The sequence below is a fragment of the Oryzias melastigma genome, linkage group LG17, assembly GCF_002922805.2.
Source record: "Oryzias melastigma strain HK-1 linkage group LG17, ASM292280v2, whole genome shotgun sequence".
NCBI lineage: Eukaryota > Metazoa > Chordata > Actinopteri > Beloniformes > Adrianichthyidae > Oryzias > Oryzias melastigma.
Genome location: NC_050528.1, coordinates 16,410,350 through 16,471,529, shown reverse-complemented (window position 1 = coordinate 16,471,529; position 61,180 = coordinate 16,410,350). Strand labels below are relative to the sequence as shown.

Sequence of the window (61,180 nt, the reverse complement as noted above, 5' to 3'; positions counted from 1 at the left end):
AGAAAATAATTCATTCATTCATAATTTATTTATGAAAATAAAAAAAATATTTAATCTGGGGACTTTAAAGTAGTATGAATAACGACTGTTTTTATATGCTTTTTGACAGAAAAAGATTAATGGAATACACAGTTTCTTACTCTCAGAAATAAAAATAATAATAATTAGAATGCATTTTATTTGAAAGTGCCTTTCAAAACACTCAAGGACACTGTACAAAGTAAAAAAAACACAATAGAATTATTTTAAGAAAATATACAAATTGACATCAGATTATAGATGAAGGAAAGTTATGAATTTAGGAATGCAGATTTAAACAGATCGGTTTTGAGTCTGGATTTAAAAACTCAGAAGGAGATATCTTTTAAACCATTGTATTTTTATTTAAAATGGGGATCATTTAAATATATATTTATATCTGTATCACCAAAAATCAGTGGTCTGTGTGAGTGACTCACAAGTTTCTGGGAACGCAGCTAGTCAGGGTCCCCAGGCTCCTGGAGGGTTTGATGCTGGGGCCTGCCGGTCCAGATGAGGCTCCATCCTCGGCTCTTGTCTGCGCAGACTGTCTGCAAGACAGCCTGGGCAGCTGCAGCGTGCCTGTGAAAAGTCGCTTCACAGCACATCGGATCTGAAGCTCCTGGATCAGTTCAATGTATGAAGGTTGCTCACAGGAGTCCCACTGCCTCTGATTGTAGAAAAAGTGGATGAAAAAAAGTATTGGTATTTTTTGGTTGCTTTAATTTCACTAATAAACATATCAATAACAAATATAAGACAGACAGACCTAAGAAATGGTCACAAATGTAAGTCACAGGTGAGTTAGATATGAATCTAACCCCCTGTGGCACATTTTGAACTTTTTTTTTTTAAGGCCAAAGCTGAAGTCAAGTCATTCAGGAAACAGTTACTGGATATAACAACTAATGAAAATCACAAATATGACGTGAGAAAAACTTGACTCTATCGTTGACAATCCTCCATATCATCATCCTCTGTCTGTATGAGAGCATTGGTGCACCGAGCATCTCCTTTACTCAGACTTTAACACCTCTCTGCAGGAAGGAGCACCTTTGCAGATCTTTTCCCCCCATCAGCAACAATCTCTCAAAGACACGATGTTGTATTTTATATTGCATTTTTGTCTTATTATGATTGTTGCTATTTATTGTATTTTAGTTATATTTATTATCTTTTGTTTTTTAAACTATGGTAACAAAAGTAAATTCCTTGTGTGACCAATTAAAGTTCTATCCTTTTCCTCTTTAAGATTCATCTATAAGCTGCTTTAATGCACAGAATGTTGTCCTGGTTTTAGCTTTTTTCCTGTTCTGATGTTCTGATTTAATATGTAAAGGCTCAGTGAAAAGTTTGTTCATGTAAAAGTGTCAAAAAATCTAAAATTAGTTGATATGAATCAGGAGTGTCAAACTCAATCACACAAGGGGCCAAAATCCAAAACACACCCTTGGTCGCGGGCTGAACAGGATAAACATTTATTCAACACTCTAAAACTACATTTTTAAAACTTTAAAACCATAACTTTTTATCATAATGATGAACTAGATATATAGCATTACCTGAGATAATGGTAGGGGTTTAAATAAGGGGTTTTAATTAAACACTCCGCGGTTTCCTCAGCCATGACTTGGCGGGCCAAAACATAGCCTTTGGGGGGCCTAATTTGGCCTTCAGGGCCCGCTTTGGGCACCCATGGTTAAAACAGTTCAAACAGGATTTGGGTTTTCAAAAAACAAAAAAATCCATCTATAACACATGTCAAAGTCCCAAAGTTACCCTCCGGGTAATTCTATCCGGCCCTCCAGATCATTTTATATTGTTGTTATTAATGGCCCGATGTTATCTTGTGCTCATTTCTAACTTGTTTAATTTTGCCAAATATTTTTCTATGGAGATTAAAATGTTGAAAGTTATTTAAGGTTTAAGTTGATTTATTCTTGTTTTAACGTTTTAAAAATTGGCATTCTGATAGCTTTTTGAACTTTTCTGACATTTACTAAGATGTTTAAGGCTATTTTGGAGTTTAGCTAATATTTCTGATACATGCTAGCTGTTTTAGCTAGTCTAGGCTTTTTTCAGTTTTTTAGGCTATTTTGAAGTTCAGCCATTTTTTAAAACTACATTCTAGCTGTTTTGGCTAACCTAAGTTTTTTTAAGGCTAATTTGGCATTTAGCTAATATTTTAGCTGACTATCAGTTTCAGCTTTTTCAACTGTTAACTTCAGCGTTTTCAGCCATTAACTTGAGTGATTTCAGCTGTCAGCTTTAGCATTTTCAGCTATTAACTTAAGTGTTTTCAGCTATCAGCTTTAACATTTTCAGCCATTAACTTCAGCGTTTTCAGCTTTAGCTTTTTCAGCTATCAATTTCAGCATCTTCAGCTATTAGCACTAGCATATTCAGCTTCAGCGTTTTAGCTTCAGTGTTTTCAGCCATCAGCCTCAGCATCTTCAGCTGTCAGCTTCAGCATCTTCAGCTATTAGCACTAGCATTTTCAGTGGCAAATTTCAGCTTACAGCATTCACATTATCCTCGGCATAAAGCTCTACGGCTGTAATATACTTTCACCATCCAGGTGGTGCTTTTAGCACTTTCTTTGTCAGAGGTTATGGCTGAAACACCCCCCAAGTGAGTCCGCTCTGGGCTTTTTTTATGTTGGAAATTCCCAAGAGCCTTTTTACGATGACTTCTGGTGTTTTCAGCGGCCTTTTTTAGCCTTTCTAAGATGGAGCGACAACGGCAAACGGATAAAATCAAAAGACCAGTTCCACGTCTCTCATTAGGATCCCAGTCTGCCGTTTTCATTGGAAGAAAGCATTGACTGTATTTGGAAGAAAGTTTGTTTTAGCTTGCTCTTGTATTTCTATTAAAAATGGCTAGTGAGGCCTTTCTGTTAGAAGTTTCAAAGACAAATGTTACTTTTTATCCTTACTAATCCGAGTTGGTTTAATAATTACAGAATCAAAATGAATAAATTCTTTATTTTCTCCTTTTATTTCATGACATGCAAATAAATGTTGTATTTGGCCCCTCGAAGATTTAGATTTTGGCCCTTAGAGCAAAAAAGTTTGGGCACCCTGATTAAGACCTTAACAAAACACTCATAACTCTAAGTAGTTTGTTGAAATTTGATCTTTTTGCTAATATTATGTTTTTTAGAGTTACAGTCTTGGATGACATTTTAGAAAGATACATCATTCTGTTGGCTTTGGTGACAGCAGGAGTCTGTGATTTAAAAATGCTCCAAGCCCAGCTCCATATCAAAAACAGACCACCTGGAGCACACTGTGGTATAGAGGTGAGCATAGCCAGAGCCATTTTTGTGTTTTTGACAGAAGTGTAAAATGGATATGATGTCTGGATTATTGGTTTATCTTAAGTCTTGAACACAGTCTTCACTGAGACAGTGAGACAGTATTTAATTGGGAGCTCTGGACATTCTCTGTGAACGTCAGAGATAGGGATCAGTTTTTTGCTCTTACTGTGACGGTCTCTTTTGTCCCGTATGTTTCACCTTTCCATAAACACTGCACGACACACTCAGGACTTTAGAGCTAAACATCCACAACAGCACAGCCAGTTATTATGAATGTAGATTAGATTAGATTCAACTTTATTGTCATTACATGAACAGAGCATCGAAATGCAGCATCTAACCAGAAGTGCAGCTTCTTCTAGAGTTTGGTATCATTCAAAAAAATATTTACATTTTTATAGCTTTTTACTAAATATTAATTTCAATGAACAATTCTATCCTTTTTCCTCTGTCAAAAGAGAAAAGTAAAGACAAGTTTCATCAACTTTTGTGCAAACGTAGCGCTCTGCCGATGGTTTGATAGCCAGCTTGATAACAGTCAACTTTTTTTAAATTCAGAAGGTTAATGCAAATAGAGAAAATACTTGGTAACACAAGGCAGAATGCAGAAGAGGCTGACTTTGGTTTATTAAATCTGTGAGACTTAAAAGAATCTTACCTCTGTAGAGGTGAAAAACTTGGAGTTATTTCTCCTCATCCTTTCGGCTGCTGTGTCAAGGAAACAAGACAACTGGAAGGAAATACCAAAGAGGACGATGCAGGAACCTCATTTAAGATCAGATACAAGGCAGTGTGTGGCATGATTGCTGCGCAGCGCTGTCACTTCATGAGAAACTACCTCCCGCCTCTCTACAACCCTAACCTGTCAGTCTGTTCACTGACACCTGTAGGATGTTTATGGTAGGTTTCTGTCTTGTCCTGACTACTTCTTGTCAGATAAAGCTTTAACTAATAAATCTGCTAAGTAGAAAAAACAAAAGTCATGTATATGTTACTGTAGTGAGAAACAGGACAGTGTGTGAACAACCAGGGGGTGGGACATCATTCACGTGTCTATCTGACTGCACGATCTGCTGATTGTCCAGCATCCAAACATTCTGGTTGGACAGGCAAATTCAGGTTCTAACAGAGCAAGCTGGGCATTGTTTGTTTTCCAAACTAGATTTTTGTCATATCTGTGTCCATGTTAAACATGATCTGAGGGAAAGTAGAAGCTGTGACCTGGAGTAACATTTCTCTGATACACATTCACGCAAAGACTGAAGCTGATCAGTGGTTCCTATTCACATTAGGTTCAACAAAAACTTTTCAACTTTTTAAATTAACATGTCACAAGTTTCGTAGAAGACAATGACTTTTTCGGCATTTTACAGGCAAGTAAAAAGTTTTTAAATTTAATGTTAAAAAAATAAATAAACAGAACACTGGTCCCATTACAGTGCGGATCTAGCAAAAGTTGTTAGAATAGAATAGAAAAGAAAATCTCACAAGAACAAACTTGTCCAATATTAAAATTGGTTTTGTACAACCTAATTTAAAAATAGTTGAACACATAAGAAATGCCATTTCACAGTGTGTGTGTTTCTGTTGTTTGATCTTACACACAGTTTTACTAAAGCCCATTCTACTATTGAGCAAACGTCATTGATTGCTTTTGTAAGTCCAAATAAAAAGTTAAATTGTTGTCTTGCTCTAATAGCCCATAAAAATGACCAAAACCTTTCAAATGTAACTGTGACCTACACTCTCTGGCTGGCCTCTTTGTTAGGCACACCTGTCCAACTACTCGTTTACACAAATTTCTAATCAGCCAATCACATGGCAGCAACTCAATGCATTTAGGCCTGTAGACATGGGCTAGACGATCTGTCGCAGTTCAAACCGAGCATCAGAATGGAGAATAAAGGGATTGAAGAGACTTTGAACGTGTTTGTTGGTGTCAGATGGGCTGGTCTGAGGATTTCAGAAACTGAAGCTGATCTACCGGGATTTTCACCCACAACCATCTCTGGGGTTCACAGAGAATGGTCAGAAAAAGAGTTCTGTGTGCAGAAATGCCTTGTTAATGTCAGAGGAGAATGACCAGACTGGTTCCAGCTGATAGACAACAATAACCACTGGTTACAACTGAGGTCTGCAGAAGAACATCTCTGAACACGGCCAACCTCGAGGCAGATGGACTACAACAGCAGAAGTACACACCAGGTACCACTCCTGTCTGCTAAGAACTGAAACTGAGGCTACAATTCACACAGACTCACCAAAACTGGACAATAGAAGATGGAACAATGTTGTCTGGTCTGTTGAGTCTCTATTTCTGCTGCATCCAGATGATCGGGTCAGAATTTGGCCTCAACTACATGAAAGTTTGTATCAACGATTCAAGCTGGTCTTGGTTGTGTAATGGTGTTGGGGATATTTTCTTGGTGCACTATGAGTACCAGTTGATCATGGTTCCAATATCACAGTCTACCAGAGTATCGTTGCTGACCATGTCCATCCCTTTATGACCACATCTACCGTCTTCTGATGCTACTTCCAGCAGGATAAGGCTCCATGTCATAAAGCTGGAATCATCTGACTGGTTTTTAGAATATGACAATGAGTTCAAGGGGTTCTAATGACCTCCACAGTCACCAGAACCCAATAGAACCTTTGGGATGAAGTGGAACCAATGCTATTAGATCTAGTCTTTTAACTAAAAAGATGCTGATTTGAATGAAACTATAGCACTGTATTTATCAGGGGAAACACCTGAAAGTTTTATCCTGGTTGATGATGCAGCATTAGGTCAAGTTTTCTCTCAGTTAAAGCCAACCACCTGTGTTTTAGACTCAATCCTCACATCGCTGTTAAAAATATGTTTTAACTTCTTTGAGTTGAGCTTTTGAACATAGACTCTCCAGACTGGTGTCTGTAATACAGCAGTGGTGAGACCTCTTCTGAAGAATTTAGATCCCAACACTTTTACCATACATGGCCTCATTCATTCTGTTACACGGATCAGTCGTCCTGGTAGCTTAGCCGAAAAACAGACCCAAACCATGATGATTCCACTGCCATGCTTTACAGTAGGGATGGTGTTCTTTACATTCTTTCTCCTCCAAACAGTAGAGTTCTTACTAAAAAGTTCTATTTTGGTTTCATCTGACCATAGGACATTCTCCCAATTATCTTCTGGATCACCCAGATGCTCTCTAGCAAACTTTGCACTGGCTTTAGCAGAGACACATCTGGCACTGCAGGGTTTGAGTCTCTGGCCAACACATTCTCACTCCCGAGTTGTGACATATTGACATTTGGTTAAGGACCCCTCCACATCACTATCGTTTTTGGTGTCCCAAAGTCGTCGTTGTTCCAAATGCTGGCTGTTCCCATTAAATATCAGGTTCCCAACTTCCGGGCTGTGAACCAGAACCAGTCCAGTACTGCGACGCATAGTGCACCAGTACCCAAACCCTGTATCGGACCTGAACTGGTACCAGGCATGGTACCAAGCGCGAACCGGACATGAAGCAGTGCCGCTTCAAGCTTAGGGTACTGGTTCTAGACGTGTCCCGGGAAGCAATGTGCATTTGGTACTGCTTCTGGTACTGCATCCAGAGGGTTGCAAACCCTTGAGTTTATGAACAGATTGAGATTGTGTTGCTCTGGCTGTGTAGGGTGTTACCGATGGTAACCTTTGTTACTTTGGTCTCAGTTCTAAGAAGGTCAGTCACTAGTTCCCTCCATTGGGTTCTGGGATATTTGCTTGCAGTTCTTCACTTTATAAAATCTTATTAGAAGGTTGTTGTTTTTATATTTTTTGGAGGGGGGTGCGGGGGTTGGGGGGTCTTTTCTATGGTGAATTTCTAAGCCAGGGGTAAATCCTGTCTTATCTGCTGCTGATTACCTGGATCAGTTGTGTTTGGCCAATAAGGAGCTTCAACGGCAGGTTGGTTGGAAAACATGTAGGACACCGGCCCTCGAGGCCTGAATTTGGGCACCCCTTTTCTAAACTGTAGTTTTCTGCAATTCTGCACCGTTTAAAAGGTTTTCTAGCCAAAGGATAGTGAAAATGAAGCAAACATCAAAATCCAGCACACAATTTTTGGTAAAAGTAGTATGTATTTTCCGTTATTAAAACATTACATAAAAATGTAGTTTTGGTGTTCTAATATGTTCCAGAGTGACAAACAGATATAACAAGTGGACGGTGTTCTCCAGGCACTTTGGTGGAGCATAGATCCAACTCGCTCAATCACTCATTGTGACAGTAACTTTTGAAGTGTTGTGTTTGGCTCCCCCCACAGGCAGGTGGCTTTGAGCCCTTAAACAAACAAACAGACAAACTTGTTGAGATGTTTGCAATCCAGTTGAAAAGAAAGAAAGAAAAGGAAATGGTTAGCAAAAGAGATTTGGGGGAATACATGTACCTTGTACATGCTGCAAACCAGACTGAAAAGTGAAGTTGAGGCCTTTTGTTGGAGGTCCTCTGTGTGCTCCTGCAAAATAATACAGTAAAAATAACAATTAAAAAAGATTTAAGCTTGAACTTTTACTTTTGTTGTCTGTACTGTTTATTCTATATGTGTAGTGCGGCTAGTAAATACTTAAAATGACCAAAACTATTCTTGATATTCTTATTTGTGGGAAGTTTATGAATATACATATGCAGATTACAATTGATATCTGGATGGCTAGATTAGAAAAAGCAAATTAAAATTGCTTATGACCGTCATTATTGCTTCAATGCTTAAGTCAGATGTCTGTCAGGATTCAATGTTTCAAAAAAAGAAGAAGTTATTTTGGCAACCATGGCAAACTTTTGTTCTTTAACAAAATGTTTGCACATTTATCAATGTTCATTCTCAAATAAAGTTTGTAAAAAGGCATCAAAATTTTGAATGGGTGTTTTTTTTAATATCCTATTAAAAGGTGCATTTTTCTAAAAATAGTTCCATTATTGTCACTTGTCAATAATTCTGTTTTTTTTATTTTATTGTTACCAATATTCCATCATCCAATTTTCTCTAAAGTCTAACATTTCAGCTACATGTTAGCCGTTTTGGCTAATTTAGGCTTTTTTCAATTTTTTTGGGTATTTTGGAGTTTAGCTAATATTTTTGCTACATGCTAGCTGTTTTTTTTATGTTTTTTAGGCTATTTTGGAGTTTAGTTCATATTTCAGCTACACGCTAGCTGTTTTGGCTAATTTAGGCCTTTTTCTGATTTTTTGACTTTTTTGAAGTTTAGCAAATTTTTCAGCTACAAGATAACTGTTTTGGCAAACCTAAGTTTTTTTTTTTTTGTTTTTAGCTAACATTTAGCTGGCTATCAGCTTCAGCATTTCCAGATATTAACTTCATTGATTTCATTTATGAAATGAATGCTTTAAAACATTTCCATCACAATCGGTAAGGTTACCTTTAATTATTTACGTAAAATTGTGTTCAACTGCGTTCACCTGTCAGCTTTGACATTCTAAACCTGAACACCGGAAGTAACTATTCACGTTTACGGCCCCATCGCCATTTTGTCCGACATCACCTGAAAAGAGTCTATTGGCTGGCTTTAGAAGACGGGAGATTTTAGTAACTATGAGTGTCATGATTTACTTCAAATATTTTTCAAATTCTATGTTTGATTAATGTACATCTGTTTTCTAAAAGGGTCAGCAGGACAGGAGATGTACTCTGACCTACTAAACTGACTTACCCCATTGATGGTCACCCAGGGCACATACTGGTGTGGAGGCTTCAAGCTTGCGGTTTGTTGAGCATTCTGATGCATCAGCTGGTTTCCCAGATCTCCTTTCAAGCAAGTGTTCAATTTGTCCATGCTTAGCTGAGGGTCGTACACCTTCAGACACTGCAGGCAACAGGTGGCATTGAATAAAAGCACAACATACCTAAAATTTCACACACAAGGGCGCAATGACACAAATGTTCCTTACGCTCTCAACTGAAGCCAGAACATCAGAGGACGACTCCATACAAAAGATGATTGGGAAAGCCATTTCAGTCATGTTCAGTAAGCAAGTCTGGAGGGAAGAATAAAGCAGATCAACCAGTGTATCAGTGGTGTGGCTGACGTACAGAAGTTTGTTGAATACAAGCGGAGATGCACACAAATAAAAAAATAAAAAAGTTTTCAGTGCATCTACAGGTATTTCTTGCATTTTGTTCACAGTAAATTAAGTTTAATAAGCTTTCACAGTCTTGAACAATAGTTCTCTGGAAATGTGAAAATTCTTAACCTTTGACTTTAGCCATCGACTCTTTTATTCACCATTTCAATCCAGTTTTTGAACCTGACCTTAAAAGGATTTAAACTGAATTACTTCCTTGTGTTTCTGTAAAAATGCATTCATTTCCATGTTGAATACATCCATGTTAACTGGCTGAACTTACCAAAAATTAGAATCTAAAAAAAAAGTTTAAAACTAGAAATATGGCATTACCTGCGATAATGCTCGTGTGAATGCGGTAAGCTGAATGTGGCTGCTGAAAAGTTCAATTCAGTTCAAGCTGATAGCTGAAAATGCTGAGTCAAAAAGTGGATATTATATTGACTAAATCCCAAAATTCTCAAAAAAAAAGAAAATCAATAGATAAATAAATAAATAAAGGAAAAATGTCTAATTTTGCCAAAACAGCTAGCATGTTGCTAAAAAATTAGCTAAACTACAAATTAGCAAAAAAAAAAGAAAAAAATTGGAAATGGAAGCATGTATTAATGTGCCCAGACAGTTAGCATAATGCTAATACATTAGCTAAACTTAAATTTGGCCCAAAAAAACAAAACAAAAACGGAAACATATCTAAACAGCAAGCATATTATTAAAATATTAGCTCAACTTCAAATTATCCAAAAGAAATGGAAATGGCAGCATGTCTTAATGTGCCAAGACAGCTAGCATAATGCTAATATATTAGCTAAACACCATATTAGCAACTAAAATAATTTGGAAATATGTCTAAATTAGCCAAAAAAGCTAGCACAATGCTAAAATTTTTAGCTAAACTTTAAATTGGTCCCCCCCAAAAAATAAAAAATTTCTAAATTAGCCAAAACCCGCTAGCATGTTGCCAAACTCTAAACTACACTAAAAAGTTTAAAAGCATCAGTTGCTGAACATTTTAAAGTTTGAATGATTTGCGCTTCAGAGGTGGCGTGTTTCGATGTAAGTCAACAGCACAAACACAAATTGAAGAGACCTGATGTCCCATCGCACGATGTAGTGGTCTGGCAGCAGCAAGACTTGAGCGGCGCGGTCAGACTCCAAATATTTACATTTTGACAGTTCACTGCATCACATCTGTCAATTCAGTGAATTCACTGCACGGCAAAAAGGGGCGGGGCCTCGTGAATTTGTCGTGCAAATCCCGTTCAGTGCGAGTATAGCATAACTGCACATCGCAAATTTAAATGAAAATACCACCAAATGAAGCTTTTCACGACAATTATCTGGTTAGATTAAAATGGTTTAATCAATTAGAAGTCATGATTAAGCTATCCCACAAAGAAATAATTGCTTGACAGCACTCATTTTGAAAATTCAGGTTACATTACTTTAAACAGCAATAGATATTTTGTGCATTTGTGGTGAAATTTTACCTCGATCATGTTGCCCAGGCACTCGTCTTCCCCATGCTGGCACTCAAAAACATATTTCTGTCCTTGAGTCTTTTCCTGGAATTGTACAGACAACAGACACAGACTTTAGACAGATGATTGGAAACATAGCGGTTCCTTTCATTTCCGCTGTCTGGAAGCAAAAAGTGTGATTCACCAGTTTCTTCCTGTTTTTTTCAAAATCTACGTTTGGAAAAATATGTATTTTAGCCAAATTGGTTCACGACAAAATGGTTGAAACACTTAAAGCAGGAGTGTCAAACTGAATCGCACAATGGGCCAAAATCCAAAACATACCTTAGGTTGCAGGCTGAACAGGATAAATGTTTATTGAACACTCTAAAACTACATTTTTAAAACTGTAACTTTTTAACATAATTATTAAATAGATATATAGCATTACTTGTGATAATGCTAGTGTGAATGCTGTAAGCTGAATTTGGCCGCTGAAGATGCTAGTGCTGATACTGAAGATGCTGAAATTGATAGCTAAAAACTCTGAAGCTGATAGCTGAAAACACTAAGGCTGATTGCCAGCTAAAATATTCGCTAAATGCCAAATTTGCCTAAAAAACAAAAAAACTTAAGTTAGCCAAAACAGCTAGCATGTAGCTAAAACAATTTCCAAAATTCAAAAATAGCCTAAAAATAAGAAAAAAATCATAAATTAGCCAAAACAGTTAGGATGTAGCTGAAGTATTAGCTAAACTCCAAAATAGCCTAAGAATAGTAAATGCTTTGATTAAAAATATAATAAAATGATTTTGAGGGCCGGATAGTTACCCAGAGGGCCGGATCGACACGTGATTTACACATACATACCTGTGCATTGCCGTAGGGCACCAGATCGACAGACATGATGTCATTCAGCAGGATCCAGGTGGGGAAGAGCATGTTCACAAGAAAAGCCCTGCAGCCTGGACACAGGCTCTCATAGTAAAGCCCCACCTGGACAGGCTCGGCTGTTAGATGAGACTTGCTTATGTTGCTCTCCAGGCAGTGCTTCAGGACCTGTGAATTGAATAAATGCACTCCTGTGAGAATTATGCACAACAGTTTGTCAAGTTTAGCCACACAGTTTTGGCAGAATCACTCTTTGACAGGCTTTTCAAAAACTCTACATCCCATCGCAATGACTCAAACAGTTTTTAAACAGACTGGAGTGCCCAGAGAAAACCCATGCAGGAACACATGCAAATTCGACACAGAAAGGAGCCAGCTGGGATTGGAGGTTTCCTCGCTGTGAGGGCTGAGGTGCTCACCGCTACAACCATGTGTAGCCCTAGAAGAAATACATTGGTATCAGTTTAAAAAAAAAAAAAAAAACAGGTTAATGTTGTGGTTGATGGTGGTAGTAGTACCAGCAAATATGCAGAAGTTATACTGGTTTTTTGGTGCACAGTAGTGATTCGAGGGCGAAAACACTTTTACTTCCCATTTCTAGTTGATCCCTTTAACACCGCAGCTCCAGTGTTTATGTTCTTTGATTTACTGTAGGTTTTCAAATGTTAATACGAATAACGTAATTCCATCAGATTCTGAAGAAGAAAAGCTGTAATATTGAAATATTGAGCAAAATATGCCCATAGATGATGAATGAGAAATTACTGAAAAACTTTGTGCACTTTGCAACTTGTGTACCTCCTCATACTAGAGCCCCTGTCCAAACTTTAAAATGGTCACTAACTACTGTTATTTAGTGTAATTCTGAGTTTAGCAACATTCTAGCTGTTTTTGGCTAATTTAGACTTTTTTCAATTTTTTAGGTTAATTTGAGGTTTTGCTAATATTTTAGCATTATGCTAGCTGGTTTGGCTGATTTAGACATGTCTCCATTTTTTCCTTTTTTCTTTTTGGTGCTTAGCTAATGTTTTAGCAATATTCTAGCTGTTTTGGCAAGATTACAATTTTTTCCATTTTGTTTTAGGATAAGTTGGACCAAAGCTAATATTTTAGCATAATTATTTTAGCCAATTTAGACATATTTCCAGTTTTTTAGGCTTATTTTGAGTTTAGCTCATATTCTACCATCATGCTAGCTGTTTTTGGCTAATTTAGACACATTTATTTTTTTTGGCTGTTTTGGTAAAATTAGACCTTCTTCTTTTTTTTTAATTTGTTTTTAGTTTTGATAATTTAGCATTTAGTTAATATTTTATCAAATTTCCGACTTCAGCATTTTCAGCTATCAGCTTGAACCTTTTAGCTATCAGCTCTAGTATTTTCAGCAGCCACATTCAGCTTACAATATTCATAGATTATTGCAGGTAATGCCATATTTCTACTTTAAAACTTATTTTTAAATTCTACTTTTTTGTAGGTTCAGTCAGTAAACATGGATGTGTTCAACGTGGAAATGAATTCAGGTCAAAGAACTGATTGAAATGGTGAATAAAAGAGTCAATGGCTAAAGTTAAAGCTTTAAAAACTTTTAAATCTCAAGAGAACTATTGTTTAAGACTACTGTAACATTTCATAAAAGAATAATTTAATAAAAGAAATACCCTTTAAATGCACAGAAAACTTAAGAAGTTAAGGTTTTTTAGTACTTAATGTCTATTTGGTCCTGAAAGCATTATTTTTTGGTTCTGGTTTAATTTTAACCAAAGACTCTTGTTTTGCCAAATTAGATGGAGTTGGAAAAACAAATCAGTCAGTGAAACAAATGTTGTAATGTATTAAACTGTTGTTTAATTTGTGCAAATGTAAAACAGGGCTAAATGTGTTTGTTCAAATATACATTTAACTTCCAAATGTACAAAGTGTGTTGTACTCTGTGATCAGTGACTGTGTCCTCTGTCAGGTGACACTGAGTCACTGAACACCTGATTTAAATCATTTCCTAAAAGAACATCATGTGAGCCGTGAAGTCAGCTGATCTACATTCAGTGTAAGTAAGGTAGAGTTCTGAAAACAATACCAGTGTTGACTGTTAGTATGAAAAAACTACTTTTTGAGCTTTTATGTGTTATACTGTTCATCCCTCACTATAAAGAACCCCAAAACGGTATTTCGATTTGTTCAGGTGTTTCTGAGTAATCCTCTAAAAACCTGTGCTCTCCCCAGCAGCCCCTCCCATACTCACGAAAACAAGCGGGTCCTCACATGCTGATGTCACAGAGTGAGACCGCCCCTTTCAGGAAGAGTCTGCTCTGACAGCCAGACTAACACCAACATTGGTGATCAGCAAAATACTTCAATTTTAGACAGTGGTGGTTTTTGATATGAGCGACATGCACAGTTGCACAGGGCAGCATTTTTCCAGGAGGCAGAACGGACAGGGGGTAGGGGGTTGTTATATCTTTTAAGTATCATGAATAGCGGAGCGCGCTTGTTCTTGTTGTCTAAAGGCAAATTTAAATGTCAAATTTAAATGGTGAGTAAAATCTTGAAAGTTATTTAAGGTTTAAGATGATTTATTCTGGAATAATATTCCTACCTTTTTAATATTTATAATTACCAGTATGTTAAAAAGTACGGTTTTAAACTTTTAAAAATTGGCATTCTGCTAGCTTTTTAGGCTATTTTGGAGTTTAGCTAATAATTCAGCTACATGCTAGCTCTTTTGACTAAGCTAAGTTTTTTAAGTTTGTTTTTTAGGATAATTTGGCATTTAGCTAATGTTTCAGCTTCAGCGTTTTCAGCTATTAACTTCAGCGTTTTCAACTATCAGCTTAAGCATTTTTAGCTATCAATGTCAGCATCTTCAGCAGCCAAATTCAGCTTACAGCATTCACGCTAGCATTACTGCAGGTAATGGTATATATCTAGTTTATAATTATGTTAAAAAGTTACGGTTTTAACGTTTTAAAAGTTTGGTTTTAGAGTGTTGAAAAAATGTTTATCCTGAACGGCCCGCGACCTAAGGTGTGTTTTGGCCCCTTGTGCGACTAAATTAACACCCCTACCGTACATCATTAAGACACTCGCACCCCCAAACCAATTTTGCAGACGCGGATTATATTTGTGTTGTGAACTAGTGTATCGATAGCCGGGCCTACCAAAGGCACATACATGGTATGTGCATCCATCTTGGAAAAAGTTTGGGTAACTTTTGTTGGAGAACCGCATGGCTGTAGGCTCTAGGGTGACGTCATGAAATGTACAGCACCCACACGCAACTGTGGGTGGAGCTTCAGGAATCAGTCGTTTTACTTCTGGGTAAGGGGGGGGGGGTCATGAAAATACCTAATATTTCATAAATAAATTTATTTTTTTAGTGTTCAAAAGGTAATATATATGGATATAGCTTTAAATCATTCATTCTCACAGGTTCTCTGTCAGGGAAAGTCATATTCAAACCTGACAGAAGCATCATGATCGCCTCATGTTCCCCTTAAAATAAATACATAAATAAAAAGGTATAAATAGTCATTACAAATAAAGTATAGCATAAAACACAGGGGTTTAAACTCAATAAACCCCTTTTGTGACAGTAAAATTTGTCTAAGGCAAAAGGCTCTTAGTTCGTGTCTGTTTGCTCAGCTGTTGGACAGGACAAGTTAAAAAAGAAAAGAACAATACAGACAAAACCTGCATTAACACTTATCTAATATCAGCCTAAATAAAAAAAAAGTATACGTGCTATGTCTTTCAAGTAAAAAGTAAAGCAAATGCACAAAAGAAAGAGTTTATGCTTTATAGGTATTTTTTGTTTGTTTGTTTTGTTTTTCCAAAATCCGAAATTAGTCCATAACCGAGAATTAGAAAAGACAAACACTCACTCCGCACTGAACGGCCGAGCTCACGGAGGAACACCACTTTGCCGGTGGATACGGGCAGGAGCAGCGACCGAGAGGAGAGTTCAGGCCGACCGTGAAAATGACCAGCAGAATGACAGTCTTCATCTTCAACAGCTATCAGAGTCTGTACAGACAAACACAGAGTGTCCAGAAACACAGAGAAGTAGCAGTGCACTAAGTTGGTCAACTTTAAATACTAGAACAGCAAGCTTCCCTATCCGACTTCAGGCCGCTGATTGGCTCTCCACTGATCCACGTGACCGCGTCACTTGTAACGAGGAGACAGAACTGTCTGCTTTGGATGTTTCGGTGACTCTGGCGGGCGGAGGTTGAAGCCAACCAGGAAGTAACAAAACGGATTTTTGTTTTTCTTGAAGAACTAGAACACTAAAACTAAACATGGCTTGACAATATTAAACCGAGGTTTTAGTTATTACAGTCAAACAGAGGAGGTCATTGCAGCATTAAACAACAAAAATCAAACTAATTGCATAAAAAAACAGATCGGAGCAAAGTGAGGCAAACAACAAAAATGTTTTCACATAGACACAATAAGGAAGTTTTGAGTCGACTGTTTTTCATTTTTGGTTCCTTAACACTTTAACACCGGAGCTCCAGTATTTGTGTTTTTTGATTTACTGTAACTTTTCAATTGTTAACGAAATAATTCCAGTAGATTCAAGGAGAAAAACGGAATCTACTGGACTTATCAAGTTACCAGTTGAAAAGTTACAGTATGTTAACGATTATGTGTTTACGCATCACTAATGACGCCTCAGGTGTTAAATGGTTAAGGAGCTTCAGTAATTCCAAATTTAGCTTGAATTCGTTAATAAATATTCTAATTTTGGGGGGGATCTTCAAATGTACTTGTGTTTGTGAAATTTAACCAGACAAAGGATTATATTTAATCAGATGTCTTCTAATTTGTTTTCTAATAAGATGCCAAATATGAGTGTTTAAAGTCCTCTTATAACATTTTTTTTTATAAACAAAAAAACTTTCCCAGTAGTTTTTAACCAAATTCCAACAACCTGAATGTCCTAAAAAGCCATTTTTCGTGTTGATCTGAAGCCTCTTTCCAAAATCTCCTCTGAGGGGGCGTGGCTTTTGGAGCTGAGCAGCTCCGCCCCATACCCCCTCTAACTTGTCCGTTCAAACAGATACGAGCTGAGAGCCTTTTGGGTTAGAAAGATTTTACTGTCACAAGAGGGATTTATTGAGTATAAACCCCTGATGTATTTTGTGCCAAACTTTATGTATATTGATTTTGTTTATATATATATTTTTCTTTTTCTTTTTTACTAGACCGGACGGAAAAGAAGAGGGGGGATGGGGGAGGGTTGGCACAGAAGAAAGGTATACCAGAGGGGGATTTAGAGGGTAAAGAAGATGGTAACAGAGGGTAGTAACATCGGAAAACGACCATGTATAAAAATGAAATCTGGAATGGGCGGGGCCTGTTTACACACACACTCAATAATTACAAACATACCTGTTGGCTAAAATAGTCTTCACATTTTACTAGTTAAAATGTACACAATACAACTGCAGTTAATACACACTTATGCATATAAATCCACTCAAATAAAGACTTTCATTCTGACACAAATACTATTAGTTCAAAGGTGAGCTGACACCTGTGCTCAGGTGAGTGTTTATGTTTCACTGATGTGGATGATGATGGGATGTACAAAGGGGCAGAGCGCCCCGCCATCCCCACACCAAGACCCCCTGCCAAAGCAGCGGCAGCAGCCAGGACCCCCCTACAGCTATGAAGGGGCCGCTGAAGGAATCTGGCCATCGGGCAATCCCGCCAAGCATCCAGACCAGGGCAAGACCCAGCCGCAGCGCCCCCCCCCCCATGCCAGGGAGGGGGAAGGGATAGGAGCACAGAGAGTGCAGGCCCAAGCCTAGCCAGAAGAGCAGCCCCCTCACCCCGCCAGGAGGACCAGCGCAAGGTCCCACCCCCGGAGAGCACCCAACTCCGGACGAGCAGCCCACCACCACCACCCAGCAGTACCGGGCATCCCCCCACCTCACCCCGGGTACGAGCCAGGGTGTCCCAAGGGAGACCCACCCAATGCCCCAGACATCCACCCGCCCCCACCGTGGGAGGCACAGTGGGGAGCAAGACTGGGGCCGCCCACCCCCGCCCAGGAGAGGGACACCGAGGTGAAGCTGGGGTCCCGGAGGAGTGATGTGAACAATGTCCGACCAGGCTCTACCACTGATGGAATTTTTTGGAGAGGACCAGTTCTCAAGAACAAGTACCAGAACCCGCACCACCGAGACCTGCAGGACACCCAAGCAAACGAATGTAAATAAAACAGACAAAGCTCTGCTTTGAGTCTGTTTTTTTCCTCCTCTTCCGTTGTTTTTTGAGCTGAACGCTGTCCCCGAGGGCTTGTTTTGTTTTGTTGCTTTTTTCCTCCGTACTTATTAAAGGCTGCATCTCATTATCATTTGATGGTATAATCCATGTTCTTAAGTTTAAAAAATTTTTCTTTTATCAACTAAAGATGCTAGCTGGAGTCTTATATGAAAGTTCTATGAAATCGTCTATTTGAAGTTAAATTTTGAATGCAATTGAGATGTATTTACCGTGTATGTAATCCAAAAAATAATAAACGTAGTTTCATTTGAAAATGTGGTAAAGGGTGTTTTTTTTTTTTTTTTGCACTTCAAGGTTTTTTCTTTATAGGGAAAGGACTTTGTTACTAGACTTTGTTACACTCATTCATGCCATTAAACTTCATCAACCTCCCTCCTGTATGGGCTTGGGTGACAAGCATTTACAAGCTCAGCTAGATAGATTTTAACACAGAGGCAAAATCAGAAACCCTGGATATTTAGAGGCTGTTAATATGACAGCAATGCATTACCTGCAGTAGTAGAAGGCGCAATTCTTACACTATTTACAGATTCATCTTTATAGATAACACATATTTGAATATACCACAAGATCAACAAATTTCTAAGCTTTAATTCGAGCCTTATTTATAAAAATAAATTAGGCAAAACACCTAGCATGAAGCTGAAATATTGGTGAAACTCCAAAACAGCCTAAAAAAATCTTAGTAAATGCCAAAAGAGTCCAAAAAGCTAGCAGAATGCTAATGCTATTTTTTTCTTTAAAACCGTAACTTTAACATAACTAATGAATAATAAAAAGGCAGGAATATTATTCTAGAATAAACCAACTTAAACTCCATAAAAAAATATTTTGTCAAAATTATACATGTTGGAAATGAACGCAAGATAACATCGGGTCATTAATAACAATAAAATAAAATTATCTGGAGGGCCGGATATAATTACCCGGGGGGCCGGACCTGGCTCTGACACATGTGGATTAAGGGGAAAAACATTTTTTTTACTGCCCTTTTCCAACTGTGAGCCCCATTCCACTGAAATCCTGTGCACGCCCCTGCTCATCGTGACGAGTTGGGAGTGAGAATTCCGACAGCATTTGAACACAACTCGTGCTCCTCCTTTCCACACTGACGCGGCTGCGCAGTGCAGTGACCAGTGCATTGCTGCAAAGTTTGTGTTCCCCTTCATCGGGATAAAGTGTCGTGGATGCGCCTCGTTGAGAGCAGCGCGGTACAGAGGTTTCCCTGAGCTCGGGGAGCGTTAGAGCGGCTATGGGCGTCCCGGGCTCCGGGCCCGTCGGAGGCGCTCCAGCTGAGGTCCGGGGTCTTTCTTCGCCCAAACTAAAATGAGTTTCCGCTGTAAGACAGAAGGCCTAGCCTCCACCCATAGAAAAATTAACGCCGAAGATGCCCCCCCACCCTAAAAGATTCCTGTCTTAGCCTTTGATTTAGCTTAAGCCTCACAATGTCGGATCAAAACTACTACTGGACCGTGCTGCCGAGCTACAAAACCAGCTTTGTGACTGGAGCCATGATGAAAAGATCCAAAAGGTAAAAGCTAAAGCTCGTTTTTCTGTATTCTTTAGACATTGGGGCAATACTGATTGAAGTAAACGCCCGCACTGGTGTTCTTTTAGCGCCACCACTGCATCTGCTGCTGGAATGTTCGTCGTTTACGTGGAGCTCTTTGCTGCACCTAAACGCAGCATCTACAATGATCCTTCAGTTCTGTCTGCATCGTGGTTGAAGGCCCACACTGTTTTCTCTTCCATCCATCCACCATAGCTGTTCTCAGGCTGAGGCTGTTCGCACGTATAAGTGTGACCGGCTAAAAAGCTGATGGATATTCACGTAGGATGCACATTAAAGCCCTCCCCGCGTGTTTGAAGTGAGCCCAAGACTGAACGTTGTTATTAGTGGCACTGTACAGGGGCGGAGCCAGAATATTCTCTATGGGGTGGTGGGAGGGGGGCAGAATATGGAGTCAAATCAGGATCAGCTTAAAGTGAAGAAATAAAAGAAAAATAGACATTGTAACTGGGAGGAAAAAAAGAAAATTAGATTTATTTTATATTTGGAAAAAAAGAAAAAAAAACTAAGAGCGTGAAATAAATCTTAAAAAAAAATACAGAAAACTAGAATTAAAAACTCTAGATTTAAAATTACCAATTGAAAAATAATGTATCCATTAATAACAGCTGTTTTGAATTCTCAACTTTTTTTTTTTTGCTGTTCTGAATCTTCCCTTTCAGTCCTCAGTTTACATTTTCAATTCAGAGTAGTGCCGAAAACTAATATTTTAAAAGTCGACTTATCGGCGGTTATTTTTTCTAGTAAAAAAAAACTAGCATAATGCCATTATAACTTTCAGCTTTACTCCATATAATATAAAGTAATGACTATTAAATTAGTTGTCGACTATTTTAATAGTCGATTAGTCAACTAATCGACTAATCATGGCAGCCCTATTTAAGAGTAATTCTACATGGGGGCGGGGCTTTGAATCATTGGCTACCGGAACATGTTTCTCATGATTCCCATGGTGATGTGAAGTCTTTCTGCAGCAGAACGTTGTCTGTTTATGTCGCCCCACTCAGATCAAACTTGGGGAGAGCAGTATCACTACTGTGCAGTTTTACGTCACTAATATCGCGGTGCATTCGTGGTCTCGCTGTTTGGATTTTTTTCAGTGCAACTTTGCTGCTGATCTTGTCAATTGATCTCCTCTTTGCCGTTTTTTCACACAGATGGGGCACATGCAACTTGGCAGTGTTACATGCTTGTTTTCATCCAAATGATAGACTCATTTTCTATGAAAGTTTGAACAGTAAGAGTTAAAAAATGAGAGAAAAGTGTAAAAATATTCATGTGTGTCTGAGAAAAGTGTAGAAACTGTGTAGTGAGGAGTCCTCTGTCACTTCAAAGGAAACAAATCCCTGTAGCCAATGAGCTCAAAGCTCCGCCCCCATGTAAAATTAGACTGACCTCTGCAGCAAAAACTTGAAAATCTGAACTGAAAGTGAAGATTCAAAAAAGCAACAAAAAAGTTTTAAATTCAAAGAGCAGCTGTTACTAATGAATACATTATTTGTCAATGGATAATTTTACATTTAGTTTTTAATTCAAATTTTCTGTATTTTTTTTCAAATTTTTTTTTTCTAATTTTCATTTTTTTTATTTGCAGTGTACAGTTTTCAAATTTTCGTAAGATTTTTGCAGTTTCAATATCTATTTTTCAAGTTTTCAATCTGTTTTTCCGTTCACTTTAAGCTGATCCTGATTTGACTCCATAGCAGGAGACTTTGGGAGGGTAGTCAATGAGAGTGAGAGCAGAGTGAAAGGCCATCACAAATAAAAGGTTCAGTTTTATTATTGTTAATAATATGACAACAGATGCTCTTTTAGCCGAGCTGCTCAAACTCCTCCTGGAATAAATATCCATGTTTTTGAGTTTTAAACATGTATCCCAGCCAGCAAGGCCAGGCGGGCCCCATATGGTTTAAAAGTGGGCAGAAAATGTGGGTCTCGATTGGATTTGTCCGCAGTTTCTGTAGTGGCCCCACCTTTGTTTGCCCACATTGATTTAAGCAGGGATTCAGTGGGTTAGCTCGCTATGCTAGCCAGAAGCTATGTCGACAGCGTAGCATGCCAGTGAGCTCCACTGTTGCCAGCTGGTGAGCTTCACTGTAGGAAGCTAGCGAGCTCTGCTGTAGCATGCTAGCAAACTCCACTGTAGCATGCTATCGAGCCCTGCTGTAGCGACCAAGCGAGCTCTTCTGTAGCATGCTAGCGAGCTCCGCTATTGCCAGCTGGCGAGCTCTGCTGTAGCATGCTAGCAAACTCTTCTGTATCATGCTAGCAAACTCCACTGTAGCATGCTATCGAGCCCTGCTGTTGCGAGCAAGCGAGCCCTTCTGTAGCATGCTAGCGAGCTCCGCTATTGCCAGCTGGTGAGCTCTGCTGTAGCATGCTTGCTAGCTCCTCTGTAGCATGCTAGCGAGCTCCATTGCAGCATGCTAGCAAGCCTCACTGTAGCATGCTATCAAGCTCTGCTGTAACAAGCTCCTCTGTTTCAAGGTATTAAATTAGTCGTTGACTATTTTCATAGTCGATTAGTTGTTGATTAGTCGACAAATCGTTGCAGCCTTAATTTTAGGAATTGAAGCCATTAGTCCTGCCAAAAAAAAAACGATTATTTTAATAGTCGACTAATTCTTTACGATAAGTCGACTAATCAGGTCATGTAAGTGGATGTAAAACACACATCTTAACCATCATTAACTTTAAACTAACTAAAAACTAGACGTATCGCATCCCGCTGAGGATGCTAATGCTGAGAGCTGAAGATGCTGAAATTGATAGCTAAAAAACACTGAAGCTGATGGCCAGCTGAAATATTAGTTAAATACCAAAATAGCCTAAGAACAAAAAAGCCCAAATTAAACAAAACAGCTAATATGAAGCTGAAATATTAGCTAAATTCCAAATTAGCCAAAAAAAATGAACAATTCCTACATTTGCCAAAATAAGTAGCATGCAGCTGAAATATTAGCTAACCTCCAAAACAGCCTAAAGACCCATAATAGACCATAAATAGTCCAAAAAGCTAGCACAGTGCCATTATAACTTTCAACTTTACTACACTCCAACTCCATATAATAAAAAATAACAGCTAATCAATTGAGGATCATTGTGTCAAGTGTGTTTCGTCCTTATGAATGTAAAGTTGTTGTTTTTTTTTCCCCACTTCTCACAGCAAGAACAAGAAGAAAAGAGGCCTGGTGGGAACGCCATCACCAACGCTCTCACGGCCGCTTTCACCTCTCCCAACCACCAAAGGTACTCGGGAAATTTAGAGTTGAATCCCTTCAGCTCACAACGTTCATCAGGAATGAGGAAGAACTAACTTTGTTTAAATTTAGAATTTGGCTAATTACCTGTATAAGACTCGATTGTTTTAATTTGTCTCACAAAAGCAGTGCTGGTTTTTATCTGAGGTGGAAAATAAAGATGGCAAACATTTCTGAAGCCCACTGACAGTGATAGTGGTTTAATCTGAGGGACTGGTTTTAAAAAGCCTGATATATTTCCATCTGAGCTATGATGTGGTTATTAGCCAAGCCTTTGGCTGCTAACAGCCTATCTTTGATACAGCACAGATGGAAAAAAAACATCTTTTGAAATTCCAACAAAAAGAAATGCTTGAATTTAGGACAAACGTCACTCAATTAATTCAAATGGTTTTTAGGTTCCATGAAATATGAGTGACATGAGGAAGTACAAAGATCACTTCTCTCAAGAGTTTTCTACTGATGTCTAGGGCTGCCATGATTAGTCGACTAATCGACGACTAATCGACTATTAAAATAGTCGACAACTACTTTAATAGTTGATTCATCGTTACTTTACTATATATGGAGTCAGATTGTAGTAAAGCTGAAAGTTATAATGGAAGTCTGCTAGATTTTTGGACTATTTTGGCATTTATTATGGGTTTTAGGCTAATTTGAGTTGATTAAGTTTTTGAGTTTAGCTAATATTTCATCCACATGTTAGCTATTTTGGCTAATTTAGGATTTTAGTTTTTTGGCTAATTTGGAGTTTAGCTAATATTTTAGCTGCATGCTAGTTGTTTTGGCTAATTTGTTATTTTTTCATTTTTTTTAGCTAATTTGGAGTTTGCAAAATATTTTGGCTAATTCAGGCTTTTTTCAGTTTTTTAGGCTAACTTGGAGTTTAGCTAATATTTCAGATGCATGCTAGCTATTTTGGCTAATTCAGGCTTTTTTCTGTTTTTTTAGGCTAATTTTGGTGATTAGCTAATATTCCACCTGCATGCTAGCTGTTCTGGCTAATTTGGGCTTCTTTTGTGGCTATTTTGGCATTTAACTAATATTTTAGCCAGCCATCAGCTTCAGTGTTTTCAGCTATCAGCTTTAGTGTTTTTAGCTATCAATCTCAGCATCTTCAGCTTTCAGCACAATTATCCTCAGCGGCCAAATTCAGTTTACAGCATTCGCTCTAGCTAATACTATAAATCTAGTTTTTAGTTAGTTTAAAGCTAGTGATGGTTAAGATGTGTGTTTACATCCACTTTACACATGACCCGATTAGTCGACTAATCGTAAAAAATAATCTGAGATCAGTCGACTATTAAAATAATTGTTTGTGGCAGCACCACTGAAGTCTTTTGCTTTTCCAGCAGGGTGCAGTCCTTCGGAAAGCCCCAGAAATGCATCTACCAACACATCTACCAACTCACAGTTTTCCCGCAGGTAAAGTGATGTTGAAATTTGAAAACAATCATTTGTTTATTAACAGATGCATATAAAGACGTGGATATCAGGTATAAAAAATATTTTTACATGTGTGCTAAAAAGGATACATTCAAACCTAAAACTTGACGCAAGTAATGGACTTGTTTGTGTTATGGAGTGATGTCCGCTTGAACAATGGCTGACGGTCCATCTAATAAAGCTGATTTAAACTGCATTGCACAAGAGCAGCAAATCTAAGATTTCTGCTTGAGTTGTCTGAGTGTTTCTGACCAACCGGAGGAGTCACAAAGAGTGAAACAAAATCTGTGAAACCACAAATAAACGGGGAAACAGTGTCCTCTCATATTTTTCAGTCTTTTTTGTTTTATTTTGTTTTGATTGCTTAAAATAAATGAAATGATGAATTGGATTCATGTCAATATAATTCTGCTGTAAATCTGAAGTCGTTAGCTAATATTTTAGCAACGTTCTAACTTTTTTGGCTAATTTGGCATCTACTGAGGTTTTTGGGGCTCATTTTAACTTAAGCTAGTATTTTAGTAACGTACTAGCTTTTGGACTATTTTGGCATTTATTGAGGTTTTTTGGGGGGCTAATTTTGAGTTAAGCTTATATTTTAGCAATGTGCTAATTTTTTTTTTTGCTAATTTGGCACCTACTAAGGATTTTGGGGCTTTTCTGGAGATAATCTAACATTTGAACAAAATGTTCACTTTTTTTATTTTGCTAATTTGGCATCCACTGAAGTTTTGGGCCAATTCATTTTTAATTTTTACAGAATTTTTTAAAAAACATTTTCAAGAAATTCTTCAAATTATTTGTGCATTTCATGCAATATCTACAACTTTAAGTCCTTTGGCAGTTTTAGCAGTATGCAAATAGCTTTACCATGTTTACCAAAAAGCTTTTACACTAGCATTATCGCAGGTAACACAACTTTTCTAGTTCAAATTAATATAATTATTTTTTACTGAAACTTTTTGTGAAATGAAGAAAAATTAGGTAGTAAAATATTTGATGAATGTTGTGATTCTGACTGCTTTTTTCTGCTTTGTTTCAGCAGAACAGATGGCAGACGGTGGTCTATTCCCTCATCTGGATACTGCACAAATGCACACAGCTCATCAGTGTCGGTGAGCCAGTCTTCAGTCACAACGTTCTCTACACTTTATTAGTAATTAAGGTTATCACCTAACCACTACTGCATAGGGGCTTAATCTTATTTGCACATAAATTTAGGTGAAAAATGTCTTCCTGTAATCTTTATATTTAGTTGAAATTTCTGCTTCTTTTTTCATTCTTGACATTTCTTTAGTTGCTCCCTTGGTGGGGGTGTCCTCTCTCCCCTCCTCCTAACATGTTTCTTGTGTTTGCTTTGCTATTTCTTTCATTTTGCTCTTCCTCCATGAAGAATAAACTGAGGGAAACTAGTTTTATGCAAAGGTTCTTTTTCTGGTTGACAAAACTCCTGATCCATGTAAGCAAGAAGGACATTCCCTGAGAAAAGCTGCAGGGCATCTAAACGCCTTCTCAATCCTGATATTCCACCCTGATGGGAGATCTTAAAAATTCAATACAGCACAAATTGTTTTAAAATGAGCAAACAAAACGTACATCTTTTATGTGATCTTTATTCTGTCAAAATAAGGCTGAGAAAATGAGAAAATGTTACTGACTGTTGCTGTAAAATTGCAGAGCTCTGGGTTTCACTAAGTCTGGCTGTGCTCCAGCTTTGCTCAGCATTCATTTTTTAAACTTGTATAAACATGTCAGATGCTAAGTGACGTGTATAATGATCTTTGAGGGAATGGGTCAACTGTAGTTTGAATTTCACCCATTTGTGTGTGTGACAACTAGGGGTGTGTCAAAATATCGATATTGCGATTATATCGTGACATTTAGTCCTGTGATTGATTCTCGATGGGTTCTCACCAAGTATTGATCTTTTATTTTATCAGTGAAATAATCAGATTGTTCATATCATACAGTGTTACATGGATTCTCTAAAGGAGAAGTTCTAACAAAAATGTTCAGATCATTAACATTGTAAACATTGTTCTGCTTCTCCTGGAGGACGTTTCAGTTTTGCCACTAGGTGGCGATCGTGCTATAGTATTGCACCTTATTCCAGAAGAAGAAGACAGTATGAGGGGAAAAAATGTTACTTTAAAAATATTTCCTTTAAAGAGTTTTAAAAATTCATACCCGTGAGTTTATAAAAGATGTTTATTTAGTCAGCAATGTATGTTTAGGTCGACTGAGCGTTAGCATTAGCTGTCCTATGGGAAGTTCTATTAAACATTAGCATCAAGCTAGCGGACTTGTAGCGCAGTGGTTAGTCAGGCTCCAGGTTGCCGGTTCGATTCCCCAGCTGGGAACAGTGACCTTCCTGCATGGGTTAACTAGGCAGTAGGCCTCTGGTTTCTCTCACAGTCCAAAGATGCTGGCTGGTTGATTGGATACTCCACCTCCACTGCCCGTGCCCAGGGCAATATGTCCCCCACCTGCATGTTTCTCCCCTATTTTGCGCCAATGTCAAGCAGCTCTTGGGCTACCAGACTAGACTTTACATCACCCGGCAATTTCTGTTTGACAAATGAAAATTCTCAAAATTTGCCTTGTAATTGTATCTCTCTAGAACGTTTGTTCCGGAATCACTGCTGTATTTCACAAAAACAAATGTCTTTAGAATCGGATTTGCCGTTGGTAACAATTCTACCTGCCACCGGCATCGCTGCGCATTCATACGGGAAAAGCATTACTATGAACACTGATGCCTTCTGGGTAATGTTGTTTTTATTCGACTGAGTTACATTTTAGGCATGGTGTCAAAAACTACAAAATGGCTCAATCTTTACTTTTTTTTTTTTTCTGTGGGCTCCCGCACCTGTCCCACTGCCTCCAGAATTGAATCCCATCCCGACACGGTCCCGGGATTCCAACTCCCATCCTGCGGGAATCCCGTGTTAATCCCGGAAAAATTTCAGCCTCTATTGCTTATGTAAAGACCAAGGCTAAGTTGTCTAGTCCAGAGGTCTGCAACCTTTAACAGTAAAAGAGCCATTTGGACTCGTTTTTTACTGATCAAACCTAGAAGGAGCTGCATAGATTTACTTTAGCCTTTAAGAAATTTAGATTTATATTTATGACCTTCTTATTTTAATTATAAATATGAAAAAAGGCTATTATTTGGCACGAACAAAAGCAAAAAATATAAAAAGAACCCTAACATCTCTCTTGATTTTTTTATTTTATTTTATTTACATTGACAGAAGCTCAAATAACTTATCAAAATAAAAGATGCTCTGTTCCAAACAGGATCATCTCAGTGCAGCTAGTAACCGATGTTGTGCAGCACAAGATAAAATGTGCTTTCAACTAATAAAAGATCAAACTTTTTACCAAAGTTTAGTTTTGCATATAAACTCTGTTCATTCTGGAGGTAGAGTTGATCAAACAAGACGTCTTCAGGTCAACAGGATGTAAAAACCTACATAGTTTATCATCTATGTGAACCTCAGACATCAATTTATAAACTTAACTTAAATACACAATTAAATAAATGCTAATTAAGTAATATTTACTTTGAAAAAATGCTATTTTATTTTCCTTTTATTTATTTAATTTTTTGTTCTTTTTTCCCTCTTTGTCCTCAGCAGTCTTACACTGCTGGGTTTTGTTATTTTAGTTTGGGGTTGGTAGTCTTAGTTTGCTGCTTTGTTTATTTGTTTTCTTTAGGTAGTTTTGGTTAGATAACCATTAGCAGGGAGCTGCTGACTCAGACAGTCGACATGGCTGGATCAGCAGTCTCTCTGAGTTATTTTATGTTTCTCAAGGATCCACCATGGAGAGATAAGAGAACATGTGGACCTGGAGCTGCAGGTTGCAGATCTTTGGTCTAAGGCAACTCTTTCTGTTTGAATTTCTTTCAGATTTCTTCTTCCCAGGAGCTTTTGCACCAGTTGCCTTTTCAACCCACTCAAGATGATCTCCACTTCCTCTTCAAGCGGTTTCGCAGCACAGAAAGCTTGCACGATGAAGAAGCCGGCAGCGCCATCCATCCTCATCGATATCGTTCTCGCAGTCTAAGGTATTTTTGCGATCAGAAACAATTTTTGGACAGTTTCATAGCGAGGAAGGAAGGAGACCATGACTAAAAGCATTGAGTTGGTGCCATGTGATTGGCTGACCTAAGGAGCGGTTGGACAGGTGTAACAGAGGCCAGTGAATCTGCATTTAGCATTCATGCTTTCAAGTCACATAAATAAAAGCCATCTCAGGTCAGTTACTTAGCATTTTCTCTTGTCTGTCCAAAATCATTAGTTCCTATTTCATTCAGCAATTTTAAAATACATTTTTTTTGGATGGGCTCATACCCTGGCTGATTTATTTTATGGATTTTGGAGGTCCTGCCCGTCATGCATGGCTTTTCCCCAGACACCCCGTTTTGCTCTGATAGGTTGATTGGTGACTTTAAAATGTTCCCTCAGGTGTACATGTGATCCCCATGATCCTGAACATGAAGAAGTGGGTGTATGGATAATATTTGGGAATGACGTTTAACTGTTTCTTTTTTTTTCTTTATTTTCTTCCAGTCCTGGAAGGAGCTGTGGAACTCTTGACAATGAGGTGATCATGATGAATCATGTCTACAAAGAACGCTTTCCAAAGGTAGGTTTGTATGCATCAATCTCAAATCCAGTTTTTTATGTTTTTTATGTTTACAATCTAGAAAATGGGTAACATTTTATAATAAGGTACCCCCTAATAACTTTATTTAATGCAATACTAAGCATTATTTGACTCTAAAATAACGTGTTAACAGAGATTTTTGTGCCTTACTTTGAAGAACTAATTGCATTAGTTAGCAGCTAACTAATGTTTACGATAAGGTTCAAATAATCATTTCATAATTGTAAAGTGTGAACATCTTTTTACTTTGAAAACAGTTAACAAATGGCCTCTGTTAATCACTAATGATGTTCTTTAAACATTTTTATACCTTCAGAATGCGTAACATTGGTAAATTTGCCTTATTTATTCACTATCACTATAATCCAGGGGTGCTGAACACATTTTGGTTCAGGGGCTACATTCTACATGTCCACATGTGTGGACATCATAATTTGGGTGATATTACCACAGTGGTTAATTCTGCTAATCAAAGAGAAATAAAAAGGCGTGTCGAACAAGAGCTCGGGTCTTACGGGAATAAACGACCTTCTCCAGAGCGTAACCAGCTCTCTGTCAGCAGTAGGAGAGCACTGTTCTCATTCAGAATAAGCAAAAACTTCTTGTTCTGTTGACGACAACAAATTGTGGTGATTCCTTCATGATATGCAGACCTCTGGTAGGATTTATTCGGAATAATAAGTTATAATTATGAACCGGTGATCATAACAGTAATAAAATCTCCGATCCTGATCGGGGTGCAACATTTGATTCAGATCGAGCCGGAAACGACATGATTTCTGTTCATGTGATCAGAAATTGAGACATCCACAATTCTAAGTCTTCATTTGTCATTCCCAACTATTCTAAATGTCTAAATAAAGTCTTGAGTACTCCACTACAATCTCGCTGCAGGGGGTTTTAAAGTGTCTTTGTTGGGATTCCGTAGGCCACGGCTCAGATGGAGGGTCGTCTACTGGACGTCATTTCAGAGTATTGTCCTGACACCGCTCTACCCCTGGCTGATGGGGTCTTAGGCTTCATTCAGCACCAGCTGGTGGAGCTTGCTAGAGACTGTCTGGACAAGTCCAAGAGTGGTCTGGTCACCTCCAGCTACTTTGTGGAGCTACAGGAAAAACTGGAGAAGTTGCTGCATGAGGTGGGTGTTGTGTTGCTTTAATTATTTAGCTGAAATAGCCCATTTAGTATTTTTTTATTCCAGGTCCTTCATAATGATGTAATCAAGGATCATCACATATATATGTGTTTATTTTTTTGCCAATATTTGCTCTGATTTTCCTTGTTTTAATCATATTACACTTTCTCCTTTAATTAAAATCCTGCATTTGATCCTACAGTTATAACAAACCTGTAGGGCCGTTTCTAAAGGTCTACATCAGAGGTCTGCAACCCTCCAGATCCACATGTTCTCTTTTATCTCTCGTGGTGGCTCTTTGGTCAAACATAAAATAAGACAGACGGCATACATTCACGTTCTTGTACGTACTGTATTCCTCCCATGCGTGCCGTACAGGAGCAAGTGGGCCTAAGAGTGGTAACATCCTATCACTGCTCATCAGAGTCGTTTCTTTAGTTTTGAAGACCTGTAAAACTTTTCTCATTCTGGTCAAACTTTGCTTGAATCAAACAGTCAATATCTTTCATTTTTGTTCCGTAGGCATACGAGAGGTCAGAGAGCGAGGAAGTGACCATCATCATTAAACTGGTCAGAAAGATTCTCATCATCATCTCCAGGCCTGCTAGACTGCTCGAGTGTCTGGTGAGTCCAGTGGCAGACTAATACCTCACTTCTTAGTTGCATTAATAACCTAAAAACTGTGCTTTTGTTGTGTTTTCTATCAGGAGTTCGATCCCGAGGAGTTTTACCAGCGTTTGGAGGCAGCTGAAGGTCACGCAAAGGTAGACCAAGGCATCAAAACGGATATTCCCAAATACATCGTCAGTCAGCTCGGTCTCAACAAAGATCCAATCGAAGGTACAAAAGGATATTATTGGTTTGTCGGCATTACGTTACATTTCAACTTCTAGTTTAATATTACAGCTGCTAATTATGCTATTGATATTGTAAGAAGGGCTGGCTTTAAGCAATTTCTGCATTTACAGAGATGATAAATCTGGAACAAACCAGTCCAAGTCAGAGAGCAAGCAGAGAAGCTGAAGATTCTGGGGAGGGGACACCTCTGCAGGTTCGTTCTACAAGGATCTGTGAATGGGGGAAAGAGGACGTAAAGTGTTTGAGAAGATGTTTAATATCCTGGAGAATGAAAGCTGTATTATGTCGTTTCAAACGTTTTGCTCAATTACATATTGGTCCTAAGCTAGAGTATCAAAGTTCTAAATCTGTTATCTTTCAGTTTATTTTGTGTTTGAAGTCAAAATTACTACTTACTCTGCTGGCGTATTGATATTATTTACATGTGGACTGATAAGTTATTTTTTCAATTTTTTTGACTAATTTGGTGTTTAGCTAATATTTCAGCTGCATGCTAGCTACTTTGGCTAATTTAGGCTTTTTTTGGTTTTTAGGCTATTTTGGGATTTATTATTTTAGCTGACTATCAATTTCAGCATTTTCATCTATCATCACTATTATCTTCACCGGCCAAATTCAGCTTACAGCATTCACACTAGCATTATCACAGGCAATTCTAAATGTGTAGTTTTTAGTTTATAGCTAAGGATGGTTAAGATTTGTGCTTTATATCCAGTTTGCGTATGACCCAATTAGTCGACTAATCAGAAAAAATAATCTGTGATTATTCGACTATTAAAATAATAGTTTTGTGGCAGCTCTACTCCACAGTGACAGAGGATCTATCCCCTTCTTTTCTCTTTATCATCCAGAGCAGAGCAGTCCACACGTCTACTCGTCGGAAACCCTTGGAAGGGGACTTTGAGACGATAAAGCTGATTAGCAACGGGGCCTATGGGTAAGCAAGAGAAATCAGAGAGTATCGTGGAAAGTGCTTTGAAAAGAACAAAATCAACTAACCAAACTATGGATCTGTAGTTTGGTGGTGGGGGTTTGGGGGTGTTTTGGGGTTTTTTATGTGTCTGAAGTTAAGTTTTTGTCTTGCCCTTTGTATCCTAACCGGGATCCAAACTCCCTTTTTTCATCAATGCATCACTTTCTTTCCTGCAATGCAGAGCAGTTTATCTGGTGCGACACAAGGAGACCCGCCAGCGATTTGCTATGAAGAAAATCAACCGTCAAAACTTGATTCTCAGGAACCAGATCCAGCAGGTGTTTGTTGAACGGGACATACTCACTTTTGCTGAGAACCCATTTGTGGTTTCCATGTTCTGCTCTTTTGAGACTCGCAGACACCTCTGCATGGTCATGGAATATGTGGAAGGTAAACTTGGAGCAGCAATGACCTCGGCACTGCGGATGGGTCCGACAAAGGCTGCTCACCTAGACTTCGTTTGTGTTTTAAGGTGGGGATTGTGCCAGTCTGTTGAAGAACATTGGCGCTTTGCCTGTAGATGTGGCCAGGATGTACTTTGCAGAAACTGTCCTGGCTTTAGAGTACCTTCACAACTATGGCATCGTGCACAGAGACCTCAAACCTGACAAGTGAGTTCCCAGTCTGCATGCGCACGGCTTCATAATTGCCACAACTAAGAAACTAATGACTTGCATCATATTAGATTGATCAGAAGTTTGTGCGACACTCTTGATCCTTCATTTTTTACTCCTAATCTGAGTCAGATGTTGGCATTCACAGTAACTCCTGTTGTGTTTTTGTTTTCCTGCACAGCTTGCTAATCACTTCAATGGGACACATCAAGCTGACAGATTTTGGACTGTCAAAGATTGGTTTAATGAACATGACGACTAACTTGTATGAGGGACATATAGAGAAAGACACCAGGGAATTTATTGACAAGCAGGTATGTGTATTTCTTTGTTTGTTTTCATCCTGTTTACACTCATTAAGCAGGAAAACAAAATCAAAATTTACCAGATAACAAGAACATTCTTTATCAAGCATCCAGCCAAACATCATGGAATTAAACTGCAGTTTCAGATCTATGAAGAGATGAGCATAGGGCTCTCTGTTTGAAACCTGTAACGAGAGCTCAAATAATGGAACCACAAGGGAGCACGACCCGGTGCTTTCACACGCCAGTCCCAAGTTTGAGTTTTATCCAAATGGCATTGAACATAAAACCAAAGACTTTCATATTGGATTTGTTGGGGTCGGGGTAAACAACAACCGCTGTTGACCTAAAGGCAGAAATTGGCCACAATATCTGTCATTAATGAATGAATTGCAGTTAATGCGATAATTTGACAGCTCTAATCAACACACAGGTTTTTCTAATCCTGACTTAGAAAACCTTTGACTCAGTCTTTCTGTAATTCATCTTTGCAGGTGTGTGGAACTCCAGAGTACATTGCTCCAGAGGTAATCTTGAGGCAGGGTTATGGAAAACCGGTGGACTGGTGGGCCATGGGTGTCATCCTTTATGAGTTTCTTGTTGGATGTGTGCCGTTCTTTGGAGACACACCAGAGCAACTCTTTGGTCAAGTTGTTAATGGTAAAAAAAAAAAAAAAATCATGAAAATATCTAGGAAATGTCTTTTCATTGTTTCTGTCTTTTGCAGCAGCAGCTATAATTATTTGTTAAACCCCACAGTAGATGGAATTGAGTGAGTGTGGAAAAAATAGAGTTGGCCTGAAGTCATAGTTTAAAAAAAAATCAATATCACTGACCAACATGCAACGGCTTCTGCCTAACGCTAGGTTCATACTGGATGCGGAAGCAACGCGGCATCCACTTTCTCCTGCAATTCTCCTGCTGTTTAGATACAAAAACATGATCGCATTTGTCAGTCGTGGTGTTTTATTGTGAAAAATTGGTTATACTTTGAAAATAGGCAGGATTTTGTCATGTATCTTGATGTAACTTTGCTCTAGAATAGACCTCAGATCTCTCATGGCTCGTGCACATACTAGACCAGACATCGAAACGATCCGCTGCACGGCGCGAGCCTTCCGCGGAGGACCGTGACGGTCCGTGCCTGGTTATAAGGACATCATAGGTTAAAAAGGGCGCAGAATGGAAGCAGCCTCCATTCCACGGCGTTTCTGTGTCCAGTGTGAGCTAGAGGTGGGACGAAATATCGGTATGATGGACTATCGCGATATATTAACTCAAACGATTACCGGTCCCTTAAATCTGTTTTTAAAATAATACCAATAAAGTCCACCAGGGGGCGCATCACGTGAGCGTGACAATGAAGTGCAAGGATGCCGTAGCTAAACCATCATCAATTTTTATCGAACCAATAAGTTTTTAGCCTAAATGAATAAAAACATAATGGTACAGCGCGAACACAGGGTGCACTTTCTTCACTGCTTTTCCGCATGCAGAGGGGGAAGGGAAAGGCTCCTACCTGCTCCCGCGGACAGGTGAAAGCACACGCATGGCAGAGCAGCGCTAACCTAAAGCTCCAAGCTGTGCTACATTGTTTAAAGTAGACGCAGACAGCGCCCTGTTTCTAAAAACATGGTTTGTAAGGGCGGTAACCGCGGTAACCTGTCTAAACACCTCATCTGACCGTCCAAATGAGACGTCTCTACGTGTCGTGGCGTTATTGATCCAACAGGTGTGTATGCTAGCGGTACACATGTGGAGCACGTGACTGAAGGGTTGATTATCAAATATAAGTGCAGGGAATTTAATGAATGGAGGGGGAAATGAATATGGATATCAGCACTATAAAAAACAATGATCTTGGAATAGTAACAGTAACATTATGAATTTTTATTTCCACATTTTTTGTTCTTTGAAGTGAGAAATCCATGTAATATACTCTGTATTTTAGTTCTTAGGTGGAGCTTTGTTTACCCTAAACGCATGTTACTGTAAAGACACGTCAGTATTTATTGGTCATTTTGTTAAATTGTTAAATTAACATGTTGTGTTTTAAATTGTTCTAAAGTTTTTGAAGAAAATAAAAAATATATTTGTTTTACAATAGTTATGTCAGAGATCACCAAGGAAATATATTGATTATTGTAATATTTGCCATATGGAGATACTATCAGTATTGTAGGCCATGTATTGTGAATTCTCTTGAGCTACCCTGAGATTCCCAGCCGTAGTGTGAACTAGATGTTCTCTCTCTTTAACTTACAGTAACTTACAATAGTAATGCTCAATAAACCAACCACAGGGGTGTAGATCTTTCAGTGCTGCTCACACCGTTTTTTTCATCTTATGATTTCCAGTCAAAATTATTAATTTTTAAAAATATTTATAATATGATTTCGGTTAAAAATGTTGCTACTTTTGTGCTTAGATGAGATCATCTGGCCGGACGAGGAGGACGCTCTGCCATCGGACGCTGAAGATCTGATATCCAGACTGCTGAGGCAGAACCCTATGGATCGTTTAGGAACGGGTACGTCTGTGCCGAACAAAAACACTTCTGCCTTTTCACTATTTCAAATGGTTTCCCACCATGGTGCAAAGTGGTGCATGTTTGGAATATTAAAAGTTGAGAGCCAAAACATATCTAATAGAATGAATCGACTGACCTGTAATCCTTTCCAGGTGGAGCCAACGAGGTGAAGATGCACATCTTTTTCTTGGGTTTAGACTGGAACAGCCTCTTGAGGCAGAAAGCAGAGTTTGTACCTCAACTAGAGTCAGAGGAGGACACCAGCTACTTTGACAGTATGGAAATCATTTTGAGAGTTGAACACTTTTTTAAAGGCAAGTTTTAAACTTGACTTTCTGTTCTCTGAATGTTCCTTAGCACGGTCCGAGCGCTACCGTCACCTTGGCTCAGATGATGAGGAAACAAATGATGATGAGTCTTCTGCAGAGCTGCGACAATTCTCCTCTGTTGCTCATCGTTTCAGCAAAGTAATTCTTACTCTTCAATAAAAGGATATGGATCTGATGGTTCACTGTATTTAACTAAAAAAAAGTTCATATTTCATAATGAACACTTCATCTAAGCTTTCCTTCGATGTCTAGGTTTACAGCAGCACCGAGCATCTCTCCAGCTCCATCCCATCCAACCCCAGGCTGTTACTGTTGGACAGAAGCCACAGCGAGGAGAAGAATGAGAGCTGGGAGAGCAGGGGCATCCCGTCTCCTAGTGACGGTCTGAAACCTTTAGCTTTTGGGGACAAGAATTTAGATGGACACAGGAGATGGTGAGAGAACAGAAATGTTTTGTTTATGTCATTTTTGGGAAAGTTGTCATGATTTTAGGGATGAATGGAGTTAGAGGTTAACACGTATACAGACGTGGGGCATTTCTGTATGGAGACAAAATAGTCTCACTCTGATTTATGTGTGCCTAACTCTTGATTTGTTACTCATTTGTGCATGAGTAAAAAAAATTACAAAATTCAGAAAAATACAATTTACACATGAAAATGACAACAGCTTAAAACTAATTACACACGCACATCTTTAAAAAGTATTCACAAATCACTTGTTAGGCACACACAAAACCTCAGTTACGCACAAATCTAAACACCCACAGATCGGAGTGGGCCGATGGGCTGATCAAGACCAGACTAGAGCCCCCCTCCCTTTTTATTTATTTTTTATAAATACAGCCAATGCACATAGTTCTGGTTGGCTGCAGCACCGGTGTGCTCCGTGTTTTTAAAACGCTTATTTCTACTTTTTTATACTCTTTATCAGGTTTATCTGTTTAAGGAAGTGGGAAACTGTCAAGTTTTACCAGATATTATTCACCTATTATTATTATTATTATATCTAAGTTCAAAATGGCTGATGAGAAAGCCCTGATGACCCAGCATTCTAATAGTATTTAAACGCATCACTGATGGATGAATCTCTGAATGTGAAAAGAGTCTCACCTCAGATTTGTGCGTAACTGAGGTTTTCTTGCATATTTTTTAAAGATTTGCACCTGCAATTAGTTTCAAGCTGTTGTCATTTTAATTTGTGCATGTGTATTTTGTATTTTTTTCAGTTTTGTAATTTTTTCCTTATGCACATAATGTATTATATGAGTTACAAATCAGGAATTACACACGCACGAATCCAAATTTACTCACAAATTAAGAATACATAAATCGGGGTGATACTTATTTCTCTCCATATTTCTGTTGGGGTGGTGCTAAAACATAGCGGAACAGCTGTTAGCTTACTTGGGATGAGCTGCAGGGATGTGCTTCCTGTCTGGATAACTGAACGCTGCATAAAGAAAGAATTTAAAGTTCATCAGTTTGGGTTTGGAAAGAAAGCTTGAATATACATTAAAAAGTTAAAGATGAAATTACTTAATGACCATATATATGAACGATATAAATACTTATAGTGAGTATTTTTCTTTGTTGTTGTGTAGTCTTCGTCCTCGTGCTTCATCCAGCTCCTCTCAGTCCGACCGTAGTGGAACTCTCAGCTTTGATACCACTCCCCCGTCTGCTGCCTCTGCTGAGCATTTGGAGGAAGGTGATGTTTACAATGAAAAAAACTCCGCTCTGTGCTGATTATTTCAACTGTTGTTCTGACGCTACCTTTCTAATCATTAAAGAAATGGTTTCCAACTTGAGCCGCATTCGTCTCCGGAGCAACAGTACCGGCACAAGGCCAACTTTCCGGAGGGGAGCATCCCGGCGCATGGCACAGCAGCTCGAGAGCCCCGAAAAACCCAGAACCTCGTCTGGAAAAATGCCCAAGTCTGCTTCAGTTTCAGGGTTATCGCTAATCATTACTCCAGGTAAAGAAATATGCTGATTTTTTTTTTTTTTTTTTTTTTACAACTGTGACATTAAAGTCCCCCTATGACCATTTTTTATTAAAAAAGAAAAAAAGTTCCCAGCAGTGTTTTAATTATGCTTTTAACCAAAATTCCACAACCTAAATGTCTTAAAAAGTCATTTTTCATGCTTTTGATATTTCCTTAAATAATGATAAGGCATTTTTTTTTACTTTGTACAGTGTCCTTGAGTGTTTTGAAATACGCTTTCAGATAAAATGGATTATTATTATTATTATTATTATTATTATTATTTGACAGTAAGGAACTGTGTATTGCATTATTCATTTTCAGTCAAAACGGTATAAAAAAACAGGAAATTGTTATTCATACTAGTTTCCACCTTAAAGTCTTCCTATGACAACTTTTTTTATTTTAAAAAAACATTCCCAGTAGTGTTTTAATTATGATTATGAAGTTTTTAATCAAAATTCCACGACCTAAAAGTCTTAAAAAGTCATTTTTCATGTTGATCTGAAGTCTCCTTTTCCAAAATCTCCTCTGAGGGGGCGTGGCTTTTGGAGCTGAGCTCATCAGCCCCGCCCAAACAGAAAAGTTATAAAAATAAATATTAAAGAACATACTTTATGTTAAATGCAAAAAAATCCATAACATCTAAAATGAAGAAGCAGCTACAGCAGATCCCTGGAAAAACCTCCGACATCTCAGTTCAGAAAGTTTAGTGCTAGAAACACCAGTGGAATTGTTCAGGACCCTCACACTCCTAGTTCTGTGCCAAACGTCTTTTCAAAAATGTTTATTTCTGGAAGACATTTTTCATACATTTCTTTCTCATTGAAAACCAGATGACTCGACGTTTCCTCCTTCAAGCCCCAAATCTTCGCTGTCTTCAAACCCCTCATCCAGAGACTCGTCTCCCAGTCGGGACTTGTCCATCAGCATCAGCTGTCTCAGGCCTCCAGTAATCATTCACTGCTCTGGGCGGAGGCTGGGATTCACGCTGCGCGCCATCAGGGTCTACATGGGTGACACCAACATCTACACTGTTCATCACATGGTCTGTGTAAGTATCTGTCCTCTCAAATGTCTCTCAGTCTCCTTCTTCACGACGGAGCAGGTTCAAAAATATGCAAAATCCAGTAAATGTCATGGTACACATCACAACTATTACCATTTATAACAAATCAAAGTAAAATGGCAAAGGTAGACTAACTTTATGCATGATATAACGTTGTTTAGCTTTGAAAATTTCTAATTTTTTGAAATATTTGTTAATGACTTCATTTATCTTATAAATTCATATTGTGAAAACGTGAAATTACAAATGCTTCTCCTTTCTTTCCAGAGTGTTGAAGATGGCAGTCCAGCTCATGAGGCTGGAGTAAGAACTGGTGACCTCATCACTCATGTCAACGGGGAGTCGGTCCAAGGACTTCTACACACTGAGGTGGTGGAGCTCCTGCTCAAGGTGTCACATTTTTCTAAACTTTCTCTTCAGAATTCATGGTTTTGAAGTGGGTACCTTTCAAAACAATCTGCTAACCCACATGGTTTTATTGCTAAAATAACATAAAGGTGTGTTGTTTCTTTTTGATAGAGTGGAAACAAGGTGACTCTACAAACAACAGCACTAGAGAACACTTCTATCAAAGTGGGCCCAGCCCGAAAAGCGAGTTATAAAGCCAAAATGGCCAGACGCTGCAAAAAGAGCAAGAAAAAGGACGGACAAGACAGGTACACGAGAGAAGAAGAGCAGTTAAAGCTGCTTGCTTTTGTTTTGCTTTATTTGTATTTATGGAGTTTGTATTTCTTGTTCTTATTAATGGAGATGAAACACCGAAAGTGTAAATATTGTAATAGGAAATAGCTAAAAGCAAAGACCAATCTTGTGAATCGGTATTTCCTTTCAAAACAAATTTAATGCTAGTTTGCTCTTTTTCTTCCCTTTAAGTCTCATGTGTCAAAGTCGAGGCCCAATTCTATCCGGCCCTCCAGATCATTTTATTTTATTGTTATTAATGGTCGGATGTTATCTTATACTCATTTCTAACTTGTATAATTTTGAGAAAACATATTTTTATGGAGAGTAAAATATCAAAGTTATTTAAGGTTTAAGTTGATTTATTCTGGAATAATATTCCTTCCTTTTTATTATTCATTATTATGTTAAAAAGTTATGTTTTTTTAAGTTTTAAAAAATGGCATTCTGTTAGCTTTTTTTGACCATTTTGGCATTTACTAAGATTTTTAGGCTATTTTGGAGTTTGGCTAATATTTCAGCTACATGCTAGCTGTTTTGGCCAATTTAGGCTTTTGTTTTTACGTTTTTTTAAGATGTTTTGGAGTGAGACTAGCATGGTTTGGCTAATTTAGGATTTTTTCCGTTTTTAAGGATATTTTGAAGTTTAGCTATTTTTTCAGCTACATGCTACAGCTAAATAGTGTTTTGGCTAATCTAAGATTTTTTTTTGTTTTGTTTGTTTTTTAGGCTAATTTGGCATTTAGCCAATATTTAAGATGGTTATCAGCCTCAGTATTTTTGGCTATAAATTTCAGCATCTTCAGCTATCAGCTTCAGCGTTTTCAGCTGTCAGCTTCAACGTTTTTATCTATCAAATTCAGCACTTTCAGCTTTTCAGGTTTTAAGGATATTTTGATGTTTACCTATTTTTTCAGCTAAATGCTACAGCTACATACTGTTTTTGTGTTTTTGTTTTTTAGGATAATTTGGCATTTAGCTAATATGTTTGCTGGCTATCAGCTTCAGCATTTTTAGCTACCAATTTCAGCATCTTCAGCTATCAACTTCAGTGTTTTTAGCTATCAGCTTTAGCGTTTTTAGCTATCAACCTTAGTGTTTATAGATATGAACTTCAGCGTTTTTAGCTATCTGTTTTAGCGTTTTTAGCTACCAGTTTCATCATCTTCAGCGGCCAAATTCAGCTTACAGCATTCACACTAGCATTATCACAGGTAATGCTATATATCTAGTTCATAATTATGTTAAAATGTTACAGTTTTAAAGTTTTAAAAAATTTTGTTTTAGTGTTTTCAATAAATGTTTATCCTGTTTGGCCCATTATCTAAGGTGTGTTTTGGATTTTAGTTCCTTTTGCGATTGAGTTTGACACCCCTGCTTTAATGTATAGCAGGAGACGCAGCATCCTGAAGAAACTGTCAAAGCATCCAGCGACCCCGCCCATGCACAGCAGTCCCAGCTGCTCTTCAGGATTTCAGCAGTCATCCAGCGATAGCCTTTCTGGTTCCCCCACACAGAGCCTCTCTTCAGGGCCGTCTACACCATCTTGCTCTCCTGCTCCTGACCACTCTGGGGGTGAGCCTTTGTAGAATGACTTTAATGCATTTCTATACATGTTAGGACTGCCACGATTAGTCGACTAATCGACTATTAAAATAGTCGACAACTAATTTAATAGTTGATTAGTTGTTACTTTATATTATATGGAGTCAAAGTGAAGTAAAGTTGAAAGTTATAATGGCGTTACCCTAGCTTTTTGTACTATTTATGGTCTATTATGGGTTTTTTAAGGCTAATATTTCAGATACATGCTAGCTATTTTGGCTAATTTCGGATTTTTTTCAGTTTTTAAGGCTTATTAATTTAGGATTTTTCCGTTTTTTAGGCTCATTTGGAGTTTAGCTAATATGTCAGCTGCATGCTAGCTGTATTGGCTAATTTAGGCTTTTTGCTTTTTAAGCTATTTTGGCATTTAACTAATATTTTACCTGGCTATTTTAGCTATCAATTTCAGCATCAGCCAAGTTCAGCTTACAGCATTCAAACTATCATCATCGCAAGTAATGCTATATATCTAGGTTTTAGTTACTTTAAAGCCAATGTTGGTTAAGATGCTTTACATCCAGTTTGCATGACCTGATTGGTTGACCAATCGGAAAAAATAATCTGTGATTAGTGGACAATTAAAATAATAGTTGTGGCACCACTAATAAACATACATGTGTTGGTTGATCTTTCAGATTCCAGTTCCTCTCCATGCTCAAGTTCCCCTAACTCTCCAGTGCCACAAACTCGTCCAAGCTCACTTCATGTTTTGGGACGTTACACCAAAGCTGGACGTTGCAAGTCGACCAGCAGCATCCCTCCTTCTCCGCTGGCTTGTGCCCCTGTTTCCCAGCCTCTGTCTCCACAGTGCTCTGCATCCTCCCTGACAAGTCATCCGAAATCCCTGCAAGGCTTTCATGGCAAAACATTATCCCCTCCCACTATTGCCCGTCATTCCGTACGCACCCACAGCGTCGAGCCACCACGCTCACCGCTGATCAAGAGAGTTCAGTCAGCAGAGAAGCTGATGGGAGAGAAGAAAGGTAGTTACCATGGAGATAAGAAGTCCTATAGCTCACGCCTCTATACCTTGGAGATGCCTCTGCCTGAAGGTGAAGGACTGGAGGAGGAAGATGGGGGCTCCACAACAAGTTTTGTGTGTATCAATGAACACAGTCAGAAGGGTTTGTATCTCAGGGGGCAGAAGGACCAGCAGGATGCATCTGGTGGAGGCAGTGACCCTCACTGCTCCACGGCACCACCACCACACAGAGGAAGCAGCCAGCATTCCAACAAGGTGGTGGCGATGAGGAAGCTCGTCCGATCGGAGCGCAGGGACTCTTTCAAGAAACAAGAGGCTGTGCAGGAAGTAATCGTTGATGAATCGGATGAAGGAGAGGCATCCCCGTGCACAAACCCTCCTGTTTCCCAGTCAGGCGCATCAAAGGTTCAACAGATCAACTCGATGAAGACAGAATCCAGCGTGGATCAGAGAGCAAAAGGATCGCACTCACACCAGCGAGCAGGGTCAAAAAAAAAGTTTGGAAATTCGTTCAGATAAATGAGACAATATCACCTGAAGGTGCTAACATTTAAAAGAAAAGGTCAAATTTAGCAGGTCAAGAACAAACAACGTATTGTCTTCTTTTTCTCTTATATCACTGTGATGCCTGTAACTGGCTTACTTTAGGAATATTTTTGTTTTTAAAGAATCACAGTTAAAATTTAGATGTTTTTTTAATCTGCAATACTGTGGACATTTAAAGCCAAGTTTGCTGCACAGAAGGGCAGACGTCATTTTTTTAACTGTGTGTGTTTCATAGACTGTCCCAATTTAGCCTTGTACCATGTGTACTGTAGAGTTTCATAATAGGTTTCTTGCTGCATTCTCAAGTCTGTTAAGCAAGTTAGGTTTGTTGATGCAAAATATTCATTTCATTTTTATTGGATTTTTCAGTACTAAAATGGTGAAGTGCAATTTAAAGCATAGTTGTGTTGCCAAAGTGTGGCTGATTTGAACTGTTTAAAAAAAATCGTGTTGCATTTGTGCCGCATGTAACTTCCATAACTCAACATGCAGATGTGAAAATAAACTGATCGTTGGTCTACTGATATCTTGAGTAATCAGGCAGTTTGTCAAACACGAGTGAGCATGTACTAAAAACGTTTTGTTCATTCTTGATTGGAGTAAGCTTGTGGGAAAGATATGCACCGGGGGGGATTGGATAGCTCGTTGGCTGGGTGTAGAACCAGGGTTCACCTCCCAGGGGGCACAATGAGCTTAACCCTGCGTGGGTCCTTTGGCAAGACCATTCACGCCATTGATGAACGCTAGGTTCACACTAGACACAGAAGTGCTGGGAAGCTGCATGGAGCGGCATGCATGCGGCATCCGCTCTTTTCTGCAATTCACACCAGACGCGCATTTTTCTGCAACGTTTTGCCATCATGGGTAAATTAATAACCTGAAATATTACCCCATGTTTCTGCTAAGAAGAAGCAAGTAGTTAGTAGGCCTACACTTTTTAATTTATCTGTTCTTGAGACGCACGGAGAAGTGTGTGTTGTGGTTGTATGTTTATTTTCATCTCTACAGTCTGTTTAGACACAAAAACATCATCGCATTTGTCAATCGCTGTGTTTTATTGTGAAAAATTGTTTGTTTTTTGAAAATAAACTGGATTTTTTCGAATTGACGAATCACTTGCGCACAAAATAGAACAGACGGCGAGACAATCTGCTGCACCTGGTACGAACCACGCCATAGGTTAACAAGGGCGCCGAATGGAAGTGGACTCCGTTCCGCGCCGCTTCCACTGTGAACCAGGCATAACTGTGCAGCCATAAGGGGACCGAGTTTGAGTCTCCTTGTGCAGGTCCCCAGCACAGATAAAATACAGGGTGGTGCTAATCAGTATTGTTTCGATGAAAATATGAAAAATATCATAAACTTAAAGGGAAACCAAACCCAAAATTAACTTTTTTTGTCTGTTGACCTCTATAAATGCTGCTTTAAAAGTGCTGTCTATTGGTCATTGCAACATTTTTGACAAATTGAAATAAAACTGTTTAATTCTTCAAAATATAGTCAAAAATCGTATGTGTGCTGCCCCCTACAGGTTGAATTGTGTGATTGGTCAAACCATGTAAGTTTCAGAAGTCTGAGGTCATGATCTGCAGCTCCAGTAATGATAACAGTCCTGCCCCCAAGCTCCGCCGCTCTGACTGGATTTTCACATTTTGGCTGTGGGTGGAGTCAGCCTCTAACTTTCCTGCTTGGATACCCTTTAAGGAGATCCGAGCAGGTTGCCTCCCCACCCTGCAGCAGGTCTGTGTCAACCTCCCGGGGGTTGAGGTAGTGAACGTGATGGCTCCAGCTCCATGAGTCTGGCAACAGGCTGGTGACCTGCCCGGCTGTACCCGCCTTCACCCAACCCCACGGCCACAAAAGGGATACTGCAGATGAAGAAAATGGATGGAAGTTCAGAATGGATTGATCTGCCGTGGATCCCACCTGCTGATCGAGTCACTGAACGCGTCACATGCCCAAAGCTGAGTCCCTGATTGGTCGATGCAAACAACGTGCTGCGCCCGGCTCTCAAATTGCGCCGCAGGACCTCAGATCGCGTCTATAGCATTGACGGCTGGATGATTGTAAAACGCGTTAGGTGTGAACCAGCAGGTAAAAAAAGTAAAGAATCAACTCCCATCATTTGAGAGTTGAATCTTTGGACTCCCTACCAGGCAGCGATTCTTAGAATCGATGCTTTCGAGCATGACCCATCTATGGGTCTCAATCATGTGGGAAAAAAATCCTGGGTCTCTGATATGGTTTGGGGGCCGGGCCAAATGTGGAGGCGGGCCGGATTCGTGGTTTAAGGACCCCTGGTATGAAAGATGTACAAAAATAACATCATTCTAAAAAATAAAAAAAAAATACAAGCTTTTATGAAAATAAAATCCTACACTTCTTAGAGTGCTTATAAAAATGAAAATATTTAGAAAAAGGAACATCCTTTGCTTGTTTTGAAAAAAAGAGAAATATTAAGGAAAAGGACCAAACCACAGGAGTACAAGGACTACAAATGTTTTCTTCTTCTTCTACCGTTTAATTCAATGGTGGTTTACTCCACAAAGTAAGATGCTACAGCGCCACCTACTGACTTTTTATTAAACCAAGTACACAACAGACAGAAACTCACATTATTATAATATTTTCTAAAGAAAAATTAAAAACTTAATTTAATTTGTGAAATCCTCTTTAGTCCCTACAGCTGTCAAGAATTGTTCAAACTTGGAGTCTGTTGGAACAATAATTTATTTATCCATTGGATTTAATTCATTCATTTTATATTATTATTGAGATAATGCTAATACTAATACTACTACTACTATTACTACTACTACTAATAATAATGTTAAAAAAAGCAGGGCTTGTGTTCCTTTCACTTAAAATTGCCGACATTTTTGGTAGTTTATGAGGCAGAACTTAAAGTAAGATTATTTCTATGGTTGAGAACGTAAGTCAATCATCTGCGTTTCAGGATCCCTTATTTCCTTCTATTGGGGAAGTAATCAGACTGTGTCATCACGTTCTAGCTTTACCAAAGTCACCGACACCTGGCAGAGCGATTGAAAAATGACAATTGGGGTATTTTGATCAGGGCTCAATTAAACCAGGGGTTTTGTCCAAACGTGGACCGGTCCTCTGGACGCGGCAGGTAGAGATACCTTCACCGCACTTTGTACCTGTGCGCGTTTGGAACCGGATTAGGGTACTGGCCCAGTCCATGTCCCGGTACCAGGCCCGGAGGTTGGGGAACCCTTACTTAATTGGAACAGCCAACACAATAAACAATGAGGTTGGTACACCCAAAAAGTCAATTTTTGATGCAGAGGGTTCCTTAACCATACGTCAATATGTAATGGCTTGGGACTGAACTGCTTTATTTTAACCTTCAATTAACAGGAAAAAGTCTCTGACTGAGAGTTCTTGGAGATTCAGTTGAAATCTTTGTTTTTACTTTACTTTAGAATTGACAAACTGATAAAAACCTTAAAAAACAGAAAGATTATTTGAGTTTTTCCTCTAAAAAAGGGGAATTCCAAATGAACTATTCCTGATAGGGCTGTCACGATTAGTCGCCAAATCGACGAATAATCGACTATTAAAATTGTCGACTAATTTAAGCGGTTACTTTATATTGTATGGAGTCGGAAAGGAGTAGGAAAGTTGAACGTTATGATGGCATTATCATAGCTTTATGGACTTTTTTGGGATTTATTAATATTTTTTAGGCTACTTTGGAGTTAGCTAATATTCCAGCTACATGATAGCTATTTTGGCTAATTTAGACTTTTTTTGTTTTGTTTTTTAGGCTTTTTTTGTGTTTAGCTAATATTTCGGCTACAAGCTAACTATTTTGGCTAATTTAGGCTTTTTTTTTGTTTTTTTGGCTAATTTGGAGATTAGCTAATATTTCAGCTGCATGCTAGCTATTTCTGGTAATTTTGACTTTTTTAAGGTTATTTCGGAGTTTAGGTAATATTTCAGCTGCATGCTATACTGTTTTTGCTAACTTAAGTTTTCTTTTTGTTTGTTTTTTATTCTCAGCTTCAGCATTTTCAGCTCAGCATTTTCAGCTATTCAGCATTTTCAGCTATGAGCTTCAGTGTTTTTAGCTATAAATTTCAGCATCTTCAGCTTTCAGCTATTATCTTCAGCGGCCAAATTCAGCTTACAATATTCACACTAGAATAATCGCAGGTAGTGTTACATATCTAGTTTTTAGTTAGTTTAAAGCTAATGAAGATGTGTGCTTTACATTCAGTTTAGCTATGACCCGATTGGTTGTCTAATCAGAAAAAAATTATCGGTGACTATATTCGAATATTAAAATAACCGTGTGTGGCAGCACTAATTCCTGACATACAACTTGTGATTTTCATGGTGAGCGCATACAGTCAGTAGGAAAGAGACAGTCAACTCTGTCTGGTCTGTAGCGTGCCCACGTCATGACGCAAACATCGTATCCCAGCATGCAACAGGAGGCCAAGAGAGATCCAGCACCTCGGAGTGAGCTGTAGGAGCCCCTTGTCATACAGGAACAAACGGTCAAAACTGCTCACACATTTCCAGCTACATGTGAGATAAAGCGAACCTTTTAGCTTACATGCTCCAGAAAACATGTTGTTCGTATGCCTGTCGTGTTCGTTAAGCAGGTTTTAAGTCATAATTGTCATCCGGCTTTCATTTTGGAGGATTCCTCCCTCCATCATCCGGATCGCATCAAACAGGCGATGACAACGGTATCGACAACCCCGCAGCAGATAAGGGACCGGCTGCTACAGGCCATCGACAGTCAGAGCAATGTGAGTGCTTTTCCAGCTAACAGGCTACATGGCCAATGTTAGCTTGCTTACCTATACGCTTATACATGTAAGACGTCTGCTCACGCATCCAATGTGAATTGTTTTTCTTTCTTTAGTCAAACGTCTATTTCACCGTATAGCTGACACTGACTTTTGAAATTACCTTGACAGAGAGGCATGTGGCTCAAGAGTTTAGAACCTGGCGAGCTAAACCACCATTAGCTTTGCCTCGGTTAGTCGTGAAAATGCTGTCCCATAGCATGTTAGCTGTTAGCTTTAGCCGTCAGATTGACTGTACAACAGTAAAACTTTCCCAGAGAAATGTTAAATGGATATTACCCCCTGATGTCAAGGGCCAAATGAAGTGTTGTCAATTTAGCAAAACAATAATGTAAAGTATAGGGACGATAATAATGATATTCAAGCCATTTTTTTCTTTCCTTTTTTTCATTTTTGCTATTCTACGTTTAAAATCTTATTCTAAAAGAGTAATGTTAATTGTGGTCAGGCTGATATATTAAAGGGGCCATACCATTTTTTCTTAAGCTTTCAGAGTAAACTATATCCATATATATTTGATCATATATTACCTATGGAACACTAAAAAACAAATTATTTATGAAATATTAGTTATTTTCGTGAGTTTTTTTCCTACCCGGAAGTAAACCGACTTGATTCCTGAAGCTCCGCCTTTTGCTGCTTGTGGGCACCGCCCACTTCCTAGAGCAGGGGTGCCAAACTCAATCGCACAAGGGGCACAAATCCAAAACACACCTTAGGTCGGGGCCGAACAGGATAAACATTTATTGAATGCTCTAAAACTAAAGTTTTAATCCTTTAAAACTATAACTTTTAACATAATTATGAACTAGATATATACAACATTCACAATGCTAGTGTGAATGCTGTAAGCTGAATTTGGCAGCTGAGGATTCTAGTGCTTATGGCTGAAGATACTGAAATTAATAGCTGAAAACACTGAAGCTGATAGCCAGCTAAAATATTAGCTAAGTGCCAAATTAGCCTAAAAAACAAAAAAAATAAGCTTTGGTTAGCCAAAACAACTAGCATGTTGCTGGACAATAGCTACACTTCAAAATATACAAAAAAACTGAAAAAAGCCTAAATTAGCCAAAACAGCTAGCATGAAACTGAAATATTAGCTGAACTTCAAAATAGCTAACTTTTTAACATAAATATGAATTAGAAAAAGGCAGGAATATTATTTCAGAATAAATTCACTCAAACATAAAATAACTTTCACTGTTTTTCTCTCCAAAAAAATATATATTTTGTCAAAATTATACAAGTTAGAAATAAGCGCAAGATAAAATCGGGCCATTAATAACGTGATCTGGAGGGCCGGATCCGGCCCCCAGGCCTTGGCTTTGACACGTGTCCTAGAGCCCTTGGCAGAGTGTCTGCATTTCTCCCACACAAATACACTCTGCGTCTGCACGACCGTGCTTGATAGGAGTCTCACGGCTAAAGCAACAAACACCTGTTTGAGCTGGAATTTAACCAAGACACAGTTCGAAGATATACGATACTCTGCATTGAAAATTGAAGTTTTTTGCTAATCATCGCTAATTCTGTGGAGAAATTGGGTGTTGGTGTTGGGCTGGGGGCGGAGCTGTCAGAGCACACTCTTCCTGAAAGGGGTTGTCTCACTCTGTGACATCAGATTGTGATGACTCTCTTGCTTTCATGGGTATGGGAGGAGCTGCTGCTGTGAGTGCTAGTTTTTAGAGGATTACTCAGAAATGTGTCAACAGATCAAACCGCTTCGGGGTTCTTTATAGTAAGGAATGAACGGTATAATACAGTTAAAAGCTCAATAAGTTGTTTTTTCATGGTGTAGCGCCTTTAAAGGCTTTGACTGTTGACAGTTGACACAGGACACAGAAGTCGCAGTAAGAATGTCGGGTACATTTGGACTGTCTGAGGAGTCTTGGACACTTGTTGTAAAATTAAAGGTCAATAAACATTTATTGAACACTCTAAAATTACATTTTTCAAACTTTAAAGATGTAACTTTTTATCATTACTATGAATAACAAAACAGGCAGGAATATTATTCCATAATGAATCAACTTAAAGCTTAAATAACTAAATATTTGACTATCAGTAAAAATCTGTTTTGTCAAAATTATACAAGTTAGAAATAAGTGCAAGATAACATCAGGCCATTTATAACAATAAAATAAAATGATCTGGAGGGCCGGATAGAATTACCTGGAGGACCCGGATCCGGCCCCCGGGCCTTGACTTTGACACATGTGATCTATAGCGATATAGCCAAAAAAAAACAAAATCTCTAAGTTTTTAATTACAATTTTTTTCTCTCTTCTTTTACTTTCTTTTATAATTGACAGAAAATATTGAACAAAAACTATTTTATTTAAGTATCTACTTTGGTAAGTGGCTCAAACACAAGGAGCAATGAGTGGCTTAAGTTTAATTATTGTATCATTGGACGGAAAATGTAAAAAATCAGTCAGCTGAACAGGATTTTTACCACCCAAACTATGAACCTGTTTTACACTGAAAAACCTTAAGCATTTTGATTTACACAATGATAACAGATGAAGTCACAACATTATTAAAACATCAGGTAAAAGCAACTTTTTTTTGTCTTTGCCCTTTTTTCCAAAGAAACTTTTTCTAAGTAATTAATTTATTGTTTCCAGTCTGGCTTTACTTTAGACGTTCACACCGTCAATGAAGTGTTTTATTTTTTTATCACAAACTAGTTGTTTTTGTTTTCTTTATCTCGTGTGCAGATGGTAAAGGGAGGAGCATAAATTAAAAAGAAATTCACCAAAAAGAGGCATCATAAACATGCAAACATTTACTCACCGTGTGGTGATGAACCCTTTAACTTTTACTTAACGAAGAGGTTAAAGTTCCTGATTGGCTGATGCGACGCAGAAACCTGTCAATCTTCAGGTATTTACATTTTGGCTGCGTCGTCCAATTCATGCCTCGCTGTTCAAATCAAGCCACTGGCAGACCATCGTGCAGCGCCAGTCGCTCAAATCGGGACGTAGGGCTTCAGATCGCCTCAGAGCGCGCCTGCACCCTTGATTAACATTGTAGCTGGCGGCCTCTGCCGCGCGAATCGCGTTCGGTGTGAATGCACCTTTGCTGTGAGGCTGAATTAGGCAGGCATCAATTCAGAATCTTTACTCAATTAAATTATACTCGGTGAATGAGGATTTATGTAAAGACAAAATATAACCAAGATAATCGGAGACTGAATTGAGAGTTAAAATAGCATTTTATGTGGAAAAGAAATCATGCAATGTTTCCTTTATGGAATTTTTTCAAATCAGAAACGACTTTATAGAGTCAAATCAGGATCAGCTTAAAGTGAATGAAAAAAAACTATCAAACATTTCAAAAACAGGCATTTTTAATAAATAAAGAAAATTTGAAATCAGTTTTAAACTTGAAAATAAATATTTAATAAAACGAAGGAATTATTGAAAATACAATTTTTTTGAACATTTGAAAAAAAAACTGAACTCTTGAAAAACAAAAGTAAATTAAAATTAAATTTAAAAAAAACTAAAACTGTTAACGATTAAAAAAAAATGTTTATCTGTACTTGGAACCAAATTTTGGCACCCAACAAAACAACTTTATTGGTAGTCTGTAACATTACAGAGCCGTGTTGAGCTGAAAAAAGCTTCTCCTCAGGAGAGTGCTGCAACTTAGCAAGAATTATTATGTTTTTTGGATGTTTCTGTTATTATTTATGATTTCATGTAAAAATGAATCACCTGGAGGTAGTGCTGGGCGATATGACAATATATATCGTTATCGTGATATAAACATTTTTATATTGTGATATAAATTGTAGTCCATATCGCCCAGCACAACCTGGAGGTAGAATTAGGGGATAAGTACATTTTCTGTCAGTCTGCTCCTCTTTAGTAAATCCGTCCTTGTTTTCTAAGCATGTTTTAGTTTGAGTTTATAGTTATAAAACTCTAAAAATGTGTTCAGACCGTTTATGAATTACTTTTATGGAATTTAATTTTAAAAAAAGTCCACCTCTTCAGCTGGTTCAGACTGTGTGACTGAAATCCCTCTTCTGATGTGGGAGTCTTCAGCAAGAAACAGAAACAACTCATGTGTGATAGAAAATAAAACACTTCAGTGTGAAGACGCCATAAGCAGAGAGCAAAGACTGATACTTGGAAATCTATACAGGAGTCAAATCCCCCCACCCCCTCAACAAAAAAATATTTGTGGAAAAAAGAAAGTTTCTATCTTACAGTTTAATTATGTTATGACTTCCTCTCTGTTTTCATTCAACACGTTTTTTAATAACATTATTTGTAAAATAATGTAATAATTTGGCCAGTAGATTTTTTTTTTTTTAACTTTCAGCCAAATTTAGATTTTGGTCACTGGTGTTGAGACTTCAAATACAGCAAAATCAGTTTCAAGGCTGTAGCTACCAAAATGGCTCTGCCGAGTGTGGGGAGTATTTCTCCTTATCTGAGCTCAAGCTAGCGGTGGAGCACAAAACACCTGCCGGGTTGTTCTGCAAACATTTTTACAGCTTGTTTTTAGTGTTAAAGAAAATGTTGAAACACAATTGATTTTGTTAAATATATTCTGTCAATGGTGATTTTTGTTAAAGCCAAAGCAGGGAGGGAAAAAGTTGATTAAAATAGAAAACTGAATTTTGGTTTGAGATTTTTTGGTGATATCACCCAGCTCTAGGGTCGATGAAGATCAAAAAGGAGAAGAAACAGATGAGTAATTGTAGTGATGTGAATAGTTGGATCATTTCTGATACCAATGCAGCAAAGACAGAAGTCATATGAGCAGGGTTTATATATATATACATATATATATATATATATATGCGCTGCTGTTCGGATCAGCTGTGATGCGTTCAGTGGCGGCGTAGAAATCCTCACTCTGACCCCTTTGTCACTCAACGTTGTCACAATCCTTTTCCTGCTGAGACAGGCTTGCTAGCTTCAGGGCTGGTCGGCCTTTTTTAACAATGTCCAATATTTCCAGAAAAGTCCGTCTAACTAGGGCTGTGAACAATAACCCATTAATGCACGTGATTAATCAACCTGAATTAATGCGTTAATATTAATTAACGCAACTTAAATGCACCTGCGGAGCAGCAGTCCTTTTCATTGCCCCACCAAATTAGGCTTCTGCGGCGTGCATTAAAACACTTCATCAGGTATCATCCCACTTATGCCACAATTAACATGATATAAGAAATAAATATTTATTTTTAGAACTTTAACGTCATTTTTTTTTGTTGGATTTTAAGCCTATAAACTAAAACAAAACTGAAAGAGTAGCCCGACTTGTCACTGGAAGTAAACAAATCTTTGTGTTGCTGAAGCTTCCTGTTTTCAAAGTAAATTAGCGAGAGCTTTTTTTCCGTTCAAAAACTGAGCCTGAAGTTCCTCTCACTGACACAGAGAAGCACTGATCTACATTTACATGAAGTGGCACTGGTTATGAACAGAGCAGTGGCTTTCTCCAGGACTTTCACAGACCAAAATTCTGTCATATTTTTCAGTTTGGCAGACCACCCATAAATCTGTGCTTCCTCTGTAATGTTGTGGTTATTGTGCTGTTTTTGTTTCTGTTTTTGTGACTTTAGGTTACATTTAATTGTAGCTTAATGCAGCTAATGGAATGCTACACTTGTCAACTTGGCTCTGGACTTTAAAGCAGGCTCATTAGTTCATTTCTGGGACTCGTACATAGTTTTCACACCGCTCCATAACTCCAGCAGATTCTCTTTGAACCGAACAACGTGAGGGCGGTGTGGAATATGAACGAAGTCTTGGCTGAGTGGTTCATTTCCAGCCTAAGTTCATCATCGGCACCGCCCTCGGGGCGTTTGGTTCGAGAGGCACAGATTTTGAAACGTTCACCGCACAGACAGGTACCATAGACACGGATCTGCCACCGATTTCCTGGTTTATCTCTATACAGCCCACTGATGACAACCGCACACGATCCATTTAAACCCAGAAAACTGCCACGGAAGAGCTAGCTCTGTTTGCGCTAATGTTAGCTTAGCTAGACGAAGTTCTCTCTTCAGCGTTTTCATACTCAGTCACAACGTGCTTCCTCTTCAGGTGTTCATTCATTGTCATAGTGCTGCTGTGGAACACAAGTTCTGCCTTACAGATAATGCATTGAACACTTTGATTTTTCTTATGTTTCCCACACTTTCAAGCTCCGTTGGCATGTTGCTAAGGTACCAGAACCTTCTCAGAACTTCCTGTGACATCACTACTGACTGACTGGATTAGCAACACTCCGCATGTGTGTCAAAGATAGCGGCTGACCCGGCATTTGAAAGTGCGTTCTGTAGTGTTGAGATAAAAACAAGGAGAAAAAAAAAACGACACTTCGAATAGCAAATTAGTTGTCGACCATTTTAATAATCGTGGCAGCCCTATCCTGCACAAAAATGAGTTTGGCTCCATCATGGTGGATATCCTTCTGTGATGAAAGGCGACAGACTGTCTTGATGCTGAAACTTCCAGAACTGGCACCTGGTCTGCACTGAGCCCTAGCCACCTCAGTAGCACTTCATGGTTGAAACCACTCAGTGGTCGCATTCCCTCGACATACATTGAAATGCTTTGTGCATCTTCTTGTTATGTAATCATTGCAGGGTGGGTTTTTGAGATGGATTTGAAGGTTGGATCAATAGTAAATGAATAATTATAAAATTACTAACAAAGTTGTGCTATTCAAGATGAACAACTACATTTAAATATAAAATTTTAAAACAGTATAAATAAAATATGAAATAAAATCAAAAGTTTGAACTGGGATATACAAATGAGGCAGTGCCAATAGAGGCATAATTATTCGTTAAATCTTCATTTTGTGTCAGTCTTCATTGAATGTTGTTCAACAGTGGGAATGTCAGCATCATTCTTGAACTCATAAAACAACTTGTATTTTATGCAGACTGTTTTTTTTTTCAGATTTGCAACATGGTGATTGTGTTGGAAGTAATTGCCTGTCTAGAGAAATATCCTATCACCAAAGAAGCACTTGAGGTAAAGCTTGCATTCCTGAACAATTGCTCCATACTGTAAACAAAATGCTAACATTATTTTCATGTATATTTTACAGGAAACACGACTTGGGAAACTGATTAATGATATTAGAAAGAAGACTAAGGATGAAGATCTTGCAAAGCGTGCAAAGAAACTGCTGAAAAACTGGCAAAAACTGATTGAACCTGGGCCAGTTGTAACACCCGGCGTCACTGGGTCGACAAATGGCAGTTCTCATCTCTGCCGAACCGACCCCTCTCCTCCAGATGCTTCTGTACTGGGCAAAGGATTGACGGATGTTAGGATGAGAAACTATGTTCACAACACGTATTCACCTAAGGCTGAGAAATCGAGCAAGCGCAAGGTGGAGCAGAGAGACAGCAGAATGCACCTGACAGAAAACCTCTCAAAGACGTCTACATATGATAATTCTGTCTCCCCACTACCCACCAACGGGATTGCTGCCAGCCCAAGAACTCAGTTTGACCAAGATGGCACAGCGTCTCCAAGTAAATCTCGAGTAGATCACCTTGATGACGACAAAGTGAACAGAATTTCATCTAATTCTGACAGGCCTTGTCCCAACTCTCCTGGGGGGAGCAAACTACCCAGCACTTCATCTTTGATCAAAGTTGCAGTGATCCAGCAGCAGGCTAGGCTGGAAGAAGAAGGAGGGAGTTATAATCAAGCCAAGAGTCCTCGCAGTGTCACTTCCAGTCCGCGGAGCCAGAAGCATGACTCTTTACCAAAGCGCTCCTTACCGTTCGCAATGAAAGGAACGCCAATCCCAAGTCCTTCTTCCAGAGACTCTCCCGTATCTTTTTCCCAGCCTTTGGCTTCTCCTGGTCAACCATCTTTCGCCGAGAAGCTGTCCCATTCATCTCATAGGCCGTCATTACACACAACCAGTTTGTATGAAGTTTCCTCTCTTTGCCCACCCCAAGATACATCTGGAACACTGGATTCCCCATCAGTCTCCCCTCTCCTCTGTCAACAGACTGCAGAATCCCACAGATCAAGACTGGAAGCAGGCTTTGTTGTGTCTGATGATACAGATAGAATAACAGCACCTAACTCTGAGCATAAAAGGAGAAAGTACAAGTCCAGAGACTTCTCTGTTAACCTGGATGGGCAGAAAGTGGAAGACACAACTAAGAGAGTGCGGTTAAAAGAACGCAGACTAACATTTGACCCAGTCACAGGTCAGATCAAACCTCTGGTGCATAAAGCTCTTTCTCCAATGGAGGTATCCTCTAGTCCTGATCCAGCAGAATTTAGGCAGAGAACAGAAAGTTCTGTCCAACAGTCTGCGGCCACAACTCCAGGTCCTAGCCCTAACCCTTTTCTCCAGACTAACTGGAAGGAGCTGTCTAGAAATGAAATCATTCAGTCTTACTTGAACTTTCAGAGCAACGTGCTCACCTCTTCAGGGGTTCACACCCCCAGTGCACACTTTTTTATGTCAGAATATCTAAAAAGGGAAGAACAGGAGACCAAAGAATCAAAGAAAATGCATGTTTTGCAGACGGACAGCTCCAAAGGGGATTTACCAGGCGTGAGTCGGCAGTTGACGGATAAGGACTTGAAGAGGATACACTCACAACAGTGGCATGGAGTGAATGGTTGTTATGATACTAATGGCACCTGGTTTGATTGGACAGAATGCATATCACTGGACCCTCATGGGGATGAAAACAAATTGAACATCCTGCCATATGTTTGCCTTGACTGATGAGTGTGGAAAGGTTTTCTTTTTCATTCCTTTCATTATCTCTCCAACAATGAAGCATAGTTTTAGATTTTGTTGTTCACTGTGAGTTTGAAAAAGGAAAAAAAAGAGAGAGCAGGGTTGCTCAACTCCCCTCCCCATGGCTCTACCTGTGATTGAAATGTTCAGATGGAAAAAGGTTGATTTTTGTGATATCAAGGGCTGTTTCTCTTATATTTTTTTTCACTTTGAAGGCCACAAAGATGAAAATAGCCATGTCAGCTCTGCTGTCACCATGATAGAAATCATTTTCTTAATGTGAATTGTTGATCAGAACTGTACCCTTGTTTCACTGGGATCAAATGATTTTCATTGACCCTTTCATTTCTGGCTGGGGTTTGGCTGTCTTTTCCAGATTAGCATGTTTGTGCCTCAAGAATTCTGATGGAGTTCATCTAGCATAGACAGAGCTAAACATGTCTGGAATTAAAACATTTGAACATGTTTGGCAGTTGTGATGTATAAAAAGTAAATTATATGTTCCTTTTTTATATGTTCATCTATTTATTTTTGACCAATTTAGTCATGGAATGTTTGTCGCAACAGTTCCTCAGAACTTCTTCTTGACCGCGTTGTCAGTCTCTTCTTCTTCAGCAGAGTGCACATTTACATGATCTCCTTTAGATTGGCCTTTTTTTTGGAAAAACATTCCAGAGTCAAACTTTATTTTTATTTTATTTTTTTGCCTTATAATACAGCTCATAAAAGTTTTCTTTTTTATTAGGACTCAGTTATTCTCAACGTGAACCTATTGTTTCTACAAAAAGGAAACCTTTGCCATCCCTTTGACATGCTGTTGATGTCAAAACCAATGAATCTGATCGGTTACAGCGTTGAAATGAGAAGCAGTTATATGTTTGCATGCTGAAACCGTTTATGTTCCCAAAGAGATGGTTTGCCTTATGACATTTTTTTGACTTTTTTTTTAGTTTAACAGCCTTAGTGAATGTACAAGCATTGTGACCTCTTTTGCACACTTGTACATAAAAAGACAGCTTGTCAGTTATTCATCATCTACTTGATTCAAGTTTAAATAGCAATTTATTCTCTAAGTTTTAAGGGAGCATTACTTCTGCTTATATTAATGTTGCTAAAAAAAAAGTTGCAAAAATTATAGATTTCTTATTCGACAAACAAGTCATTTTTTATTGGTTTCAGTTTTTCTTTTTGCTACTACTTTTCTCCTGATTTAAGTTGAGATGAGATTTAGCCAATCATTCTTTTATTCATCCCTACCAATGTGCCTTTATTAAAGGTTAACTGGATTTGCTTGTGCATAAACTGTGCCTGTCCAGACCTGGGCTGCAAGAATCCTAGATTCCACGATCTGTATGACCTTGGTATATGCATATGCACCGCTTCCTGTAAGTTTTTGTAAACTCTGATCTGGAAAAACAGACGAGGGTAAACTGCACAACAAGAGAGCTGGCAATAAAAGGATAATTGCTTTCAACTATTTAAGAAGCAGCTTTTCTGGGGTTTTGACAGAGCATCCAGTTGTTCAGTGTTTACCATCACTCAGTTGGTTGAAAAATAAAATGATCTGAATTCTCCAGTTGGTCACCTCCTTGGTACTGTACGTTGCAATAGTGTCCCCAAAACACAATCATCTAATTAGATTGCATTTTGTTTTTCATAATTTAACTATGTACTATGTAGTATTTTCTCAGATTGATCATAGTACTATGGTGTCATGGCTACAACTTGTTTAATCTGCTTAACTGGGAGTAGAAGATAACAAAAATATGTCTTTTATTTCAAATTATGTCCTAGTTTTCAAAGAAATACTATTTTAAATGGATGTTTTTTTCATCCATAATAAAAAGTAATGCCCATTTCTCAATTGACAATTCAATTTGAAATTACAGACTGCAAAGTTCAATTGGCAATTCAATAAGCAATTCATGCTTGCAATTAATAAAAACAATACTTTTGCCATTTAGATTTCAAAAGAAAAAAATAGTTTTAAATCTAATATTGAAAAAAAATAAACAATAATAAAAAAATCTATTCAAATTGTCGTAGATTTGTAATGTCATAATTCATACGAATGTATTTTGCTCTTCACAATTCAAGATTTAATTTGACCACTCATTTTAGAAAATACCTTTTGTAATTTACTATACAATATTTAAAAAATGACATCTCAAACTCTTGTTTATTTTAAATTCATTTTAAATTAAGTTAAAATCTATTGCATTGTGATTTTTCATGGTGTTTTTGAGTCAAAATTCAGAAGAAATTGCTCCTCCCAGGAGGGATGCGCAGTTGAAGAGCATGCCAGCCCCCCCGCTACGCACACACACTCGCCTGCATGGAGAAATGGCATCCGCTCTGCATTTCTAACTTTAGGCACAGGCTATGACAATTTTTTTTTTTGTATTTTCTGCATCGATGAACATGTTGACAAGACAAAGAGTAGTTACATCGTTACTTTAAGCTGATCCTGATTCAACCCCATAGAGTGGCTTTGGTACGTGCGAAAAAACGTTTGAATAAGTGTATGTCGAGGAAAACTCCTGGTTTAGTCTAAACAGCAACTTCGTTTTTCTTTGAAGTGGGATGCTCTTCTTTGATTTCCTCACTGAATCTTCTCTCACCGAAGTAACATATCAAACCTGTTTGTTTTTTATTAGCTTTTTGCTACTAAGCACTTCGGGCAGCCCATGGACAAGGCAAAGGACTCGACATGCATCAAGAATCTAAGTTGGCGTATGTTTTTTTTTTTTCTCTTCTCTTTTGTCTTGGGCCCGGTTACCCATGGACCAGTGCTGACCCGGAGGTTGGAGGCCAATGTCTTGGAGAACACAGCAGCCCTAAAGATGTGCTCCAAAAATAACTCTTTAGTTGTAGTCCTATAACAAAGAAACTTATTCGCTAGAGTACTGTTCTCTAACCTCCGACAAATTATTCATTTGGTTAGTTGAGAGTCTTTAATATACTTAATTGTCAACCAAAGGTAGCAATTTCATTTGCATTTTGATTCAACAATATGACAAATTACAATGAAATATATTTTGAGTTACTTTAAAATTAACTTAAAGCAAACAAGGAATTGCACTGTCTTTTTAATTTTGATGAAGATTGCAAACTGCATTTTCAAAATAAATGGTCAAACTGGATATTGAATTGTAACCCGCAAAATACATTTTCATTGGCATTGGGGCATCAAGAACCCTTGACAATTAATGATGCAATAGATTTTTTTTGGTATATTTTATTTTTTAAAATGCCAGATTTTGTATTTTTTATTTCGAAATCTTAATGAGTTTTATATTTTATGCCTGAATTGCCAATTGAATAATACATTTTCAAATTGCTTGATCAAATTTCAAATTGAATTATCAGTTGAGAATTGCACTTTACTCTAAATTATGGGTGAAAAAATTCCATAACATAAAACGCATTTATTGGGAAAGAAAAAAAAGTCTGGCTGCATGTGATTAGTGATTAGTGTTCTGGCCTTTCTGTGTAGAGCTCTCATGTTCTCGTGTGTGCGTGGGTTTTCTCTTGGCACTCCAGCTTCCTCCAACAACCTAAAGACATGTCTCATTTGTTAATTAGTGATTTTAAATTGAGGAAGGGAGAGACATTGATATTTATTACTGGATTGCTGCTATAGACAGACATGCATGCACAGGCGCCGTTGCTATGAATTAAGTCATGGCAGCAGAACGCTGCTGTTCCAATGAAGGACAGGCAGACATCAACCTACCTTCCTCATTTCTTAACTTTTTTTTTCAAAACATGGCTCAAATGAAATCTTAGAAAACGAATGACCTTATATTTAAATATCTCTAAAGATTAATCTGCAAATAGAGCAGGAACTGCACCTGCTAGTGTTACAGATAACACATTGCTTAAACCAAACACCTATTTTCACACCATAGTTTCCAAATAAATTATTTAAAATCAGATTTTTCTGGATTTTTTCCCATCATTTTATCTCTCATGGTAAAGGTATACCTATGACAAAAATCACAGGTCTCTCTCATTTTTTGAGATCTTACACAATTGGTGGCTGACTGAAGACTTTTTTTGCCCCATTGTTGGTAATCTCATACCCGGTTGGACAGATTATAATCAGCCTTGTGCATCTGCATAATGCAGTTATTTAACTGCTGCATAGACGAGCTGACATGCATCAAGATATTACAGTTCTTTGACCTTCTTTTGCATATTAAACTAAATTATAATTTCCCCCCCCAAAAAAACTTTTAGTGCACACTAAAACAAATGCAAGTTTCTAATCAGTCCAACATTTCATTTAAAATAAACATGTTTATTTTATTTAACTTAAATTTATATCTGTATTTTTTTCTGAATTTTTTTTTAGAGTAATGTCTTCATTAACATCGCCGTTTTAGAAAGGCATATTAAGGCTTACTAAGATAACTTTATCACGTGCAAGTGGACATAATAGGTCCACCATCAGAGTTGTGATATATGAAACTAAATTGGTCAAAAACCAATCTCCCGTTGCTAAAATAGAAGCAAAACTCTAAATTAGCCTATAAAAACCTCAGTAGATAACAAATTAGACAAAAATGCTAGCATGTTGCTAAAATATCACCTTAACTTCAAATTGGCATTAAAAAATCCTCCGTGGAAGCAGATTAGTCAAAAACAAAAAAAAAAACAACAAAAAAAAACTCTAGCTCTGCTTAAATGCTAACTAAACTCCAAAGTAGACAGAAAAATCCTCAGTAAACTAAACTAGTCAAAAAAGTCAGCTTGTTGCAAAAAAAGAAGCTAAATTCAAAATTAGCCAATAAAAATCTAAGTAGATCACAAATTAGCCAAAAACGTTAGCATGTTGTTAAAATATTAGCTAAGCTCAAATTTTTTTGAAAATTATGATAAAAGATGAAAACAAAACCCATGAATATATTTAAAGGTT

The 61,180-nt window shown here is 38.3% G+C and overlaps 4 protein-coding genes across 17 annotated transcripts in view; 2 read left to right on the top strand and 2 right to left on the bottom strand.

Moving 5' to 3' along the window:
- The window catches only part of LOC112144448 (cAMP-specific 3',5'-cyclic phosphodiesterase 4C), a 62,709-nt gene extending 58,556 nt beyond the window's left edge, over nucleotides 1-4,153 (bottom strand). For all 5 annotated transcript variants that reach the window (XM_036216360.1, XM_036216364.1, XM_036216362.1 and 2 more), the window contains exons 1-2: nucleotides 3,996-4,153; nucleotides 459-688 (exon numbers count right to left, since the gene is read on the bottom strand). In XM_036216360.1, coding sequence (XP_036072253.1) covers nucleotides 459-688; nucleotides 3,996-4,034 — 269 coding nt within the window. In that variant the 5' untranslated portion in view covers nucleotides 4,035-4,153. The remainder of the gene's footprint in view (nucleotides 1-458; nucleotides 689-3,995) is intronic.
- A 3,271-nt stretch (nucleotides 4,154-7,424) lies between these two features.
- LOC112144428 (gamma-interferon-inducible lysosomal thiol reductase) lies at nucleotides 7,425-15,911 on the bottom strand. The gene is made up of 7 exons (XM_024268953.2): nucleotides 15,679-15,911; nucleotides 11,777-11,965; nucleotides 10,937-11,011; nucleotides 9,273-9,359; nucleotides 9,035-9,187; nucleotides 7,753-7,821; nucleotides 7,425-7,646 (listed from the first exon to the last, which is right to left on the bottom strand). The coding sequence occupies exons 1-7, from the start codon at nucleotides 15,799-15,801 to the stop codon at nucleotides 7,578-7,580; spliced, it is 765 nt and encodes a 254-aa protein (XP_024124721.1). The 5' UTR covers nucleotides 15,802-15,911; the 3' UTR covers nucleotides 7,425-7,577.
- A 3,102-nt stretch (nucleotides 15,912-19,013) lies between these two features.
- Nucleotides 19,014-43,181, top strand: mast3a (microtubule associated serine/threonine kinase 3a). 7 transcript variants are annotated; one of them, XM_036216495.1, is made up of 27 exons: nucleotides 19,015-19,430; nucleotides 19,512-19,622; nucleotides 22,828-22,910; nucleotides 24,274-24,346; nucleotides 25,410-25,482; nucleotides 28,282-28,439; nucleotides 28,945-29,020; nucleotides 29,970-30,179; nucleotides 30,699-30,800; nucleotides 30,884-31,016; nucleotides 31,145-31,227; nucleotides 31,886-31,971; nucleotides 32,189-32,397; nucleotides 32,480-32,618; nucleotides 32,803-32,935; nucleotides 33,421-33,586; nucleotides 35,355-35,456; nucleotides 35,609-35,731; nucleotides 35,814-35,923; nucleotides 36,038-36,219; nucleotides 37,389-37,495; nucleotides 37,578-37,763; nucleotides 38,609-38,826; nucleotides 39,109-39,231; nucleotides 39,361-39,497; nucleotides 40,913-41,097; nucleotides 41,763-43,181. In XM_036216495.1, the coding sequence occupies exons 2-27, from the start codon at nucleotides 19,537-19,539 to the stop codon at nucleotides 42,626-42,628; spliced, it is 4,149 nt and encodes a 1,382-aa protein (XP_036072388.1). In that variant the 5' UTR covers nucleotides 19,015-19,430; nucleotides 19,512-19,536; the 3' UTR covers nucleotides 42,629-43,181. The 7 variants fall into 7 exon arrangements, with proteins under 7 accessions (XP_024124353.1, XP_024124351.1, XP_036072388.1 ...); XM_024268585.2 differs by having other exon boundaries at nucleotides 19,014-19,622; nucleotides 25,413-25,482; nucleotides 40,916-41,097; XM_024268583.2 differs by having other exon boundaries at nucleotides 19,014-19,622; nucleotides 40,916-41,097.
- Nucleotides 43,182-47,021: 3,840 nt separating this feature from the next.
- On the top strand, nucleotides 47,022-57,835 carry crsp7 (cofactor required for Sp1 transcriptional activation, subunit 7). 4 transcript variants are annotated; one of them, XM_024268589.2, is made up of 4 exons: nucleotides 47,022-47,212; nucleotides 47,365-47,439; nucleotides 54,438-54,512; nucleotides 54,589-57,835. In XM_024268589.2, exons 2-4 carry the CDS (start codon nucleotides 47,368-47,370, stop codon nucleotides 56,242-56,244), a joined length of 1,803 nt encoding a protein of 600 aa, XP_024124357.1. In that variant the 5' UTR covers nucleotides 47,022-47,212; nucleotides 47,365-47,367; the 3' UTR covers nucleotides 56,245-57,835. The 4 variants fall into 4 exon arrangements, with proteins under 4 accessions (XP_024124357.1, XP_024124356.1, XP_024124355.1 ...); XM_024268588.2 differs by having other exon boundaries at nucleotides 47,023-47,212; nucleotides 47,329-47,439; XM_024268587.2 differs by having other exon boundaries at nucleotides 47,023-47,212; nucleotides 47,290-47,439.
- Nucleotides 57,836-61,180: the final 3,345 nt, after the last annotated feature.

Coding starts and splice junctions, on each gene's coding strand:
- mast3a (XM_036216495.1), top strand. CDS start 19,537: ATGTCGGATCAAAACTACTACTGGACCGTGCTGCCGAGCTACAAAACC. Junction 30,801..30,883: donor CTAGACTGCTCGAGTGTCTG/GTGAGTCCAGTG, acceptor GTTTTCTATCAG/GAGTTCGATCCCGAGGAGTT. Junction 32,619..32,802: donor AGAGACCTCAAACCTGACAA/GTGAGTTCCCAG, acceptor TTTCCTGCACAG/CTTGCTAATCACTTCAATGG.
- LOC112144428 (XM_024268953.2), bottom strand. CDS start 15,801: ATGAAGACTGTCATTCTGCTGGTCATTTTCACGGTCGGCCTGAACTCT. Junction 9,360..10,936: donor GCCTGGGCAACATGATCGAG/GTAAAATTTCAC, acceptor TCTTCCCTCCAG/ACTTGCTTACTGAACATGAC. Junction 7,822..9,034: donor CCTGGGTGACCATCAATGGG/GTAAGTCAGTTT, acceptor ATTATTTTGCAG/GAGCACACAGAGGACCTCCA.
- crsp7 (XM_024268586.2), top strand. CDS start 47,266: ATGCCTGTCGTGTTCGTTAAGCAGGTTTTAAGTCATAATTGTCATCCG. Junction 47,440..54,437: donor CCATCGACAGTCAGAGCAAT/GTGAGTGCTTTT, acceptor TTTTTTTTTCAG/ATTTGCAACATGGTGATTGT. Junction 54,513..54,588: donor TCACCAAAGAAGCACTTGAG/GTAAAGCTTGCA, acceptor TATATTTTACAG/GAAACACGACTTGGGAAACT.